At 33.4% G+C, this 72089-nt stretch overlaps 3 protein-coding genes across 4 annotated transcripts; 1 reads left to right on the forward strand and 2 right to left on the reverse strand.

The window, feature by feature from the left end:
• The first annotated feature begins 22736 nt into the window (after positions 1–22736).
• On the forward strand, positions 22737–29287 carry LOC105773428 (aldehyde dehydrogenase family 3 member H1). Of its 2 annotated transcripts, XM_012595334.2 has the most exons (10): positions 22737–23200; positions 25005–25073; positions 25174–25270; positions 25366–25572; positions 26592–26707; positions 26785–26889; positions 26968–27140; positions 27228–27318; positions 27725–27874; positions 28837–29287. In XM_012595334.2, the coding sequence occupies exons 1-10, from the start codon at positions 22976–22978 to the stop codon at positions 29074–29076; spliced, it is 1473 nt and encodes a 490-aa protein (XP_012450788.1). In that variant the 5' UTR covers positions 22737–22975; the 3' UTR covers positions 29077–29287. The 2 variants fall into 2 exon arrangements, with proteins under 2 accessions (XP_012450788.1, XP_012450787.1); XM_012595333.1 differs by having other exon boundaries at positions 26785–27140.
• A 60-nt stretch (positions 29288–29347) lies between these two features.
• On the reverse strand, positions 29348–31076 carry LOC105773429 (uncharacterized). Its single transcript, XM_012595335.2, has 3 exons — positions 30769–31076; positions 30156–30613; positions 29348–30081 (listed from the first exon to the last, which is right to left on the reverse strand). Exons 1-3 carry the CDS (start codon positions 30919–30921, stop codon positions 29634–29636), a joined length of 1059 nt encoding a protein of 352 aa, XP_012450789.1. The 5' UTR covers positions 30922–31076; the 3' UTR covers positions 29348–29633.
• A 10481-nt stretch (positions 31077–41557) lies between these two features.
• On the reverse strand, positions 41558–50993 carry LOC105773297 (protein CELLULOSE SYNTHASE INTERACTIVE 3). The gene is made up of 7 exons (XM_012595051.2): positions 50692–50993; positions 50213–50311; positions 46941–50010; positions 43698–46242; positions 42975–43429; positions 42302–42418; positions 41558–42157 (listed from the first exon to the last, which is right to left on the reverse strand). Exons 2-7 carry the CDS (start codon positions 50272–50274, stop codon positions 41993–41995), a joined length of 6414 nt encoding a protein of 2137 aa, XP_012450505.1. The 5' UTR covers positions 50275–50311; positions 50692–50993; the 3' UTR covers positions 41558–41992.
• Positions 50994–72089: the final 21096 nt, after the last annotated feature.

Raw genomic sequence — 72089 nt, forward strand, 5'->3', positions numbered from 1 at the left:
AATTCGGGTTCCCCTGTTTTGACATGGAAAAATCATTAAAAATTGTAAAAAATAATTATGGGTTAGAAATTATATGTTTAAAATAATTAATGAGTCTATTTTTAAGAGAAATAAACGGGGACATCATTGAATTCTGTACAAAGAGATAATTAATTTTAGTGAAGAGGATATGAACTATCAAACAGTAAAACATGGGAAACTTTAAAGAATAAAATGTACTTATTGGTTAAGCCAAAATTCTTAAAATTTTGTGGTAATAATATATGTGAGTCTAGTTTTAGAGAAAATTTGCAGATCTCAATTTGGAGTTCTGTAGCTTAAGATATAATTAATTTAGTGACTATGAGTCAAGTGAACAACTTGTTATGAGTAAATAAGTAAATAGTGGTATTATGTATATATCAAGGATGTGGAATGGAGTGGAGGAGGAGGAAAAATATATTTGAATATTCAGCTAATATGATTTTATTTTAAAATAGGTAATTTACAGGTTTTAGGTTCAGGGACTAAATTGAATAAAAGTAAAATTTTTAGGGTAATTTTATAAAACTGTAAAAAATGACCAAATTGCATGAAATGAATTTTTTTATTATTTAAATTAATAAATTGAATGAAATATTAATTTAAATCAAGATTGGGTGGAAACTCGAGGAAAATAGAAAATTTCCAAAATGTCCTTGAACTTTGGTATTTTTGCAATTTAGCCCGGTAAGTTCGTGTAACTTGAATTATATTCTTAAATGCTTGAAAAGTTTGTTATTGATGTGAATATGATTTGAATGCTCATTGTATGAAAATTGATGAAACATTGATATATTTGATAAAAAGGGGAATAAATCCCGGTTGAATGAAAGGAAAATTCGATGGATCTCTGAAAAGAAATTGACGGTAAAAATGATCTAGCCCGGACGGGTGGTCCTATCCTGATATAGCCCTCCCGAAAAATATGTGGAAAATGGATTTAACCCGGACGGGTAATCCGAATTAGGGTCTGAATTTAGCTTGGACTAGTCACTACACCAGAATAAGCCTTTAGCGGCACTTTTAGCGGCGTTTGAAAGAAAAACGCCACAAAAAATCGAGCATTAGCGGCGATTTAGTCAAAGCGCCGCTAAAGGTAGACCATCAGCCTCGATTTCCAACAAGCGCCGCCAAAAATAGGTATTAGCGGCGTTTTATGTAAAGCGCCACAAAAAATGCTAAAACCAACGACGTCGTTTTTGCGATTTTTTAAACATTTAGCGGCGTTTTTGTCTAAGCGCCGCTAATGCTCGTATCATTAGTGGCGTTTTTATCTGAGCGCCACTAATTCTCTGTTCTTTAGCGGCGTTTTTGTCTAAGCGCCGCTAATGCTCGTATCATTAGTGGCGTTTTTATCTGAGCGCCACTAATTCTCTGTTCTTTAGCGGCATTTTTTCTAAGCGCCGCTAAAGTTCGTGTTTTATATGGATCAATACGATGTCGTTACGTGTTAGGGATCAGTTTCTCTTGTGGCGTTTTATAGGGAAGCGCCGCTAATATTCTTGAAACTGTGTCAGAACGGCGTCGTTTCAGTTGAATGTGTACTCTATTAGTGACGTTTTAAGGGAAAACGTCGCAAATATGTCTACAATTTTGCGGAAACGTCACCGTTTCTTTCTGTAATTGAAAATTTAGTGGCGTTTTAAGGTAAAACGCCGCAAATATGTCTACAATTTTGTGAAAACGTCACTGTTTCTTTCTGTAATTGAAAATTTAATGGCGTTTTAAGGTAAAACGCCGCAAATATGTCTACAATTTTGTGAAAACGTCACTGTTTCTTTCTGTAATTGAAAAGTTAGTGGCGTTTTTTCCGGTAGCGCCGCAAAAGGCATGCAATAGCGGCGTTTTTACGCCAAACGCCGCAAATGTGACCTAAAATTAATTTAAGCGGCGCCATTTCTTTAAAGGCCATTTAACCCGTGTCCTCATCCTTTACGAACTTATTATCGAAAAAAATGCATTTTCTATACCAAATTTTATAATAAAAAAATGTTTTTTATACAAAGAGACAAAATTTGTTGTACCAAGTTTATTATAACAAATTTCATCCATTTGTTAAGAGGACATTCGAAGCTTCATACGAAAATTTGTCATAAAGATAATATTGCTTCCTTATTTCAACTTTATACAATATTTTTAACTATATAAATATAAGTTATTATATTTTAATAGATTTTCACTATATTTTTTTATTATTAAAGAATATTTAGGGAATATTTTGGTCGATGCATGGTATTCTAAGGAGTACGGGCCGGTATATATGAATTTAAGGTTTGGTATTTATGGTTTAGGGTTTAGGGGCTAGGTTATGCTTTAGGGGTTACGTGAATTTAGGGGTTAAGTATAGGGTTAATTAGGGTTTAGGGTTTACTGAGTGTTATAGATGTTTTAGGGGTTTGACCGGGGTTTAGGGTTTCTTAATAGGTTAATATTAGATTGATTAATTTTGGAGGTAAATATATATGTTCTTATATATTTGTAAAATATATATCCAGAATAAATTTAATATTAAGATAAGTTTTGAGTATAATAGGTATAAGATGATCACTTTATGCATGTACATAGCTACATATATAAATTGAATGGTTAATATGAAGATTACAAAGTTAATTTATAATTTGAGACTTGTTAATATAACTAATTAATAATAGTTATAACGGCAAAACATTTAACCCAAATTAACGTCCATTGTATATATTTTTACTTATATATGGATATATATGAATATATATGGATATATATATATATAGTTATTAAATATTTAATTTGTAAATATAGGACCAAACTAAAATTGGTATAAATAAATAAACAAATAAATAAGTTAGTAATTATTTATTTGTTAAATAAATTGGTAATTAATTATTTAAAAGTAAGACAAAAAGAAAATGAGAGTTTTAGCGACGTTTCTATATAAAAGCGCATAAAAGGTATCCCTTACGGCGTTTTAGTCAAAAGCATACAATTATTACAATATACTGGCGTGATTACGTGAATTAGGAATCAAATTCTATTGTGGCGTTTTATAGGAAGCGCATAAAACTTATAACTTAACTTAAACGGCGCTGTTTAAATCGGTGAGCAAATTCACTTACATCTCGCCTCCGTCCTCCGATTCTGACAACCTTTAACAAAATTTTCTAAGTGTCGAAATTACGAGAGAAGTGTGTAAAACTTATCACGAAAAATAGAAAGGGAAGAAAGGTGGTCAAGTCGATCTTGAAAGACGGTGGAGCACAATTGCGAGATTTTTCGATTGAATAGGTAAGCACATCCGGTTACATTTGATTAAATTTTGGGGTTTTAGGTCATCTAAGTTATTTGGGGTTTTAGGGTTTCGATTAAACAACATAATTTTTGGGGAATCATTAGATGATGGGGAATAGGTAAGCCGTCTGTCGTCTTGGAACTGTGTTTGAATGTTCCTGATTTTTACTCATGTCTTCGCCATCCCTTCTTTCTCTTTTACAGAAGAAAAAAGCGGAATTTGTTTGAACTGGAACAAGGCAAGAACAAGAACAAGAACAAGGCAAGGCAAAGGTAAGGCAATGGTGTCGATGGCTTGAATTGAATCTGTCCATGTTGTATTGAAAACATTGTCGAATACATGAATGAGACATGCATTCTCAATAGCTAGACAAATAAGTATAAGAGTGAAGGAGAATAATAGAGTGATTAACAAGTTTTAGACTTTGATTTACAATTCTTTCTGCCAAAACTCAATTTGTATTTCTGGTTTATAAAAGGCTACAAACTGCCAAATTAATTATTTCTCATCACTCAATTGCCTCCGTTTTCTTTTCCAGATTTAATTAGAATGGTTTTAACCCACTAATGATTTCAGGTAAAGAATATGATGGTTAGATTTTGGTGTGAATTTGACGTGTTTTATTTCTTTGGTGTGAATTTGACCTGTTTTAACCCAGTAATGATTTCTCATCACCCAATTGCCAAATAATTTTTGTTTCTTTGTGACTTATTTCTTTTTAAAGATGGGGTGATGTGATATTAATGTAGTATTCCCTGCACACAATATTCAGCTCATAAGACTTGATTGCAAAAAGAAAAATGACATTTCACTGACTCTGGATTAGCTGGAAATCGCCATTATTAATTACCCTATAAGCTGGACCGAAACCACCCTGCCCTAGCTTTTTTGAGTGATCGAAGTTGCTCATCGCAATGGCGAGTTCTTCGAATTTGAATAGCCGCAGCTGCTGGAGTTTAACTCCCATTGATTTTTCTCCCACATTTTCACTAGAAAATTTTGTCATTGCATTTCCTTTGTTGAGTTGTTGTTTGATCTATTTGTGTTTTTGTTTCCTTCCTGAGATGCAAATTGCTAAATTAGAGATACACTGAATTCAGAGTTACCTAATTAAAAAGCAAAATCTCAAACATGTTCAATCATTTTCAAACAGAGTAATGGAGTTGAGTTTGAATATCTTAATAACCAATAAAAAAAAGATAGAGATATTACCTCTTCTTTTAGCCATCCAACATCATAAGAATAGCATAATAATCATAATGGTTACTATACCCGCAATTACTGCTGTAATAACAATAACTTTAGTGCTTTTCCCTTTATCTGCAAATCGAAAAACTTGGTTAATAAAACTTCCACACCAAAAAAGCAGATTAATTGAGGCAATTCAACACATGGACGACATGGAAGACAAGTTTGATTCTAATTTGATTATAATGTAGTATCAATGTAGGAATCATTAGATGATGGGGAATCATTAGACAAGTAGGTAGACTATTGCTGTTAGTTTAATGGATTTAATGGATTGTTTTTCTGTCATGTTATTTTGGGAACATATATATATGTTCACTTTTAAACCTCTAATATCATCTAATTCACTGTCATGTTTCAACATATCTTCATATATATTTTTTCGGTTTTTTAAGTTTTTTGGCTTTAATTACTTATGTTTTTTCGGTATGTACTAATGTATTTCTGTCTTTTTTTTCCAGGATTTGCTTCGGAATTGAGTGGATTTAAGGTATTTATTCCTATTTTTCTCTATTTAGGTTTCTTATAAAAAAAGTCAAATTGTTAAATTTTTATATGTTATTATATTTTAGTTGTATAGTTTAATTATTATTTTCATTTTAGATGGGAGTTTTAATTACCATTTTAGCTAAATTTGCATTTTACTTTGCATCTTATTACATTTTTGATGTCTAAATTTTCTGCTCAAGATATTCGCAAAGATCACTTTGTTTTAAACTATTAAAATTGAATACAACTCTTAAATGATTTATATATTTCAGTAATTGAATAAATTATGGGCGAATCGTTTTATCGGTTTAGCGTTTATAAATCATCGATTTCGATATTGTGTTGCAATTATAAATTTTACTTCAAATTAATGAATAATTATCGATCTTAACTTACATAATGACTAATTATCGATCTTAACTTACATAATGAATAATTAAAATTATATTGATATATTTGAAAAATTTAAAGCGTTTATAAATCATAATTTACATACATAACACATAGCCTACATGACTTATATCATACACAACTTAAATAATTTAAATAACTTACATTCATAACTTACTCAAACTTATATTGCATTTCCTTACATAATACATAACTTATATAAAATTTTATATAAACTTACATAATACATTGCTTACATATTAACTTACATACGTTATCTACAAGCTTATATTTAAACTTTCATAACTTACATAATAACATATGGACTTACATTATACATAGCATACATAACTTACATAATACAAATCTTACATAACTTAAATATCTTACACAACTTACACAACTTAAATAATTTAAATAACTTACATAATACATAATATGATACATAAATTACATAAATATGATACATAAATTACATAACTTAATTAATTAATATACATAAGTTACATAACTTAATTAATTAATATACATAAGTTACATTAATTAATTAATATACATAAATTACATTAATATGATACATAAATTACATTAATATGATACATAAATTACATAACTTAATTAATTAATATACATAAGTTACATAACTTAGTTAATTAATATACATAAGTTACATTAATTAATTAACATACATAAATTACATTAATATTATACATAAATTACATAACTTAATTAATTAATATACATAAGTTACATAACTTAGTTAATTAATATACATAAGTTACATTAATTAATTAACATACATAAATTACATTAATATTATACATAAATTACATAACTTAATTAATTAATATACATAAGTTACATAACTTACATTAATATGATACATAAATTACAAAAATTGCAATTAATATTATACATATAACTTACAACTTACATAACTTACAACTTAAATAACTTACATTTTTTTAATTATTCATAAATTACATAACTTAATTAGTTAATATAAATAAATTACATAACTTAATTAATTACTCAAGATTATACATAAATTACATAACTTAGTTAATTAATGTTATACATAACTTACAACTTACATAACTTACAACTTACATAACTTACAATTTTTAATTATTAAGTAAATTACATAACTTACTTAATTTTCATAATAAATAGCTTACATAACTTACAACTTACATAACTTATCGACATACATAACTTACATAACATAATTTGACTAATACACAACTTACATAATTTTCATAATAAATAACTTACATAATACATAACTTACGTAGCTTAGTTATACTTATTCCTAAATCCTAAACCCGTGCAATTTATTCTCAAGATTAGGCTTCAAGAAATAAGAAATGGACCGGTCTTGGATGAATTTGTCAAGGTGTAAGTTTGTTACGAAATGGAGTACAAACTTTTCTAGATTTTGCATTTCAATATGCAAGCCAAGAGAACATGATTCTTTGCCCGTGTAAGAAGTGTGTCAACATAAACTGGCATTATCGTGAAGTTGTATACGAGCATCTAATTGTTGATGGGTTTGTTCGTGGTTATAAACAATGGTTTTTTCATGGAGAATGCCCGCCTAGTACTTCCTCTTCAAGGATGGATGTATCTTATGATAGTACTGCCTACCATCAGTCTATTAGAGGGGATGACATGGAAGGGATGTTGCGTGAAGCATTTAATATTCGAGTCATGGTTTCTGATCGTTCCCACCGACTTTCTCGCCATCCGATGATTGTAATCTCGGTGGAAATCTTTGGTGCCCAACCCGGAAGAAGTGTACATCATGAAGAGCCGAATGGAGAAGCGGCAAAGTTCTACGCGCTACTTAATGAGATGAACGAAGAACTATATGAGGGATCGAAATTTTCAAAATGTCATTCGCATTCGTCTTTTCCAGCTTAAAATGTTTGGGAGGGTGGATCGGGAACTCATTGACAATCTTGTTAGAGTTTTGAGAGAAATGTTTCGCATTTGCAAAAATCCCTCAGTCTTGCAAAGATATGAAGAAAATTATAAAAGACTTAGGTCTTGGGTACAACAAAATCCATAGTTGCCCGAATGATTGCATGTTGTATTGGGGCGATCGGAGAAACCAACAGTGCTGTCATGTATGCGGCGAATCCCGTTGGATAAATAGAAACACAGAAGATGGGAACGACGATGAAAATGATGCACAGCCAAGAAAGAAGCCGGTCAAGATTTTACGGTATTTTCCGCTGATATCAAGGCTTCAAAGGCTTTTCATGTCGTCGAAGACAGCGAAGTCAATGACGTGGCACAATGAAGGACGAACCGATGATGGATTATTAAGGCATCCGGCAGATTCTTTGGCTTGGAAATCATTTGACAATAAATTTCCAAGCTTTGCAAGCGATCCAAGGAGTGTGAGGCTTGACCTAGCATCTGATGAATTTAATCCTTACAAGATCATGAGTACTGCATACAGTACTTGGCCAGTAGTGCTTGTTCCTTACAATCTGCCTCGTGGATTTGCATGAAGCAATCTTCCTTATCTTGTCTATGATTATCCACGAGAGAAAGGGCCGGGAATGATATCGACATTTATTTTGACCACTTATTGAAGAGTTAAAACAATTATGGGCTGGTGTCGAGACATACGATGTCTGAGAAAGGAGAACTTCAATTTACGTGCGACTTTGATGTGGACCATTAATGACCTCCCGCTTATGCCAATTTATCCGGTTGGAGTACCAAGGGTCGTTATGCGTGCCCTTGTTGTGCTGCATAAACATGTTCGCAATGGTTATACAATGGGAAGAAGTTCTCTTACATGGGGCATCGTCGGTGGTTAGGAAAATCATAGATTTAGATTTGAGTTCGACATTTGATGCATCAAGAGTTCGGAGAAGCTCCTTCGCAGACAAGTGGATCTGAAATCTTGTTAATGTTGGAAGATATGAATTTCAGTTATGGGAAGATGAATCAACCGACAAACACGAAGAGAAATAGAAGATCAAATTATGAAGCTGATGATAACTCCGATGAAGAGGATGATCCTAATGAGGCGGACTTGTGGAAGAAAAGAAGTATTTTTTGAGTTGCCTTATTGGGAGCACCACCTTTACGACACAATCTTGATGTTATGCATATTGAGAAAAATGTCTGCGAGAACATTGTGCGTACAATTTTGAATGCGACGGAAAATCAAAAGACAATCTTGAGTCGACTTGATTTAGTTCGGATGGGAATTCGACGATCTTCATCCGAATCCACTTCCGAATAGTAAATATCGGTTGTCGCCTTCTATTTTCTCAATGTCGAAGACAGAGAAAGAAGTGTTCGCATGGTGTTGAAGGATATAAAGGTTCGGATGCGTATGCATCAAATATATCTCGATGTGTTAGTGTTAAAGATCGAAGACTATATTCGCTAAAATCACATGACTATCACATCTTGATGCAAGATTTACTTCCAGTTGCTCTACGATGTTGTATTTTGAAGAAGGTGACGTCTTCTATAATTGAACTATCCAATATAATGAAAGCCATTTGTGGCAAAGTTTTGGATGTTCAAGAACTTCAGAAGGTACAGGATCAAGCCGCTTTAACTTTATGCAACATGGAGAAAATCTTCCCACCTTTCTTCTTCACTATTATGGTTCACTTGATAATCCATCTCCCGCGTGAAGCAATTCTTGGCTGACCCGTTTTCTATCGATGGATGTATCCCATAGAAATGTGTTAATTACAATTTTTAAAATTTTCCTTAATTCACCTATATGCCTTTAGTTACAACTTTTGATAATGTTGTATATCGTGTTTAGGTTCCTATCCAAATTAAAGTCTTATTGCCGCAACAAGCGTTATCCGGAAGGATCGATTGCTGAAGGCTACTTGGCAGAGGAATGTATGACCTTCATTCAAGATATTTGGAAGATGTTGAAACACGGTTGAATGGACCAAATAGAAATGTTGGACTCACGGATTATAACTGCGGACAATTATTTGTTCCAAAGTTTTGGAGAACCAATCGGTAAAGTTGAAATTGCAGAATTAGATGATTTATCGTGGGTACAAGCACATCGATATGTTCTGTTTCACCACGAATCAATGGAACCTTTACGCAAGTAAGTTCTAGAAATTTGATAAATATTCATCATTTAAAAATTGTTTATAGTCTAACAAACTGAACATTTTTTTAACATAGTGAGTACAAACAAATATTGAGATCTCGTTCGCGCTCCCGAAGAACACAACATCGAGATATCAATAAGTTGTTTACAGAATCTTTTCATGAATGGTTAAGCCAAACGGTATGTAAATGGCCTCTTTCACCGAAAAATAATAATATTTGAGCACTCACATTTTTAATTACTCAGTTTACTTTCCATTCAATAGGTTTGGAGTGGGAAGAACGTCACCGACGAAGTTAAATGGCTTTCCCAAGGTCCAAATCGGGTGGTTAAAAGATATAGTGCATTCCTTATAAACGGATTCAGATTTCATACAAAATATCGCGAGAGATTGAGGAGAACGCAAAATTGTGGAATAGTTGTTAATTCCTCAATTACAAGTTATGCTAGTGCTAGGGACAATAATCCTGCTGAGGGAAATGTGGAATATTTTGGACTTCTTACTGACATAGTTGAGTTGGATTACTACGGCAAATGGAAAGTTGTCTTATTTCGAGGTGATTGGGTAGATGTTAATACTGCACGTGGAATCAAGCAAGATCAATTTGGTTTCACAATGGTAAACTTCGCTCGATTGATTCACACAGGACAACAATTGATTGATGAGCCGTATGTATTTCCTTCTCAAGTCAAACAAGTTTTTTACTCAAAAGATCCAACTGATGAGGGTTGGTACGTTGTACTCCGTAACATCCCTAGAGACTTGTTTGACATGGGCAGTGGAAGTAGAGATGACATTGACGACAGAACACAAACTTTACCATTTCCAGAACAGAACTTATACGAAAACATCCCTAGTACTAGTACACAATTTGGATGGGTCCGCCAGGATACGGATGAAGATATTTACGATTTATAATGTAGTAAGTTTTTATGAATATGTATGTATATATTTACGAATGATGATATTTCAACTATTTTATATGTGACATTATTGTTGTAATTGTATACTAAGTTTTGAACTAATTTATTTGTATTGCAGATAAAATGCCTAGAAGAAAAGTGCGATCGCACCGCATTGTTCAAGGTACTCCAAACTCGGCGGAAACAAACAGCACTGAACAACAGACTGCTATTGGATCTTCGAATATTCTGGTTACACCTGAGGAACCTATAGAAGATCAAAGTAATTTAACATTTAATTTACACGTGTGTTGAACTCTTGTTTGTTTTTTTGTAATTTCGTATATTACAATACTTTTATTTTTCAGATGAAACTGGTGGGACGCGGAGAGTTCGCGGACGTACAGTACTGAGCGATTTATACGACCTAGATCCAGTCGAGCGTGTCCAAGTATCCAGTAATAGCTTTGGTCAGCCTGTTGGATCAGAAGCCCGCCTTTTAGCAGGATACATGGGCATTCTATCACGGAATGCAAATATGCTGCCAATTAACTTCGAGTCATGGCATAAAGTGCCCGAGAGTAACAAGAACCAAGCTCTCGATAACATTAAGGTAACAAAACGTGTATTATGTCATTTATAAAACTTGGGTTTAAGTTTCGTTTACGATTAATTTCTTAAGTTGTGTTTTTTGTAGGCGAGATTTGCTCTAGAGGTCTCCGATGCTTATGTAAAGAAGGCATTGGGGAAAAGATGGAGAGACCATAAGAGCACTTTAAAGAAAGCATATTTTAAGACAAAAACAACACTCGACGAGAGATTACAAAATGTCCCGCCGGGAATGTTGAGGTACCAGTGGGAAGAGGTCGTTAGATTTTGGACTTCGAAGAAAGGAGAGGTATGTGTCCCTTATAAAATTTTGTAATTATTTTGGTGTATAGTATTTCCTAATTAACGTACTAATAATTTCATAATGTAGGATCGTGAACAAGTTGGAAAACAAAGTAGGCAAGAACAAAATTCACTCACTGACTAGGTCGAAAAGTTTTGCGTGTGTAGCTCATGCAGAGGTATTTTGAATTTTTTAATATTGGCAGATATTTATTACTTTCTATCAATTAATATTTTTACTATTGTATTGTAGGAACTATCGTCCGGTCAAAAAGTTGGACGACTTCAACTTTTTGACATTACACATAGGAAGAAAGATGGAAACCCTATGACTCCTGAAGCTGCAGAAATTATGGTACGTTTGCTTAATACAATTTCACTTGTTTTAATTATTTATAGTGTTTAATTTCTAATTATTTATTTCATTTATTGTAATGCAAATATTGTTAAGTTATGTTGCATTCGGTTTTTTAATATATATTGCGTTCCTAACTATGTGATTTATTTTTTAGGAAAAATTAAAGGATAAAAAGGTGGAGTACGAAGCGATTGCTTCCAGTGATAGTTCTGTTCATATTGACGACATTGATAACCGGATTATCTTTGAAGTTTTGGGTCTGAAAGGTATGGTCGGGTTCGATTTCAAGGATATTTTGTTAACCCATCCCAATATTTTGGATCTAGCTCGCAACAATATATGCCTTGGAGTCGAAATAAGTCAAGTTCGAGAGGTTAAGAGACCGGATGGCTCGGATGCAAGCGACAACGGTGAGCAAATTACACAACTTAAAGCGGAGGCAACATCGAGAGAAGCTGATGTTCAAAGAAGATATGAAGAACTCCAGCTACAACTTAAAGCGGATGCAGCAGCGAGAGAAGCTGAGGTTCAACGAAAGTATGAAGAACTCCAGCAGCAGCTTAGAGCAGATGCGGCAGCAAGAGAAGCAGAGGCGGCAGCGAGAGAAGTACATGCTGCAGTGAGGGAAGCAGAGGCTAAAGCGAGGGAAGTAGAGGCTGCAGCGAGGGAAGCAGAGCAGCGTCAAAAGTTCGATGAACTCCAGCAGCAGCTCCAGAGTATGATGAAGATGTTTCAGCAGTCGCAACCGCCGCCGTCTTAGACTATCGTGTAAATATACCTCAATTTTGACTTTGAATTATCATTTTAAGTTTTAACATTTTTGTAAGAATAATACGAATTTTATTATATTTATTGATATTTATTATATTATTTGTTTAATATATAGATTTATTACTTTTGGTTGGTTTAGATATGATTTCTTCGATTTGTTTTTTTTGTGAGGGTGAAAATATATAAAAATTTATTTTACAAATCTGCCAAATTTAGTGGCGTTTTTAAAAAAACGCCACTAAAGGTGTTGGTCTTTAGCGTTTTTGGTAAAAAGCGCTATAGATCGAGTCTTTAGTGGCGTTTGTGTGAAGCGCCGCTATAGATCATGGTCTATTGCGGCGTTTTTAGTAAAAGCGCCGATAAAGACCCTGATCTATAGCGGCGCTTTGCGCAAAAACGCCACTAAAGACCCTGATCTATAGCGACGCTTTTACCAAAAACGCCGCTAAAGACCCTGATCTATAGCGGCGCTTAGCACAAAAACGCCACTAAAGACCTTGATCTATAGCGGCGCTTTTACCAAAAACGCCGCTAAATGTATTAGTCTTCAGCGGCGCTTCTACTAAAGCGTCGCGAAAGCTCCTAGTCTTCAGCGGCGTTTTTGATATAAGCGCCGCTATAGACCAACACCTTTAGCGGCGCAATCTTTAGCGGCTTCTGTTGCGGCGCTTAGCAAAGCGCCGCTAAAGGCCTAAAAAAGCGCCGCTAAAAGCCTGTTTTGGTGTAGTGAGTAATTCAGATCCAAGCTCATTAGAGTAATTGTCATTGCAGGGGATTTAGCCTGGACTGGTAATCCTGACAATACTCTATGAGATTATATTTAGGATTTGCTTTCGATGGTAATCCATTGTAAGGATGAGGTTCATGAATATGCTATCTGAAATGGAAATGTGCGCACATGAATATGAATTGACGGGCCCGAATTTGTACACTAAAGCATGGAATTGATAAGCTCATCACGTCAAAAAATTCAACGGGATAAATATGAAAAAATAACAAGGGAATGGAAATCATGGAATTGATAAGCTCATCAATCATGGTATATATTATTGATACGTGGAAATTATTGGACTAACTTGAATATTAAGTTTGTGCATGTTAGGGGAAAAATACATTGAATGGATGTATGAATGTTTATCACACTATCCATTAATTCTATCAGTAATTTTGGATGTTTTGATTCTGGTTATAATGGCTTGTATAAGTTAAATTGGCCAACGTTAGCTCATTAATGTTTTGATTTTGATTGGTTTTAAATATGAATGCTTGATGAAATGAAATGTCTGTAAATTAATTTGTAAACTCCGGTAATGCTCTATAACCCTATTTTGGCAATAGATACGGGTTAGGGGTGTTACATGGACGTTATGACCAGATCTTGAGGTATTATGCTTCCCATTTGAAAACCCAATTTAAAATCTAGTTTTGGAAATCGTGTGATCTGAAGTTACTAATTTTAGCTAACCTCTTATGCATTTTTAGAGAATCTCAAGTTGAAAACACTTATTTTATAGTAAAATCACTTAATCATTTATTTAGTATAATAGCGAAAATTTTTAGAGTTTTAGTTTTGAAAACCGAATTCTAATTTGATAATTCGTACAATTTCATAGTTTTACGTTAAAAATACTAAAATCCAGCAAAATGAACTAATACCATAAAGCAAAGTCCAAAAAGAGATTTACAATCCAAAAGTCCAAAAATGAATTAAACATAAATCATTTTATAGTATTAACTAGAAAACCAATCCAAGCTCCCAGGCCGCTCCATGCTAAGTTTGTTGATTGCATGAGAAGTTAGAAAATTGGGTGAGTTTACAAAGCTCAGTGTATAACTCAGCCTATACAAACAGAACATATAACAAATTCACATAGAAATTAGAAGTTGAACAGAATACACAACTTGGCATACTATGGATGCAACATAATAATTAGATTAAATACAGATGGCATGGCATATCATGTGATGCAACATTTAATACAGAACAAGTACAGATCCTACCCCCATCCATTACACACCATCTTCATCCATCCCAACACACCATAAAGGGTAATAAATACCCATCCAACCCTACACACCAATAAGTGAGCTTGTCACTATACAGAAATGTACAGTCAAAACTGCCAGAAGTAATGTGATAACCCACCAAAATCAGATATGGGTGGTCAAGCCACCAAAAATGCAGTCAAACTACCAAAACAAATATATGTGGTAAAGCCACCAGATAAGGCAGATCATTAAACTGCCAACACTTCCTCCGTTACATAGATATCCCACCCCAATGCACATGCAATTACTAACCAGATATCCAAATGCACACAAATCATACATGCTTTACACATCAGAACATGTTAACATGCTTTCAAAAGTTGTACATGCAGAGACAGAATGTCGGATTATATATATATAAGTCATAAATATCACATAACAGACCCTACGAAGTGGCTAACATCGAGATGCACATCAATCACGACTTTAACTAGTTTTACTAAAAATGGGCCCACATGGCTTGGCACACGGTCATGTGGCGTCGATAGTGGGTTTTTCAGCTTCGCATTGTTCATTGATTTTTCGGGATTGAGGCACACACTTGGTCATTTCTGAAAAGCAACACAACGACACAAATCCAAACCTCTAAAATCAACATTCTGAATGCACTAATTAGTGAATGTCATGCTAAATCCGACCACTAAAACGGCCGTAAACATTATACATTCGGTTTCAACACCAAGATACGACTTTAACAAGGCATCGATCACTCACCCCAATGAAGAAGAATTCCTAACGCTTTCAATTTTCTAGAAGATTAGTTGCTTCTAATTCTTCACCTAAATCCAGGATTTCCAACCATTAAAACTATCATCACACAAAATAAGAAATCATATCCAAGCATGTGAAAAAAACTCATTTACAGAATACAGGTCTTAAATCAACATCCTTACCACATACGGCCAGCAATCAAGATTGAAAATGACTTGATGCAAAGTAACTCAATAGCAAAAAGATGAAACGTAATGAAACGACAAGAGAACAGAACAATAACTGATAACAAAGGGAATTGGAAACGTGAGAATAATAAAGAGCAAATGTGGAAGAAAGAAAAGGGAAAAAATGAAAGAATGGGGAGTAGAGATGAAAGTGACAACAAAAGAGAGGGTAAGACAGTGGGTAAGTGATTGGGAGATTTCTGGGGAGAGATTTTCTCCAAAGTTATCCCTATAAGATTCCCAAAATCCATATTCAACCCACTTTCAAACACATAGGCGGCACAAACATGTAATAGCAAAAATAATTTCATTATACACATACAAGAATTGAACATAGGACCCTTAAATAAGTTAAGTCCTACCACTGAACCAACAAACTCATTCTTGCCAATAGACACTCAGAATTTAAAATATGCCAACTCTTCTAAGTCAGAGGTTGGAACAAATTTGAAGTGCGAACAATGTTTATTAAATTTATGGTTGTTAGATTTAATGGGGTTGTTTCAAAGATGTTAGTGTAGCAAGCATCCATCTCCCAATTTGTTTTCCATGGGGAGATTGTAAGAGAGTTTTATTGTTGTTTTGTTTACACGGTTTTAATGTTTTATTTTATATTTTGGAGTTAAATATAGTTTTGGGTTATTTACTAGAGGTCCCTAGTATATTTTGAATTTAATTTTTTTGACAAAAGTGATATGCGGCACATTACAATTGGGTCACGTGTCAAGTAATGTCATAAATTAGAAGTAAATTAAAAGGTCAGGTACCACATTAGATAAATTAGAAGTACCACATTGACAAATGGGTATTGATCCAATAACCCGTCAAACAAGAACAAGTATATTTGTAAGTTTTCCTGCATACATTATAAAAATAAAATAAAATAAAAATATATTGTGATAAAGTGAAGCTTTGGCGTTACACAATACAATTTAAAATTGAAAAATCTGAATATATAAAGTAAAATGATTAATTACCTATCATCGATTAAATTATTTTCTATCCAAATTTATCAATATTATTAATCTTAATAATTTTTGTCCCCACGTTTCTTTTAAGTGATATATGTTATTTATAGTGATAAATTTTAATTTTATTTAAGCTTAATTTGGATTAAAACAATGTCACTTATTTAATAACAACTAAACTCATTTTCACTATTCAAAATCCAATTCAATGTTGATTATAAATATAGATATAATAATTAATTTTATTATCATATTTAAAATAAAATCTTATTTATATATAAAATTATATTTATTTAATTCAAAAATTTAGTATCTTTAATTTATTCAATTATATTCAATAATTTCATAGATTTATAATTTTATTAATTAATAATATATTATGTTATTTTTAAGTAAAACTTTTGAAAGACGTGATTAAATTAATTAATTTCACATTAATATATTATCACATTAATTAATATTAATTTTATTATTATTCTAATGTTAATTTAATAATATAATTAACAATAAAAGATATTCTCATTAGTTCAATAGTTTTTTTCCAAAATTGTGTTTATATATTTATATACATTATAGATAATTAACTTCAAATGTCATATCGTTGCATGTTATTTTATGCATTTAATATTTAATTAGTTTTTTAAAATATTGTACTTATAATAGCAACAATTAGTGTAAAATAATATTTCTTATTTGAATTATTGAATATAATTAAAAAAATACTAACTTGTCAATTAAAATATTATAATAAAAATTCAAATAATAATTAAATCATTTTAACATGTTCAACATACAATAGTTTTACTTTATGTAAATAATGCAAAATAAAATTATTCAAAATAATAATTAATTAACATTAATATTAATTAAGTGATAGTTAATATACTTAGAATTATATTCAAATAATAACTCTATTTAAATTAATAAAATTAGCACAACTTTTGTTTACGTTAAGAAAATTTTAACTAGTAAATTATAATTACAAGTATAATTATCACAATATTTTTTTCCTATATTTTATGTTTAGACTCCTATTCAAGGAATAATTCTATTTTAAAATTAGCACAATTTTTAAATTAATATTTGCAATAGAAATTCTAATTATTTTTAAATGGGTAATTATTACATATTCTATTAAGTAGTCTTGTCAGTTCAATTTTTTAATTAATAATGGTAAATTATAATTATAATTATAATTATCGCACCTATTTAACTAATACTTATTTTTAAATGTGTACTTATTACAACCTTTATTAATTTTAATTATTTTCAAATTCATAATTATCACAACTTTTATTTTATTTTATTTTATTTGGAACAAGAATGAGTGGGTTATTATTAAAATTAAGAATAAAAGAATCTTATAATGATAAAAACTAAGTAAGCTTGTAGAAAGGGACATTTTTCTTGTTTTTATAACACCCACTTTTTCTATTCTATAAGGACTAAATTGCATTCTGAACTAGAATCCACTTCCTATATTGTACTTTTACCTAATTATCTGTATTTATGAATTAGGTTAGGTGAGACTTTCTTGTTACTCATTTAACATAAAAAAGATTGTTGTGTTGGTATTTGGATATTTTTCAATTGTTTTGGTAAGCTGCTGCTTTTGGAGTTTTAGGTATTTAGCCTAACCAGCAGTCCTATTCCCATTAAAGCATTTGCATTTGCATTTGATTAAGAGAGACAGGGACACCCATTGCCTGCCCGACAATGTAAAAGACTTGCGAAGCTGCATGCATTAATTAAAATCCAAAAATATGTGTCTATATATATCAACAGGCAAATGTATTATATTGTAAATATGAGAGATTAGATTCCATCCCAACAAACCTCATTTTCTTCTCCAATGATGAAGTCAGTAAGTTTTCTTGAGGGGCCGGAATTAAATTGTATAATACGATAGTAAAAAAAGATATAATTTTACCATTTTAATAGCCTATATCTTTATAATTTTTAAAGAATTAAATTAAATTTTTATCATTTGTAGAGATTAAATCTCAAATTTAAACATAGTAGAGGCACTAAAATTGAAAATTGACCATTATTTTGTAATGATTAAAATTATTTACACTTATAAAGAAATCAAAATATAACAAATTAAAGTGCGGGGCATGGGCATCGTTGCTAATGTAGGAATATGTGAGTTCCAGTGTTCTGAAGCACATTATCCTCCTATTTATAGTTCTTGGAAAAGGGCTATGCCTAACTCTAGACAAGTACCGAAACTGAAAATTTAATAACACTGTTGTCACATGTAATAGTTAATGTGAATTTTCTAGATGTCTCGAGGTGTTGATAATCTATACTTAAAAGAATGCCCCAATTAAAACACACGGCACACACCTACTAGCTTTATTTTTCATTTTCAAAAAATGGTCTTTCTAATATTCTTAAATTCGAGGATTAATCTTTTTGCTTTAATTTCTAACATAATTTGGTTTTTATATTTTTGTTGATTAATTCAAATAGTTAATATCATTAACTTTTAAATTAAAATATTACCGTGGTTTTATATAATTTAAAAGTAAATTTTTAAATCCGTAAAATAAAAATCGGAGGACTAAATTTCAAATGTATGAAGCGTAGGGACTTAGAGTCATAGTCGTTTGAACTAATTGAATCAACCTAGGTACCAATCCAAAGAGAGACATCTGACAGGTTGACTTGCGAACTATACAAATTAGTGGTTTGACCAATTTGACCACCATTTTTGTTCTAAAAACTTTACAAAAAATATATTCAATATTCAAATCTATAACTTGATACAAACAAAGAATCAACCTAGCACAAAGTAAACGATAATAGTACACATATATATTTTATTAAAAAACTATAACTTTCTTAAATGAATATATAATAATATAATTTATTAATTGAAACTAAAATAAAACCGTAGGTACGTGTAATTATATCATAGTCATCACCTACCAAAACATTATAAAACTAATACATGCTTCCAAAACATGATATACGTTGGCATGCTATGTCACCATTCAATTAATAATATTTTAATTATTTCAAAAATTTTATTTAAAAGAAATTAATACGTTAAATATGATGGTCTATATTTTAGGGTAAACTACATAGATAGTAGCTCGATTATGAAATTTTTTTATTTTAGGTACTTAGAATAAAAATGTTTACAATTTAAACAACCATGTTACATATTTGAATATTTTGATCACTCTACTGAAATCACAAAGCAAACAAGTGACGTGATAGTAAAAAAATATCGATATAATGACAAATTTAGCCCATAATTTTTACATATTATATTGATTTAGTTCTAATTTTTTAAAAAAATTAACCCTCAAAATTTATAGATGGTTTCATTTTTATCCAAATTCTAAAAATTCAAAGAAAGATGTAAAAATACATTACTATTTTCCAAAAATATAATAATAAATTTAAATTTTATATTAATATTAATATTAAATGAATATAATTATATTAATATTGATTTTTTACTACTTCAATCAAAGTTTTATTTCAATAATTTTATATATTTCAATTCTATTGCATAATTAGAGTGCATTTAATATTTTAATATACCGATTAAGTCTCAATTCGATTGGCATCGACATTGTTACTCATGCAAGATGACGAGGGTTTGAGATCATTGAAACACATTTACCCTCATATTTAAATGTTGGGAAGGGGTTCTGAGTAATTCTCGGCATTGTATCAAAAAAAATATTTTTAATTTGATGTATTTACCTATTTAAATATCCTCTTACACACAATTTAAATCATTTTTTCATTTTAATTTCATACTTATTGCATTTATGTTATTATTATTAGTTTCAAACATTACATTTTAAACTTGTATTTTAAATATGTGATTTTCAGGGGTCTGATAAGTATTTTCCAAACAATACTAAATAATATATTGTTTACTTTGAGAATTGGATATTTGAGGATGAAACACCCAAGGTAAAGGTGGTTGCAACTTCCAAACTTCCAAGCCTGGTTTTCTCAACTAAAAAATTAACAAACACACAACACCATAATTGTCAATTTTAGATCCAAAATTATTAAAAATTATAACTATGAAACCAAAATATATATATTAATACAATAAATTATATTGTTGACTTAAAATATATATATATATGGCGTTGTATATTAAAAAGTAAAAATTTCATTCGTTTCTATAACGGTATAATGATAATTTTAGCTTTCAATGTTTGTATTTTATTAATTTGATCTTGATTTTCTTTTTCAATTAAATTTTGACCCTTAACCTTTAAAAAGTCGAATTATTATTTTTAACAAAACATTATTTTGTAATGATGTTGTGAGGCAACCCATATGATGATTCATGTGTACTTCATGCTAATATGTCACTATTTATTTTATATGTGATCAACAATTAATTTTAAAATTATAAAATATTCAAAAAATATAAAATGTTCATAAAATTAAAAAAGTAGTATGAAGTTTACATGGATTGCTATGTAGGTTGTTATGTTTAAAAATTTAATGTTAGTTTCGTTAAAAAACATTTCGACTCTTTTTGAAAGATTGATAGTTACATTTGACTCGTTTTAAAACATTTAGGACCAAATTGAACTAAAAATAATAAAAACTAAATTAAAAACAATATAAACATTAACAACTAAATTTATAATTACCTATAGCCCCTCCCCAACCCTTAAATGGGAAGATAATGTGTTTCGGCATACTCCAACTTACGTCCTCTCACATTGATAACAATACCCATACCAATCAAACTAAAGTTAAATTCGCAGAAAGTGATAGGGCGTCGGCATAAGGCAACATAATTTATTGATGTCCCCACTATTACTTAAGCAAGAAACAAATCAAAGCTTTTTTTTTTCATATATTAGTAAAACTTTAATATATAAAACCATATTATTAAAAAGGTATGTTTATATTATTTTACTTTTATAAATTATATCGTTTTATTTTTCTGTTTTTAATAAATTTTTTGTTTTTTTAAATATTTTCAGACAATGTTTACAAATGTCTTTTTAATATTTTTTATCAATTTTTAATATACTTTTATGTAAATTTAGTATTTACTTTTTATTATTAATAATATATTTAGTTATTTGTTTTAATTTAATTTATTTATTTTTTAGTTTTTAAGATAATGTTACTTGATGATTTGAAAAAAAATTCTACGTGCGAATTTTTTATTGTTTGATTTAGTAATTCATTGTCGATGTTAACACGCACCATGATAAGACACATATTGATAGTTTAAGTACCACATTGAACATTTTCAAAGTACAAATACTACATGGACATTTAATAAAAGTACATGTATCATAATAAAAAAACACATTAATAATTTACGTACCACAGAGACATTTTCAAAGCATATACCACATTAAACATTTTATAAAAGTACATGTACTATAATAAAATACATATTGATAGTTCAGTACAAGATTAGATGTTTTCAAAGTATAAGTAACATATCGATATTTTATAAAAATATAAGTACCAAATATGGTATTAATCTCAAAACAATATAATTTATTTTGTAAAATAATAATATTTTAACCATTACCTAAATAAGTTGGTGTTTGTTTTACTTGTAAATCAGCTTAATTCATTTTGTCTCTCAAACTTTACAAAAAAAAAAAAAGAGTCATTTTATCTTTCCATTTATTTATTTATTTTTGCTCTTTTAGCCTTTAAATTTACGTTGTTTATCAAATCAAACAAAAGATAGAGAAATTAACGTCATTAAATTTGCTAACGTGACGTCCATATAAATGTTATATAAACAATTAATTAATTTTTAAAATTAAAATATATAAAAATTAAAATTATAAAAAATATTTTTAATTAAAAATTAACTAATTACTAATGTGTGAAATACCACGTCAACAAAATTAATAAAATTTATTTTTTAAAAATAATTCGATAAATAATATTAATTAAAAAATATAAAAATATAAATAGCTTACCAAATAAGTTATTAGGTAAATTAATAAATTTTAAAATTTTAAGATGATTCAATAAATAATATAAATTAAAAAATAAAAATTTAAATAACTTACCAAATAAGTTATACCTATAATATGAAGAAATTTCACTTCACAAGAATAAAAGTCATCACATCGGTATAGATAGAGAAGAAACGTGAAAAAACAGCCAAATTCGTTTTCTTTCAGTAGAATTTTGATTTTAGCGGATACCCCCAAATTTGACAAAAACAGCCACCACCACACTTCATTTATGTAAATTTAAATTACCCAAAAGTCAATTTTTTATTTGTCCAAGATAGCCGGAATAAAATTAAGGGAGAGCCCATCAGGCACGCGCTCATTTCTACGCGTGTGAAATAACTCTCGGTAATGGGTTGACGAATGACGAAGGAACGCCATAGATAAATATATATATGGATGCGGCTGTATCGTTACATTTAACGTGACACCTGCGTATTCTTTAAGAAAATCTCAATAAAAGAAAGCCAATCAGTATTGTCAATTTTATTTTGCTCGCCTCTTCTATAAGCATCCAGTTCAAAGTTTGAATCTAATATCGGTTTTGTTATTTGTTTTCTCTGAGCGTTATTTTTGGATAATAATGGCGAGCGAAGTGGAGAAGAAGGCGGTTTTCGATATAGATTCCGCGAAGGAAGTGGTTCAGGAGTTGAGAGCTAGCTTCGTAGCGGGAAAGACTAAAGACTACGAATGGAGAAGGACTCAGTTGAAAGCCATGTTGAAAATGATGGACGAGAACGAGCCGCAAATTGTCGCCGCTCTTCGCGACGATCTTTCCAAGCCGGAACTCGAATCCTCCATCTACGAGGTCAAATAACTTTTTTTTCATTTTAATTTGTAGTATTTATTTCAATAATTTTTTTTAAAAAAAAAAATTGATTTTAGATTAGAATTGTTTTTTATTTGATTAAATTTTAAAATTGATGAGAAGGCGGTGGAGTTATATCATGAACTATGGATCATAGTATTAGTACAGAGTCAAGGGGCGGCTGAAAGTCAGCTATTTCTGATACTTGATGCCCAATCAACTATGAGTTTTTTTAAATTAAAGTTCAAGTAAAAACTTTAATTGATAGTCGACTTGTCTCCAGAAATTAGAATAAAAGATTTGATGGTTCATATTTGGTTCCTAATAAAGAACTTCAACTACTTTTTTTGTCTCTAAAGCTGTTTTTGCTTCAATTGTTTAAAGCTGATTGGCTCTGTTTGTTCTTTTCCCATACAAATAGATATCCTTTGTGTTAATTATAAATTCTTGTGAAAACTTGTTTCACGTTAACTTTCAAGTGGGTATCCTGAAATTCATGAATCACGCAATTGGGAAATTTTGGGAATTAAAGTTTTTTATTTTTGGTGTGCAATGTTTTTAGAAGTTCAAAAATGCGTGACACACTTGAAATCTTGGTGGAAAGAAGTAGCATTTATGACATGCAAACAGTTGGCTTTTCTCTCACGGAAATGGTTGGTCATTTTCAGGATTTAGAAAATAATTGCTAGCCATTAAATACTCGATAGTTCTAAACGGGTAGAACTCAAGTACTCCAAGATTTATTGCTAATCCAACTAGCAGACATTGTCAGGATATTTACCGACAGGATGTAACTGTAACCAGAAAATCTATCCGTTTTTGGTGTTTTCTTTTTTTTTTCAGCCTTTTTTTCCCTACAGAAAGTTGAAAGTTCCACTTCGACGATTCTTTGGAATTATTACTTTCTGGCTTGGGTTGGATAATTGCTGAGTTCAGCCTTAACTAGTGGAGTTGAACTTGAATATGAATGCAGGGAATTACTTTAGTAGCTGGATAAAAACTGGAAGAAAGAGAATAGTTACACACACACACAGACATGTCTTGCTATCTATTGTTATTTTTAACATAATTTGATGATTGGAGTTTTGGCTATTACAGATAGTCAACCCCAAGGATAATTATAACTGTGATTTGTGAAGGATTAATGTGAGAGTCACTGAATAATAGGGAATCTAAAATCTAGATGAACATTGATTATTTCAATTCCAAAGAATATTTAAGGAGTTATTTCAACTTTCAGCAGTTATCTGATTATAATGATAATTGTTTGCTACATGTTTAAAAGCAAAAGTATCTGAGCGAAGTGCTTAAACTTATATCTTCATTGAAGTTGGTTTTCTGTGCTTAAGTTGATTAATTTAATAGCTAATGAAGTTCAACAAGGAGATTCTTTATTTAGGTTTCCTAAATGGTTCTTCTCGGTTTTAGTGTCCATTTTTTTATTAAGTGCTTTGATTAGCTTCCTACTATATGTTTTTAGGCTTTTAACTGATAAAAAACAATTATTAAGATGACTTGTTCAGGAGGAACTGAAATATTGTCACATAGACAATTTTATCTGGAGTTGTCTTCTCTTGTTAAATTTGTATAATTCTTAGTAGTTGACATTTTAGACTACACCTGATTGTTAAAATCTAGGAGCATCATGCTATTCTGAAACACGGTACCATGGAGTAGGCAACACTATATTAGTTGTTTAAACTTAGCCTCCTGAATTTACTTCCATAGTTCTTCTCTATGTAAGTCCCAAATGAAATACTAAATTTTTGGTCTTCCTCTGATTTTGGCTTGGTTTACTCTGCAGATAGCAATGCTAAAGAACTCTTGTAAATTGGCACTGAAGAAAATGAAGCATTGGATGATGCCAGAAAAGGTAAACTTTTTCAAGACCTCTCAGCTGGGTGGAAGCTTTCATGAAGGATTCTTCTTGACATTAAAAGAGTTGAATATGATTAGCTTTCCCTTTTCTGCAGGCAAAAACTTCATTGGCTACATTTCCATCATCCGCTGAAATAGTATCTGAGCCATTGGGTGTCGTGTTAGTAATCTCAGCATGGAACTATCCTTTCTGTATGTTGAACATCCTTAAGGACATGTCCAGAACTGTCTTTTGTCTTTTTTTTCTCGCCCCCTCTTATCTTTAATTATTGCATTTCTTCTTTCAGTGCTGTCTCTTGATCCATTTATTGGAGCTATTGCAGCTGGTAATGCTATAGTCTTAAAGCCATCAGAAATTTCTCCAGCCACTGCATCATTGCTTGCAAAGCTGGTAGCGAATTACATGGATAGCTCTTGCATAAAGGTTGTTGAAGGGGCTGTTCCTGAAACAACAGCACTACTCGAGCAAAAGTGGGACAAAATAATGTATACAGGTATCTTGTTCATTTCATTTACCATCTATTTACCTTCTCCTCTAGCTTGATCTTTTATGTCAAAATGATGCACACTTGGACAATTGGATTATAGGGTTATAGGGTTCATATGTGCATCATGCTTCAAGAAGTTTTCTATCAAAGATGGTGCAAGATTGTAGCTTTCTAATACTTATTACCAAACAGTTGGGAAGGATTGGATTTGAATTCTTAAATTGTGCTAGTGAAGAAGAGACAGATGGCGACAATTTATGAGTTAAAATGATTCCCCTTTGTCATTGAAGAGGTTATCTTAATAAGCACTATTTGTAGATTCTCCTGGCAATCCTTTTCCTCTCTAGGATATATGTTGATTGTTTGTGGTTATCTTTTTACACTGGCTGCTACATACCAGGCCAACATACTCAACCGTTATCCTTTATCTGGTTTGGGACAAGTGAACTTAAAAGCACGAAACATTAGGGCTTTAAGCAGGGCTCTAATAATTGAAATCTCACTTCAACATGAATCTTATTCCTCCTCGAGTTAATTAGATAAAAATACAGCAAATCCTTAATGGGATATTTAGAAAGTTACATAGTTCCTTGGTTGGCTGAAGCTAATGTGTTTAACCATGATAAAGACTGTTGAAAATTGCAATGCTTGTACTACTCAAGATTTTGTTGGAATAAGGATGTACAACTGGCATAATGGTGCTCTATAGTTTCTTACTTTAGGATCTGGAAAGAACTGAAGATGGTTTTAGAGGATTTCGCTTTAGCATATTAGATATATTTGATGCTTTACAAAGATACTGGTGTGGTGATATGCTGTTTTTGGATTCTCTTCAATGATGGTATGCCTTAAATTGTGTTTTCAAAAGGATTAAATCATATGGAAAAATTTTAGTGCTCTTCCAGAAGTACTAAGTTTCAGTTTATGGTTATTATTGATGCATAAGGGATTGTCATGATGTAGTATTTCTATTATTTCATTTCTGATAAGAAGTATTATGAATCAAAACACCCTTGAATTTTTAGGCAATGGAAGAATTGCACGCATTGTGATGGCAGCTGCTGCAAAGCACTTAACACCAGTTGTTTTGGAGCTTGGAGGAAAGTGTCCAGTTATTGTTGATTCAGGCATCAATTTACAGGTAAGGGTAATGTTTATTTTACCATGATGTCTGCTTTCTTTGTAACTTACTGGCATTTTTTGTGTGTGTATTTTTAGGTTGCAACTAGGCGGATAATTGCGGGCAAGTGGGGATGTAATAATGGACAAGCCTGTATTTCTCCCGACTACATCATTACAACAAAGGATTATGCTGTGGAGTTGGTAAGGTTACCTGTTTATGTTTACATTTGTAATCTAGTTCTTTTCAATCTTTCTTCTCAAGCACTTTTCATTCTGCAGGTAGATTCTTTCAAATGTGAATTGGAGCTATTTTATGGCAAAAATCCATTGGAGTCAAAAGACTTGTCTCGCGTAGTGAATTCTAATCACTTTGCCCGTTTGCTAAAGCTTTTAGATGAGGACAAGGTTTCAAGTAAGATTGTCTATGGAGGTGAAAGAGATAAATCGAACTTGTGAGTTCTAACCTGGGTTTTGCTTCACTTTTTAAGTGAACTGAGCATTTTAACACTGTTAATATTTTTTTTCTTTTAATGGCGCAGGAAGATTGCTCCCACTATCTTGCTTGATGTCCCACAAGATTCACTGATCATGAATGAAGAGATATTTGGTCCATTGCTTCCAATTATCACGGTAGGAGCTAAGAGCATCAATTCAGTTAAAATTTTGCTATTTATTTTTAATTTTCTTCCAAGTTTCTGTGCGTAGCATTTGTGCTTGAAAAATCCAGAGTCTAAGCCTTTCTTATTACTTAAGCAAAAATAATGTATATCCTCTTCATCAAATAGAACACGAAGGATAGACCTGCTCCCCTTGTACTCGCAATTTAATTTATGAAGTAATAACTAAGCAATATATTTATGAAAAGCTTGTGAGGGAAAAGTTCCATTTCCATCTACATGCAAACAATGAGATATGCTTGTGGTTGTAGCAACTTGCTTATGATTTTTCTTTATAGAAAGAAAGGACTGGCAGAATTTATACTAATCTGGGAAATTTAATTTATACCTTGCTTTTCTTGTGGTTGGTTTTATAACAGATTGACAAAGTGGAAGACAGCTTTGATCTGATAACTTCTGGAGCAAAACCACTAGCAGCATATATGTTTACCAATAACAAGAAGCTGAAAGAGAAATTTGTTGAAAAAGTCTCTGCAGGGGGTTTGGTTATCAATGATACTACTGTACATGTAAGTATACTTTGAACTTTTGGGATCAATGTGGCCATGTGTGCATTAGACAAGTTACATTTGCATGCATTTACCTTCTAAAGTGCTGATAATCTCCATGGCTAGGTTGCAAACCATCCCTTAAAATTTGACTAATGAGAGCATATGGAGTGCCTTCTGATGGTCAAATTGGTATATCAAAAAACATAATGTCAAATTAGGTTTTGACAAACAATTTTTTTAATGAGTTATAGTTCTTATTATGAGAATCTCTGGAAGAATGTCACTAGGGACTTTCAAGTCATTGGTGACAGCAATTTGTACTACCTCCTTTGAGATTATTCAGTCACAAAGAATTTCTAGAATAAATTTAGCAGGGGAAAAAACATAATCATCTAAGTAAATTATTGGTAGATAATTTTTTTAAAAATTTAAAAATAGGTGAAGAATCCTACTTTGTTTGCTGCTCTTATAATCTTGTGTGTAGGGCCCTCTGCACTAGTATCACAAAAGCATTGCTTCATGGATGCTTGCTTCTTTTGGTAATCTTATCCTTCAGTATAATACACCATTTTGGTGCTCTCGGATACATGTTGCTATTTGAAATAATCAAATATATCTTTTGTGGAATTTTTATTCATTTTTTGCTTCCCTACATGGATATGTAGGAAGCATATGCTCCTTTTGTTTCTTTCTAATATGTTCATACTGTTTTATAAACGCCAACTTGACCATGGTTATTTGCCCATTGTACTACATTTTAAGACACTACATGGATTTTGATGTGTTCTTTTGCTTTCTTTCTGACAAGTTCATACTGTTCCCCACCAAAAAGAATATGCCATGTTCCTTTTGTTTTTAACAAATGCTGAAAAATACATAGTTGCTCCTATTTTTCAAAAGAAAGAACTTCTCTAAATTCATTTTCGCATGCTTATTGAACATTAGAAGTATATGTGATACACACCTGATATCGTTTTCAGCTTGCTGAGCCCACTTTGCCATTTGGAGGAGTCGGGGACAGTGGAATGGGTGCGTACCATGGGAAATTCTCCTTTGACACTTTTAGCCATAAGAAGGCTGTTCTTTATAGAAGTTTTGCTGGTGATGCACCTCTAAGATACCCACCGTACACGGATGGAAAGCTCGGGTTACTAAAGGCTCTTCTTGGTGGTAGCATATTAGGCATAATCCGTGCTTTGATGGGATGGTCTAAGGCTTAAAAGAGAAAACCTATGTGGCTATCTCTGTTGTAACTTTTTATTATTTTTTTCACGTTATGCAATTTACTGATTTCAATATATTTTCAAGCATGTAAGTCTGTTTAAAGACTACGGTTGTATAGTTTTCTTTTTTCGCTTAAAATCAATGTGATGATTTGAGAATCATTTTATACGAATGAATTGGCACTGATGCAGTTCAACATTGTAAAAATGTGTTGATTTGATGATAACCTTGCCTGAGGTGGTTTTGTTTACTGCAGAACTAACATGCTTTGTTCCAGTTTGAAAGGTACCATTACATTTACATGTCTAACAGGTATTGTAAGTGGCATCATATTGGAATGTTATTCTGCCAGGTCCCATTACATTTATGAAAATGTTAAAAATGGTTTGATTTTAGCTGACTGGTAATGAGCAGGTGATATATTCCTTGTTGAAGTATCTGCGAAGCACCTGACATTACATTTTACAATGAAGGGAAGTCTGAAATACTGTTGCAAGAAACATATCCACAAGTAAAACAAATTCTGAGACTCCTAAAGAAACTAAAACCACATTCATGAAGAAGAATCCCCTAAAATTCTAACTGCGGTGGCTCGTTGTTCATCTGTGAGCTCCGTTGGGAAGTTAATCAGGAATCTAACTTTTAAGTTACCTCTGCTTGCGGCTTCTTTTGTGGTTGGCATGCCCTGGCCTGTGATTATCTTTTCATATCCAGGGTGAATGATTTCATCTATTTTCAGTTCCATTTTCTCCCCACCCAGTAAAGGTATGGGAAGGCAGCAACCTGTTAGAGCTTTCACCAGAGGAATTTCAATCGTTAACTCCAAATCATCACCGTCTCTTCCGAAGACAGGATGTTGTTTCTCGGCAATAACGAATGTGACGTCAGCTGCATATAATCGAGGTACTTCATTTCCCATTCCTTCAAATGTAATCTTTGTTCCTTTCTTCCATCCCGGCTCCACGTTTATTGATAACATCTCCTTATGTTCAACTCTTTGCCTGCAGATCATAAACAGATCATCAATTAATTCAGTCAAGACGATGGTTAAGGTAATGTTTTTCGGATTACAAACCCGGATTCTGTAATAACGTCCCTTTTGATCTTTATCTTCTCGGTACATCCATAGCACAAATCTTCAAGCGTGCATTCGAGTTGCTTCTCAATTGGTGGTGGTTTCACCACCCCTGTTGAGTTTGAGAACATGATGGGGTTACCATTCGGGCGACTCGTGCTTCCTGACAGGGGCTCAAATAAGCCATTTCTATCTGTTGTTGTGCTTCTTCTCAGGCTTCCCTCCTTATTCTGTGAGGAAGGCTTGGGGCTGGGGCTGTGGCTGGGGCTGGGGCTGCGGCTCCTCTTGCTTGCACCCTTTGAGTTTGTAGAATCTTGGCGAGAAAAGCATGCGTCCATGCTTCGATACTTGAAAAAACCTTTAGAACTCCGACCTTCGGATCTCGACCCATCGCTATCGCTTGTCCAGCTGCTAACTCGGAGAATTTTTTGTCCACCTCCATTCTCATCTGGAGAGCCCTACAACATGAAAAGTTTCTCTCACGTTTACAACCCAAATGAGGATTCAAAGAATCACCAAATTTTCATAATTTCCAAATTATTGTTTAGACATTTACATATTATTATTGCATCACATTGCATTGCATGCATGGAGATTTAACGTAGAGGTATACCTGGGAAGGTTGGTATATGGGTTGGTCGGAAGAGGAGGATTTCTTAAGACGAAATCGCCATGATCGTAAGACTCTGGTAATCCCCCGTAAACTGAAACCTTTCTTCTTTTGATTAAAAATGGGGACAGGTTCTTGGTTCAGATGATTTACCATGGGACACAACAACCAAAACCCCCCCAAAAAAAAAACAATGAAAGGCAGGCGAAGGCAGCAAGAAGAAAGAAGAGGATTAGATGGATAGAGTTAGACCATAAACCCAACACCAGAAAATTGCTTGGATAATTTGTCAAATATTTAAGCCGGGGGATATTTTCTCCTGTCTTTATTTAGCAAACGCTGTGACTAATAGATTAGAGAGCCTATATAACGTAAGATAAATCTTCCATAACAAACAATAACGTGTCCCAAATTTTAATCATCAAAGTCGACCAAATTATTAGATACACCTTCTCCACTACTTATCCAATTGAACTGATCCACGTCACATTTTCTTTTTTATGTCATATTACACATATCCTAATCCTCTAGCCCCACTCGGTTGTTTTTCTATCAAAATATCTAACAGCAAAAAACCAAATCTAAATCTTTTGCATGGTTTTCATAGCGGAGAAAAATTTGTCAATATATGAAAGCTTACAAATAAATGAGAGTATATCATGTTCCTTCTAAATTGTATTGGTTTTAGTTTAGGGATCAATCTAAATATTAATTTTATGCATGTTTTTGTCATCAAGAAAATTCTACGTTAGAGTGCATCTGTGGCACCCAAGTTTTTTGTATAATTATTGTATTGCACAATGTGGTCACTTGGATCTCTAGTACCGGCATAAGTTTTTTTTTTGGTGGCGGTATGTATTTCACAGTTATCGAGGAGCTAAAGGATAATTAAAATAAGAGGTTCATCCCACATCATCATACCTAGTTTTACAAAGAGATTGCAATTCTTTTCTCAAAGCTTGCATCTTCTAGAAGGGTGTTTGTAGCTATGGCAACACCATTTGCGGATAATGCTCCTCATGTCTAAATGGTTGAAGCATTTTGTTGATTGATGTCTTTTTGACGTTGGTATAATGGTTGTTGTTGCGATTTGATCTTTTAGTGTTTTCATTCGGTCTTGGGAGTTTGAGTTTGGGTTTTAAGTGGTTTGTTCTTCTAAAGTGGGGTATGTAATGTTTATTATGTCTTAATATTGGACAAATTATTGAAATGATCAAAATGATTATTTATGAAAATAAACAAATATCATTCATTATCTCTATGTTAGATTGATCTCAATGGTTTTATGAAAAGTAAAATGTATAAGCAAATATTGATTACTTGATTACCTAAGGCTTATTTAGTATTAAATTGCATTATATAGATGAATTATAATAAAATATATTAGTAGGTAATCTAAATTGTTCACAGTCCATTGAATCACATTAAGCAAATGATTCAAATAATGTGAGACTATTATGCTATCTATAAGTCCAGTTAGGGAGATAACTTTTTATGTCTATTAGAGTTGGATTGACTCTCAAAAATAGAAACATAGATGTGATTGTTTGGATTGACAATACATCAAACAAGATCCAAGTTGAATTCATCCTAGATCTATTTATGGATTTATTCATTTGTGACATACATGATGTGACTTACCTAAATCTTAAGTAAGTGGATGACCATGTGTTTTGATATATTGAAAACTTGTGCTTTCATCTTAGTGGGTTCAAAGTTGGAATGTTGGGTTCATGACTTATGCATGATATGACTACACTTACAATAGTGAAATCATAGCTAGATAATGATTAAATGGTATCCTCTCATTAACATTGTATGAATTATGAAATTGGAACATTATAATAGGTCATTTGTATGGGACAATTGATTTTATCATTACTACTATGAGTAATGATCATTTTCATTGTTGAGGATACAACGATGACCATGAAATCAAATGGATCTTATTAGGTAAATAAATTTAACCTAAAGGGATTATGGATATCCTATGAGACTAACACGCATATGACAAGTTCATTAGACTAAAGCTTGACATGAGTAACTCATGTAATGGTATAAAATGGGGACATTAGTCATGGCACTTTTGTTGAGAAATGTGCCCATATTATAGTAAACATGTAATTTTTTCTGTAACACCTCTAACCCGTCTCTGTCACCAAATTTGGGTCACAAAGTATCATGATAACATTTTAAACATTTAACATTACTAACTTACAAATATTCAATTATAATTACAAATAATCAAATCACATTCCATTTATAGCAAACATACACTTACCGGCCTTAAACTGAGATTACGAGGTCCTAAAAATAGTTTGGAAACATTCTGGGGTCAAATTGAAACAAAATAGAAAAATTTGGATAAAGTTAAAAATTTTGAAAACAAGGGACACACAGCTGTGTGGCCAGGCCGTGTGTCACAGGCTCACAGCCTAGATCATGTGGACATTCGAAGTCCAGAAACACAGCCATGTCCCAGCCCGTGTGTCCTCCCGTGTGTATATTCGAATTAAGGTCACACGGCCGTGTCTTAGACCGTATGACAAACTGTTTGAAGACACACGGCTGTGTCACAGGTCCTGTGCCAGACCATGTGAAACCTGAACCTAAAGGCAATAAGACACACGGTAGTGTGGCAGCTCGTGTCCCAGGCCGTGTGTATCACAATTGCTTCTAAAATAAGGCAATTACCACACATGTCTTGGTTAACAAGTTAAGCCTAAAACCATCCTCTAAACATCATCAAATACACTTTAAAACAACTCAAAACATGTCAATTTCATACAATCTAAGTGCCTAAACAATGTGCCCTTATTGACACCACATTTTAATCATCACATACAAAAACATTCAACATTAATCAAATCCTACATTTAACTTACACCACAATTAAGAATCATAAATTTTAATTACCATATCCTACCATATTTCAACTCAAACAAAAAGAATTAAATCATTTACTTCCTAAAAGAGCCAATTCCAAATAACATAAAACATCAACCATATGCAATATCTTCCACAAAAAAAACATAGATACACCTAAACATCAATAACTATCAATCCAATTTATCTCAATACAAAATCACTTAACCTATAATATATACATCTAAAGAGTCAATCTCATAAAACTTACTTTTATTTAACCATATCTTTATACAAGCATTATCTTAAGGCAAAATATCGAATAAATGTTAACTTGACAACATCCAATACAAGTAACTTTCACTAAGTTCAACTATATACCAAAAGACCATTTATCTAAACATTAACATCCTAGGTACATGCTAAGACACCAAAAAGAATACTTCACCAACGTTGAGTTCGGGATTATCGCTAGATACTGAGTCAACAATCAAGATAAGTACCTAACTGCATACCCAAAAAATAAATCATATATTGAGTAAATCACATTAATCTCCAAGATTATACACATATTCAATAACTACAAATTCAAAATCCATAACATGTAATGTTTATTTTCACATAGTTTACCATAAGATTCCTTATGAACGTTCCATACTCATTTCATCATATCCCTTATTTACCAACCTTCTTTAATGAATCAATTATGCATCATCAATATAGATTATCTTGTTACTGGCACCTGGTGCCTGACGAATAAATTTTAACATTTTTTTGTGCCCCGTGCTAGTTGAATAAACCGACAATAGGTGTCATTGCACTAGTTGAATAAACTGACAATGTTTTGCGCCCAACGCTAGTCGGACAAATTGGTGATAGGTGTGCCCTGCACTAGTCAGATAAACCGACAATGTTTTGCGCCCAGCGCTAGTCAGATAAATTGACGATATCGAATGTGTGTCCAACACTGATCGGATAGACCGACAATGATTTGCACCCAGTGCTAGTCGAATAAACTGACGATATCAAATGTATGCCCAGCCCTAGTTGGATAAACCGACAATGATTTACGCCCAGCGCTTGTCAGATATAACCGACAATTACATACGTAATTTCATAATCCACATTTTCCTCATTTCATAATTCAAGCATTTGCATATATAAATAAATATAATTAAGATATCAAAGTAATAATTAAATTGTTTAAATAAATAATAGAGTTTGAGTTCAAGGACTACGAATTTACCTAAATTGAAACGGTCGTAAAACAACGTCAACAGCTAATCCGAGACTTTGGATTTTTTTCAGTTCAATTTCGGTTGACGAGTTCCTTGATCTAGATGACTGAATATTCTAGGGACTTATTACAGTCTAAATTAACTATGCTTTTATAACTATTCCTTAAATTTTTGGAATTTACACAAAGTCCTTATACTTTAACAATTACTAAAATCACTTAACAAAAATACTATTTCTAATTACTACACCCATGAATCCCTCAACTAAATTCAAAAACATGCTTGAACACTTCATGACAGTCTTGACTTGGAATCAGGAGATATTGGTTGAGATCACCAAAGGGTCATCTCCATGGAAAAGGTTTGGGCTTTTTTATTGTGGCTGAAACCGGCAAGACACTCCTCATATGGGCCTTCTACTTTGAGTTTGATAAGACCTATTCCATGTGCTTACCTCCTATTAAAACATCTATAATTCCCTTGAATGGCTTCTTCCCCCTACCATTGCTTTCCGATCCTGATGGTCTCGCTCTTCTGTCTTGATCCTTGTTCATCTGATAGGGGCCCTGAGCTAAAAATTACTTAAGATGCACTTTCAGATTGCAGTTTTAATGGAATTCTTCAAATACACACATTGCTCAATCTATTGTCCTCAAACATTGAAATATTTGCAATGATGATTAAAGTTGTTGGCTTTCTACCTGATCAGAGTAGTTGAGTCGTTGATCCTGGCCCTTTATAACTGTAGATGGGTCCTTGGCGGTCTATAGTATAAACATTGTTCATCTGTTGACTGTTTCTTTGTCTTGATTAGTTATAATGTCCATGCCAACATCTGCCTATCTTTGAATTGGTCCTTGGCTGCTAGTAGCCTTGAAATCTCTTAAGAGGCGATCTTCGCGAACAGTTGCTTTGGAGAGATGTTGTATGGAGGAATCAGCAATGATTTTTCCAACTTCATATTCTTCTTAAAACTTGTGCACCATTTCATATAGATAAGAGGGATTGGCCAGAGTATTCTCAATAATAATGTACCTTAGCTGCTGGTGAAAGGTCCCTGCAATGAAAGCCTGAATTGCCCATTCACCAATGACTCCTTTCGTGACCGTGGTGGCCACACTAGATCAATTGACATAATCATAGAAGGGCTTATTCGCTCTTTAACGAATAGTCATCAAGTATTTCAGGGACTGTTGGAGTGTTTTGTTGGCCAGGAAATGACTCATGAACTACTTGACTAGTTGTTCAAAGGAATAGATTGATCCTCAAGGTAATGGCAAGTACCACTGTCGGGCCGTGTGCGAGAGAGTCATGGAGAAGGCTATGCACTTCACTTCATCAGATGCCCCCAATATATTCATGTGATTGTTATATCAGGCTAGGTGGTCTTTTGGATTCCCTAACCTGTTATATAGGAACTTCAAAAACTTGAAAGAGTTGGAGATGTGGTTTTTCAAAAATTTATGTGCCAACGGTTCATTGGAGTAATTCTATATAGATTCGTTTGTTTTTACTCCTTTCATTTCTTGCATTAGCTTTACCCTGAAATCTTTGAGTTATTCTTCTGTAACGACCTGTTTTTAGTGAAATCAGAACAATGGTTTTGGGACCACAAATTCGAGGTCATAAAATTTATTTTAATATTATTTTGTGGTCTAAAACATAATATTATTATTGCATAAAAATTTCGTTAAGAAATTTTATCGTTTGTATGCTCAATTTGTGAAAAAGGACTAAATCGCGTAAAGTGCAAAAGTTGTGTTCTATTAGCTAAAAGTGTTAAATAGCTATAGAACTTTAAAGTGGAGGTCCTTATATGGTAATTAGACCATTAAATGAGTTAGTGGATGTGCATGGCTTGCTAATTGAGTAATTTTTAAAGTTAGGTAAGGGTAAAATGGTAATTAGGTAATTAAAAGTAAATTAAATAAAACAAAACAAAACAAATGGCAATATTCCTCATGCATTTTCCACCAAAAATTTTAGCAACTTAGAGCCATTGGAGACCTTAAAATTTCAGCGACATAAACCCCTTGCATGTAAGTGAATTTGATGTTCGTTTTTGTTGATTTTTATGTCTTTAGAATCGTTGTTGCTTAACCTAGATAATTAGAGGATTAATTTGCAAAATGGTTGAAAGTCTAGGGTTTTGACATGAGAGAATTCTTTTTGTTCTTGAAGTTTAATGGAAGAAAATGAATCCTTGTTAATTAAACAACTTTTGTTAAGTGAGTTTTAATGAAATTACCAATTAGGGGTTAATTGGAAAATTGTGAAAATTGTGTGTTAAATGTGTGAATTTGTGATATGTATGGGATGCTATGAGCACATAGGATATTTGGCTAGGCTTGGGTGTAGTGAAATTTCATGAATTTCAATTTTACGAGCCTAGGGACTAAATTGTAAAGAAGTTAAATTTTAGGGGCAAAATGGTAATTTTGTCGTAACATGAAATTTGGATTGAATTGATTAGAAATATGATTAAATGAGTTAAATTTGATTATATAGATCAAGAAAAGAAACATTTAGAACTAAATCGGGGAAAAGATAAAGTCGTTGACTAAACGATCGTATTCTCCGTTTGAGTTTGAGGTAAGTTCATGTAAATATATTGCGTAATTATATGTTTTGATTGAAATATATATATGTATGTGATTAGTTTAATTATTATGTATAATTATCGAGCACATAACCGATGATGTATGAAGAATACCGAGGCCCATTTGAACTTTAGGAATTCGTAGAATACAAATGACATGTCATTAGGGTTACCGTTTTGGTTGAGGTCCTGTATGTGTTGCGGACTCACCGCAGCTTGTATGAGCTCACCGATTTACAGCTCGTAAGAACTTACCGATATTCAGCTCGGAGAAGCTTACCGTTTATCGCTCGTATGAGCCTACATGTATAGGAATTGACAGATTATAGTTCAGTACACCTCGTGTGTACTACCTGTGTATCTAACGAAATTCTAAGTGGTTCAACGGGTATAGTGTTATTACGAGATTATATAAGTTCGATACGAACTAATACAGGTATTTACATGGAGATGATTTTTATATATATGATATACGGATATACGTTAGAGATGTTACATGTACTTGGAATTTTAATAATTGTTGAATTTATACATGATTCTCGATTTTTATGTGTATACATAGCTAACTTGGTGAATGGTTATGTGATAGGCTTTGGCCAAATTGAATTGAGTTATGCTTTGAGTTATTTACCTAAATTTATGGTTAAACGGTAAGTTTTATTCTATGTTTTATGAACTTACTAAGCTTAATTGCTTACTCCGTTTATTTTTCATGTTTTATAGTGCTTCGGAAGCTCGCTCGGTTTAGAAGTCGTCGAAGATTTGTGTCACACTGTCAAACTCTTATTTTGGTACTTTGGACTTTATATTTTGGTTAAATGGCATGTATAGGTATTTTGGCTAATGTGTCATATATGTCTTGTTGAGTTTAAGCTATTTGAATTGGCTTGTAAGGTGGTCATGTATTTTGGTATATATATGCATAAATGGCCTTATGATACGTGGTGTATAATTGCTATATGAATGCCTTGCTTGTGAAATTGTGTTTTGGCACTAAATGGTTGGAATTTAGATGAGTATGCATGCTAAGTTTTAGCTACAATGTCTCATATATGTATTTGACTATTTAGGTAGACTTTGGAAATATGTTTGATATGTGTTAAAGTGGTCAAATGAATGTGCTTATGGATATCATGTTGTATGTGTGGATATTACATGTTATAAACTTGATATCGGTTGGTTTTGAATGCTTATTTGTGCCATGGTTGTATGTGCATTATTGAGTTCAGGTTGGTACCACATTGGGTGAGAAATATGGCTTGGAAAATGACCTATTTTTGTCCACATGGGCAGAGACATGGGCGTGTGTCTCAGTCGTGTGTAACACACGGCCAGGTGGCACAGCCGTGTGTCCCCTGATACTTTTTTAGAAATCAAGTCAGTAGCTTCACACAGCCTAGCACACGGGCGTGTAGCTTGGTCGTGTGGCACAAGTCAGTATACCCTCCAGTTTTCACACGGCCTGGCACACGGGCGTGTGAGGCCATTTCAAAGGGTACACGGGCGTGTGGGTTGGCCGTGTGACCCAAGTTAGTGAGTTACACGGGGTCAGACACGGGATGGAACACGACTGTGCGTCCCTATTTCGAATGCCCACACGGCCTGAGACACGGGCGTATGTCCCCTACACTATGAAAAAAATTCAATATTTTTCTAAAAATTCCTTGAGTACTCAGTTTAGTCCCGAACTACTTTTAATGTCTATTTGGGGCCTCAAGGGCTCGTATTAGGGATGATATGAATGTATTTGAATGTCATTTGATTTGAATGATAATTGAATATGGAATGTATGATTGTTTAAGTTATAAGTCTAGTAATGCTCCGTAACCCTGTTTTGGTTTCGAATATGGGTTAGGGGTGTTACATCTTCTCTGGAAAGGTTGTTGTTGCCTTAAGAATGTTGAGATGCTGCTGGAAGGTCGACCCTGTGGAGGCCTTCCAAATTGCCAAGCTCATTATCTCTTCGGAGTAAGGATTGAACTTCATCTTCTTGATGTTTTGAATTTTCTCGTCTGGGGACCTCCTGTGCAGCTCTCAACTCCATAATGAGTCGTTTATTCTTAAGTTTTTCTTTGCTTAAGAATGCACTATTGTTCTTACTGCTTCTTGAAACAACACTCTTGCTAAAAAAATTGTTCTCCTAGACATCGTAATTTCTCTTAGGTTTTTGAACCGTAGGGCTGTAGACTTGATGCTTGCTGGTGAGAACCTTGGTCCAGCTAGATGAGAGACATAGTTGTGAGACAGGTTCCTATTTCATGCAAACAACGAACTATGTGATCAAATGACTTAGGGAGTCGATGAGGCGTTGTAGAAATTGGTGGAGTCGAAGTAGCTGGAGGATTGGTGGGGTTGGAGGCTAGAGGATCCCTCAGAGCCTTTATTAATTGCTCTAATGTGGAGAGAAAGGCATTCACATACTATAAAGAAATTTCTGCAAAGGTAGAAGGGAGAGGAATTTAAGTGGTGTTCAAGCTAGTAGAGACTTCTGGAACAAGTGGAATAGGTGAGCTGGGAAGGGCGGGGGAGTTGGCTTGGTTGGCTGGGTCATTGGTCTGTTTGGTTTAGTCAACAGAGGTGCCATTTTGGGATTGTGAAGCTATGTCGTCCACGTTCACCGCGCCAATTGTTAATACAGTGCACAACAAGAGAGGAGTACATATTAGGCATTAGCCTATAATTTGACACCCATCATTATTTATTTAGTTGGGTGGGGAATTGGGGGAGAGAAGGGAATGGCTGGGAGAAAGAGAAAAAAAAAAGAATGGGAAAGAGAGAGAAATAGAGAAAGAAAGATATAATGTCAAATTGTGATTTTGGTTCTTTTATTATACTAAAATATAAGATTTAGTCCTTATAATTTAATTTGACATGGTTTGTTAATATACTTTTATAATATAATTAGTTAGTCTAAATAATTAACACAGTTAATAAATTTACTTAAATTGTTGAAGTGGATTTTTCCTTAAAATTATCATTCCAATAAAATAAAAGAAATTTTATGTTAGTATAATTAATTAGAAGGTGATTAAGCCATGATATTGTTAGAAGAGATGTATTTAAGACAATATATATGCCATTATTTTAGCTGGAATAGTTAAAAGTGTCAAAATAGAGGGACCAAATTATGTCAAAATTAAAGTATCTGAGACATAATCCTAGATTTTAGCATAATAGAGGGACCAAGAAAGAAAAGAGAAAGAAAGGATAGAAAAACAAATAAAAGAGAAAAGATTTGTGTTATTTTTATTTTTAAGTTTATAGTATTAAATATTTATTATAAACTAACTTGAGTTTTAGAATGTTCAAAAAAGATTCTATATTTCTACATTGTATTTAAATTGTTTTCTTATGTCACATTTAGAAAAATTCTAAATTTTTTATAATTATACATAAATAATGTTTTATATAGAGTTTTATAGGTTAATGTTTTTTTGGTAGTGTTTTGTGTTAATTAAATTAGTTATTGAATAAATATAAATTTGAATTTATTTAATCCCTAAAATAATTAGTCTGCACAAGCAAATTTAATGTCCATAATTTTCTATTTTAACAATTGAAAATATATAATATGTATCGTAATTTATGTACTCAAAAGAGTTTCCAAAATCATCATCATACATGTTTTGCATGCAAAAATCCCTTTTGCACAAAATACTTAACATTATTTAAAATGATTGATGCAATCGACTTGATATATATAGTCGATTCTAATTAAAATGCTATAATACATTTGCAATATTATTATAATTTCATTTAAATATAACCATTCATAATTATAAAAGAAATTGTAAATCCCCAACTTCAGTCAAGTAATCAATTAACTCAATAAACATGCAAACTTAAATTAACATTGATTTATTTTTTAATTCTATAAATAAGGTTAGGAAACCATCAATATGTAACTGATATTTATAAAACTAAAACTAAATAAATGAGATACATGATAATTTTTTATTCTCATTTGTGAAATTAAAAAAACTTCACTGTCACAGTATCAAATAATAATGCTATTTTAAATTTAAGGTTTTATATTAATATAATATAACAAAAAATAATTTTAATTATATATTTTTTAGAAATATGGATATAAGGAAGAAGCACATATTCAGCCATTTCCATCATTATTCAAGGCAATACTTGGTGCAAAAATGCCCCCATTTCACCACATTTTTGCAATGCCATTTTTCCTCTTGACATGGCACTGCTTTGCTACTCCCTAACAACTTATCTGTACAAAACAAAACGTCTAAACAGCTTTTATATTCCCCTACATATTTAGGGAACCTCTCTGATTCTCCTTTTTAATCTCAATTTAATAATCATTTTCATACTTTACATGCTAAGCATTTACTGCAAAACTGGCCCTTGGATAGATAGATATATATAACAATTTACTTACACAAGCAAATGGGAACCGGTAGCTGTACCTGATAGTATTAATATTATATCCTTCAGCTGTAAATTTCTGCACCCGGTTTCATGGTGGTTGCTTGTATGTAGACAAATAATCTTTGAAACCATTTTATATGCTATCTTCGTTCGAAATCATGTTGGACCAGATAATCTCGATTTCAAGCGTTCTCGAAGACCCGTCTTTGTTGCTATCATGGTTCAGGCTGAATAAACCGCTGTATACTCCCTCGGTCACGACTTTGTCTATTTGTATAGTCACTCTTCCTAGAGTTGTCTGAACATCAGCAATCAAAATGCAAAACATTTGGTCAGAGAAAGATCAGAAATATAACTATTCATCTGAGCACCAAGTATCACCATATCAAGGCTGCAACAACTGAACTGTAAATTCAGCAGAACATCGGAAATTTTATTTTACCTTCCCGAAAGTATTTTTGCTTTTGCAAATGATATGGAGTTTTTGTCCCTTTGGGGGCACGTCAAAAGCCCATGTAAAGCCTTCTTTCCATTCTGGAGAAGTACTGTGGCTCACAACCTAGTAATCATGCAAAACAACTAATGTTAAAGTACAGGCTTCGGTTGTAATAAAATAATGTAATAACATAACAAGTTTCAGACAAGAATCATGGCGCAGATTTGAAAGCTATGCAAAAAGAATTGAGATTCTAAACTTGCTAATAAATTCTTGTTCTGAATAAATGTTTCTGGAGATATTTACTGAATAAATGAAATGCTAAGCACTGAGTTTCTGATAAATTTATACCTGCAAACTTCAAACTTTTTGAACAAAGAGAAACTAGAAAATCTTGATAAGTTGATGAAGTCATGCATGCCACAAATACCATATAAAGTGGAAAATGCAGGAGCCATAAAATAAAATAAAAAATAGTAATATGCCAAAATCCCTATTTTCTAAACTCTAGCAAATGGAAATCAATGCATAGCTATAACTAAATTAGAGACCAAAAAGGGCTAAGACATGGAAATTTTCCCAAAATTAAGAACAAGATACATTTTATATGGACATAGACCAATCTATGGACAAGAGGATATACAAGGTTTCTTTCCAACGACTTTTAAAAAGTTGTTACCTTGGTTTGCCTGGAAGGACCACTCCCTATTGTCAATCGGCAAAATGCATTAGTGGCTCCCATGGTTTGCTTTAGGTTGTTCCCCCGCTTGATGGTAACAGTCAAACACCCTGGTAAGCAGTGCAATAGGTTGTCTGCTCTCTCATGGAAGCTCGGAGGACAGGTTTTCATCAGCATTTGCAAAATAGGAATTGCTTCAGCTGCAATCATGGACTGAGATTTCGCAATTTCTATAGGCATGGTTGACCAAGAATGTTTTAACAAGCACAGGGTGTCTAATACAGCTTCCTGGGCACCCTCACTCCCGGACTTCAGTGCTCCTATGAGATGGGGAATACACAAGGTAGCCGCTTCAGAAATATGGAGCTTAGGAAAGTTGGCAAATATCACATTCAATGTTCTCAAGACTTCTTCATTAATAGTTGCAGCAGACCACAAATCTCTCTCTAGGGCAGCTGCACAGCAAAGTGACTATGTATTTCAATATTAAAAAACAATGTTGAGAACCAAGACAGGAATTTGTGCAAAGAGAAAAGTAAGAACTTGAGCTAGATATTGTCTGTTGGCTGAAGTCTTTGAAGTGTAAAATGGTCATTGTATAACATGAGGATAAGAACTTCAGACAGATCTGAATTGAGCCAAGTTTCAAGCAAATGTAGAACGTTTCAAAATGAAACCAGCAAATTGTAAAAGCAAGAACAAATTGTTGCAACGTTATATCACCTGTCAATGATCTGATGAGCTCATTTGATACATATTCCTGAAGGGTGTGATTAGAGAATAAGAATTTGATAAGCAATGCTGCCTGCACAGCAACATCAGCATTAGGAGAAAGCAGAAGTTCCTGAATTACTAATATGCCACCGGCTTCAGCTACAGCTCGCCTATTAGTTCTACTCCGCATAACGAAGTTTTGCAATGCACAAATTGCAACCATTTTCATGTCTTCTGTTGGCTGATCCTCGAGTAAGCTTACAAGTGCACGACATGCAGAAACAGAATCACTCGCTCTAGCATGTCCTTCATGCTGGGAGAGGTCTCCAAGAGCTAAAGTTGCAAGGAGCCTCCCAGACTCAGATCTTGTCTGTGGGTCTAACAAATACTGTGCTAAGGGTGCAATGGCATACTTAGAAACCTTCATCTCTCGTACCCTTACATTGTTAAATAAAGCTTCAAGCAGTCTTCCGGAAGCTTCTTCACATTGGTGAGATCTTAGAAGATCCAACAATGCATCTATAGCTCCCGCTTCAGTCATTTGTTCAACACTTGAAGGATCGCTCCTTTCATGGACGATTAAGGCATTAAGAGCAACAGTAATGGTGCTCTCAAGTGTGGAATGCAACATTTTGACCAGAACAATTATAGGAACTTTAAAATAGTACTCGGCATTGAAACGCAGAACGTTGGAGAGAACCAAAGCAGCTGATTCCCAAAGCACATGAGGAGGAAGAGGATCATCTTGAATAATGACTTTTGCAAGCTCAAAAATACCTCCAGCATCAGCAACTGCCTTTGGCCAACTTGAAGAGATCTTTTCCAAAGCTTTAATAGCTGTTTGCTGCAGATTCAGTATACCAACTCCCGCAAGCTGCACAAGTGGCACAACTGCACTTTTTGTCGTGATGTCTTGCTGAAAATGTTCCTGTGCAAGAAGATGAGTCAATAGTTCAGTTCCAAGTTGCTGGATAGCTTGCGATGGTGATTCCAAAAATGAAATCAGAGGTTCAATGACTTGACTGGGAGTCAATTTCAGAGTTGCAAGGCTTTGCGGCTTCTCCAAGATATTTACAAGTGCTTGCAAGGCACTGTGCTGTCCCCACAAAATGAAATCTGGACGAAGTAAAACCATGAAAAGAGGCTCCACTATTTTTGCAGCATCTGAACTTCTAGCAATGGCATTATTATTTGTCAAAATCCGGAACAACTCAGCAATTGAGGAGCACAATGAACTGGACGCAAGAGGGAGTATCTCAAGACAATTATCAATAACACCAGCTTTGACCATGTCTAATTTGCGCGGTGTGCAGTCTTTCCCCAACTTTATGAGTGCACATACACTGGCCTCAATAATCAGATGGTTTCTCCCAGAAATCAAGCCAACAAGGAGATCCACAATGTCATATGCTGCTGCAAGCTCCACATGCTGCTCATCATCTAACAATCTCTCAAAAGCACAGATTCCGGACTCCAAAGCTGCACAACTATCAGACTGCATTAGAGAAATAAGTGGCTGTATGCATTCAGAGGCTAACGGATTTGATCTAAATTTAGAAATTCCAAAGAGAATAAAACAAAGTTGTGCAGCATTCCTTTTCAATTCCAAAGATGAAGCAGACAATAAGATTTTGTATAGACTCTCAAGTGGGTTTCCTTCAACATCGGTCATTATAGCTGCTTTTGAAGTATTTCCTGAAGTTAATTTGATCAAGGAAACAAGAGCAGCCTCTTGCTCACTCTCAGATGTAGCAGAAAGCATGTCAACCAGTGGTTGTACTGCCTGCCTAGCTAATTCAGAATCTCTAACAGTTTCAGCATCAAAAATTTGATGGAGAGCCCTTGCAGCACTGAATCTAGCGTTTTTTGAACCCAGGCGCAGAACAGCTATAAGTTGATTCAATGAGCTAAGCGATGCTTCATATCGAATAAGATCCTGATGGCCAAATAATATTCTTAGTAATTCACATATATCAGCCTCTGTTGAGTCTTGAGGGCTTAAAGATAGATATTTTGTTAATGCATCAAGAGCTCCAGCTTCACCCATAATTAATTTATTCGTATCGCTTCCATCTGCTATGCGGGTTAAGAGTTGAACAGCAATTGGAGGGGCTCCGGGCCTATCTGGTATTGGTTTCAAGAGATCCACTAAAAGAGGAATAGATTTCCGTGCAGCAGAGCCAACTCTCACATCTTCAATTTCAAAAAGAGTTTCTAGAACAACTTGACCCGGATTCTGTCCTAGAGAAAATTCTTTGGACAAAGCAAATAAGTTAGGCATATCTGATTCCATGTATCCAATCAACGTTATCAACCCAGCAATCGCACCTGAATTTGCAATGATAAGATTTATTCCCTTGCTCCCACTACAAACTAGACTAGCCATTGCCTGAGCAGCAAAGTATCTGTCAATAACCTCTTCAGATCTCAGCAGAAGAGCAAGCGAAGGTATGATACGCATGGTTTCAGGAGACAAAACAACATTTTCTTCTTGGAACAAGATAGCCAGAAGCAGGGCGCTAATCCATATACCTTCAGTATCCTCAAGTTCTGCCTGTAAATACACAGTTTTTAGCAAGGAACATTATGTACCAAGCATGATTGTACATCAAATCAACAACAAAATTAAGCAAGGATTTTAAGAGCAGGGAATTTATATCACATCCCATCTATTTAAAAAACATGTTCTCACTTTCACTCCACAATCATGTCAGCATTATATTCTTCCTCACTTTTTCTCAATTTTATGCTGTAACATCCAGAAGATACCTTGGTCAGTTTGTTATACGCATCTACAATCATGGCATATTTCGCTAGCAAAAATGTACCTTATACTTGTATATAAGACATATAAGACAACACTTGGATAAGCTCCAGAAAAAGAAATCTGTACTGCATATAACAAGAGCAAAGTGTAACTGAAAACCTATTTAAAGTTGGTGCAAGTATTTAACCTTGCAGATACTTTTATACACTCTAGTCTGTGAGCATAGTTACATGACAGTATAACATTAAGGATCATTGGCCCGAAAATTGAAAAGGAAAAATGAACTAGACTTAACGCATCTCACACTATCCCTCCAAATTTTGCTTATTTAATTATCAAAGACCCATATTTTAAGCTATGCTAGAGAGCCGATAAGTATACCTTGGAAGTCCTTTTCTGAAATCAATCAGAATAAAAGAAGAGGTAGTTCGGCATCTATTCCAGAGGTGGATTTTATATAGAGAGAGAGGGAGGGGTGGATATACCTGGGGATTGGAAGCATAGCTTGCAAGCTTGCCAGAAAGCACCTCAAGTCCACCAGCTTCCATTATGGTAATTCTGTTTTTCGAAAGGCAGGAAGATAGTATTGACAATAACCATAAAGCAACAGTTCCACCCAATATAGTAGCTGGATCAGGAACATCAAACTCCTTGCCTTCCTGGAATGCAGTTCTCTCAATAAAGTCTCTTGGGGCACTGACTTCAACTTCTAAAGAGGTACATCTCGAATTCCTCTTCACCATTTCCACTAAAGCTTCTACTAGAGGTGTTAAGCACCCAGATTGATCAAGTACATCCAATGACTGCTGTTTGTGTTCTTTCACACTACATGTAAGAAGTGCAGCCCCTCCAATTCTGACTTCCAAACTAGTAGAATTCATTGTTCTATTGGCTAGTGAACCAATAGAACTTGATCTTGCAACCAACAGATCACTGAGAAGAACTGGTTGCTCCCTGCAAAGCCTAGACAAAATTTCTATGGACTTATCTTGCAATGCAGGAGGCCCCTCAGCAAGGCATCGCACAAGAGGCTCTAAACTTGAGGGAGACTCGGCAAGTGCAGACCAAGGTGTATAACTTAAATTGATGCCCTTTTTTGTTCTACACAAGAGTGCAACTACTTCTAAAGCGTCAGCAGCATCAGTGGTGTCCATAGTCATTGCATTTAAGGAATCAACAAGTGAAAGAACAGCAAAACGACACTCAGAATTTCCCATAAGCACGTCACCTACTGGAAAATACTTGAGTAATTGATGAAGAGCCCTTGACGCATTCTTCTTACCTTCTGAAGTTCCATCTCCGAGCACTCTTGTCAAAGCCAAAACAATATCTTCAGCCAGTGCTTCTGCAGCAATATGGGAATCTGAGAGAAGATTGGCCAAGGCAGAAACAGCTGTTTCAGCAGCACCTATGAGCGAAGTTTTTGTTAATTTAATTAGAGGCTTGACATCTGCTGCTGCAATATAAGCCATTTTATTAGCAATTTTTGACTTGGTTGGGCGAGACAGAGCACCCAATGCTCGAGCCGATTGTGTTGCAACATCTTGAGTCTTGCTGGTCAGAAGCTTCATACAAGGATGCACAATTTCATCAGTTGCAAGACTATCACATATGTCTTGTCTTGTGCTAAATAGATCAGCTAGGACAGAAGCTGCATACTCTTGAGTTTCTTCATTTGTGGAGTTCAGAACCTGAACAAGAGATTTCAGTCCTTTGTTAGCAGCAGATCCCTTATGCACAAGATCCTCATGCAGTGCCATTGTGAGTACGTGGCCCAAAACTCGAATTATATGGGCCTTTGAGCTTGGAATATCTCCCAGGAGCAAAGCTAATAACTGATTAATAGTGGCAGAATCAGCTGTTCGGACAAGCTTCGTAAGAGCCTTAGCTGATGCTTCTTGCCCTTTTGGGCCACCAATTCTTAAAAGCCATAAGAATGCTGGTACTGCACCTGCACTTTCAACACAGGCACAAATATCTTCACTGTGACAGCATAAATTCCATAGAATATGAGCTGCATCCTCCCTAGCCTTCTGAGATCCTGTCTCCAATAACTGCACCAATGGAGGAATCCCACCAGCAGCAGTAATGGCCCACTTACAGTCGACAGCCTGATTAGTCAAGATGGCCAACAACTGTACTGCATACTCTTGGTGCTGTTCACTGGATAGGCCCAACAATGATATGAGCAACTGAATACCTTCTCTGTTACCAATAGCTTCCCAAACACCAACTTTATCACAGCATAAGCTGGTTAAATAAAGTATTAGATGTTCATGAACATCAGCAGCAGCCATTGTTATGAGCCCAATAAGCACCCGTTTTGCTTCCGCATGATTGAGCCATCGTGAGAGGTAGGTGTTACCATACAAGCTTGCCATGGCCTCAAGGATACGATCTTGGACTAGTTTATTATCACAAGGCTTGAGTAACATAACTAATACATCCTCTACTTGTGCTACATCAAAGGGTTCCTCATCGAGACCAGAAGTCTGCTCAAACACCATTAGAGCATAAGCAAGTGCTCCTACTATGTCAGCAACAGGTGCAGCTAAGCAAGAAGATCGTGATAGTTCTCCAAGATACAGTATCAAATCAGACATCCCTCTGCAAATATTTGCTAAAGCATGTGTCGCATGTCCCTGCAGAGCCTGGGCATGCTCTCCTTGCATGCACTCTTTAGAAGGAGCAACTACAGCCCCAATGAGAATATGAACACCATTCGCATCTACAATGGCCTTCTTTGCTGCACTTGACTTTAAAGAAAGAGCTTTCAAAGCATCGGCAGCACTTGCACGGACAGAAGTATCATTATTCTGACCTACAAGATGAAGCAAGACTTTAACAACTCCAGAATCTATTACTTTTGGGATGCTATCACTGAATGCCAACATCAACCGGGCCAAAAGGGAAGCAGCATTGGATTGAGCAGCAGCATTATCAGAAGAGAGAAGACCCACAATGATATCTACTCCTCCAGCCTCAAGTGTAGCTCTCCAATAGCCATCCTTCTCGCCACAGAGGTTCCTCAAAGCTCCGGTAACAAAACCTTCTACCACTTTGTCCTGTTTGTTTGTTGGACTGAGCTGTTCCCATAAAGTTGACACTACACCTTCTGTAACAAATATTTTCATACCAACATGATCATCTGAAAGACCACCAGACGAAACTTCAAATATTGCCTCTGCTGCTGCCTTCCTGGTCTCAGTTGATTCAGACTTCAAAAGTGAGAGTAATGGAGGAATGCATCCACCTAGAAGCACCTTTAGCCGTAAGTCCTCATCTTTGCATAACACAGTCAGGATTGCAGCAACATTGAGTTTTGCTATAGGGGTGCCACTCCTAAGAATGGATATGAACAATGGCATTGCTTGGCCATGTGAACCAATAAGTGCTCTTGCTTCCTTTCTTGCTCTGGCAATACCCAGCATCTGTGCTGTTATAAGTTCTTTCTCACTTGGTGAAGACATGTTGGCATGCAGTTGCTCGATAAAACGAGCAACTGTACCCACTGTATCATCAAGGTCATCCGCTGCAGTGATTCCATATGATTCCCTAGATGTAAACCACCAATTCATTTGTCCACAATTAGCATTAAAAGAACCGGAAAATCCCAAAACACTTAAAAACATCATAATAAAAGAGAAACTATCCCAATTCTCATTCTATAGAGATGATCTCTGCAGATTCATAGTTAGATTCATTTCTTCATCTTCATCGGGATATTTTACTTAACTCGCCAGCCACATTAGCTCACCTCGGCTTAGAAGAAGATGAGGGTCCACAGTCTTGCGGTTCAGGGGAGGGAGACTTTGACATTACCAACAAAACCCACTTTAGCTTGCTCCTCGGTCTCCTGCAGAATCAGACAAACAAATATTCAACTAGATGACTGCTGGATCAGTCCATCAAAAAGCCAGAAAGTTGTCACATATAGAACACAACGTTTTATTCTAATAAGCTTATTTCTCATATAAATCTTTGTCAAGAAGTTCACAACTGTGTTATAGGAAATTATCAAGTTCACTAATCCACCCCAAAACCCTATGATTACAAAATCAATAAGGAGGAGAAACAAAAAATGGACTATATTAGACAATTCCCAATTTCCCAGATATGAAAATTACACAGCTGATACATAACCAAATATAATCCAAATTCTGCATCTTCAAAAAAAAGTAAAATAAAGCAAAATTCAGCTGTCAAAATCAAAATGATACCTTTAAAAAAACTTACCTTTGCTAAAAATGAAAATGCTGAAGGACTCCCCACTTTATTACTAACACCAAACCCACCTCCTTCTCATCCCAAGAAGCATTATCGTCACTTTAACACTTCACCATTGAACCCAATTTTGCCCCAACATAACTAAAACCCAGAAAATGTAGTAATGCTACTAGGCTAACTCACACTTCAAAAGTAAGTAAAAGCTTTTGGCTTTCTTATTTACAAAGTATCAAAAAAAAAAAAACCCAGATTTCAAAAATGGAAATTGAGTGACAGAAAAGAATCAGATCTTGAATATCAATTTATTCAAACCAAAATTAAAGAAGATGATAAAAAAAAAAAAAAAAAGAGAGAGTATTATTACTAGTAATATTCAAATGAAATATTGATGAGAAAAAGAAAATTGAGAAAGAGTACGGAGATCAGATCAAAATGAGGAATTAACTGTATCCAACGAAAAAACAAGTGTCCTTTCCTTAACTGTCAAAAAATTAAACAAATAAAGAAAAAACAATTTTCCATAAAATGGAAAAACAAGAAAAGGAAAACAGTATTCCTAAGATACCTTAAAATTCAGTGTATGATAATGAAACCCAAATGAAAGCTACTCCCAAATCAAATATAAAACACACAGAAAGAGAGTTATCATAAAGAGTTCACAAATAGAGAACAGTTAAAAAAAATAGACACAATACAAAGCAAAGAAAGAGAAAGTCTGGGTCTTTTCATTCTTTTTTTTTTTTAATTTCTAAAATTTGTTCTTAACATTTCTTTTTACCATCTTGTGTGATTTGTTTTTATGTTAGTAATTTGTTTGTTTTGTGCTTTTTTTTAATTAAAAAAATGTCAATCATTGGGAAAGGGGAGATATCAGATTTGCAGGTTTACCATTCCATAACTGTCACTCGGACTGCTAAAGTCAGAAACAGTGAGAAAATAACTGTCATTTTCAGCACCATCAAAAAAGAAAGATAACAATAAATTAATAATGGATCTGGAGGAGCGATTGTGGGTGGTAAGGTGGATTTAGTTTATTTTTTATATTACTCCACAATATTGTTAAAATATTTAATCTCATCGTCATCGTTATTTTTACACTAATCGCAGATAAACGCAACTCTAAATCCACCCTAAATTTGGGGAGGATGAATTTTCATCGATATAAAATTTCACATATTTCATAATTTTAATAGTTTTCAATATAATTATATTTAAGAATTCAAATTTTCAAATCGATCTCATATATCTATCGTGTTCATATTTAAAGTTTATTTACATAAAATAAATAGTTAAAACAAATATTTTTTATTTTGATTTTGACTATATGATTTATATAAATGAAACATGAGCTATACTGATTGAATTGTTAAAATATTATATTCGTCCCCATTATTTTAATTGAATTTATCAAAATTACATACATGCTCTTTTGTAGTTTTTGGCTGTATGTGTATGAATTTCCCTGCATTTGCTGGTCTCCCTTTGCTTCTGTTCCAAACCTGAGTGTAAAGGTTGGTGGTTTGCGGCTTGTGTATGTTGGCTTTAACGGATTTTTACACTTTTAAAATTTGTATTATTGCTCGTGCAATTAGAGCATCTCCCTTAGTGTGTATCAAGTTAAAATCTGCTAATTATAGACTTTACTTCCCTTTATTCTGTGTATTAAGGACGAAAAGAAAGAAAAGAGAAATGGAAAAATAAAACGATAATAGAAGCGGGGGAGAATGATTGCTTTCTACAAGCAATTTCGACATTAACCAAGATGCAAGACATCTTTGATGAAGGTAGTATATTGGAACAAGAAGGAGGCAATGATTCATCCTCTAGTGCAGGTTGTGATTCAAACACAACGGCTGAAGGTGTCAATCTTAGGGATGAGGTTGATGTTGAGTCTTTGAATGAAGGTGTCCATAATGATCACCTTATATTGAAGTTAAAATCAGGTGCAATCACAGGTATGCGATTCACAAAGATTGATGCATTGTTAAACTATTATCAAGAGCAAGCCAAGTTGAACGGTTTTAGTGTGGTTAGGAGATCAGTGTGCAAAAAAGGGTTCTGAAGTCCTCAAGTATGCTTTCTTAACTTAAGATAAAGGTGGAAAAGCTAGTGACAATAGTAGTAGCAAAAGAAGTAGCTATCATGCAACAGTAAATGTTGTATTAGATAATGATGGAACATGTTGTCTAACTAAAGTAGTGAGAAAACTTTCTCATGAATTGCTTTCAAACATGTCTAGGCTTGTAGATGCATGTTTCAAATGAATTAAAGAGGACTCTTAAGACAAATGATATGACTAGCCTTTGAATTTGCAAGCTCACTAAATTAGTCCAAGCTCAATTAGGTGAGCCAGATGAAATGGATTGTTTACCAAAAGATTGTAGAAACTATATTCATAGCAATAGGAGGTTGATTCTTAGGAGAGCAATGATGAGTCATCACACAAGTTTTTTTTGCGAAATGCAAAGGAAAGATAAGGACTTTTGCCACCGGATGGCTATTGATGGTGATAGAAGATTGAAAAACAATTATCTAAATTTATCCCCGAAGTAAAACAACATACGAGGCCTTCCGTGATGTTATTAGTTTCAACATGACTTATTGTGTGAACAAGTACAAGATGCATTTGTTTAATTTGTGATAGTTAAACACCATGGTTAGTTTATCTTTCTTGGGTATGCTCTGATTTCATGTGAAGAAGTAGCAACATTTAGGTGGTTGTATTCAACGTGACACTCTGTTATGGGAGACATTCATCTTTATTATATTTTGATTGACTAGCACGAAAGCATAAGGTCAACGATCAATGAGGTAATGCCTAGTGCAACTTATAGATTCTGCGTTGGCACATCTACACTAAGTTGCCTGCAAAACTTAAAGGAGTAAAATGTAAACACTCCATTAACTTGTATTTTACTGGGATAAATATTGTAAATCCTAAAAGATAAGAATTTATAGAGTTTAAATTCCTTAGACTCTTATCTTGTACATAGACACGAATCTTAGTCATTGATGTAATTCAATCTGTATCGTTAGATCTGGGGGAGCTCAACTCCCCTCATTTGTAAATCATTCATTGTTCGAGTAATCAAATATATTGAGAGCATTTACTCAAACATATTATGTGCATTGCTTTTTTGAAGCTTTTTTGTTCGATTTGTTACTTCTTTGCCTTTTTAGTTTGCTTCCGCTTTATTTCGGTGCTTTAGAAGATTTCCTTGTGTAGGGAAGTGACTAAGGCCAATCATCAAGGAAGACCTCAACTGTTGTGCGACACAGGTGTCTGTGTGTCGCGACATTGACCTTCCATCACCTTAAGGAAGTAAACTTCACCAAAAACCCAACTTGAAGTAACTTGTCGTTGAGGTTGTGATACTAAGTGTGGGGTGTCACGACATTAAGCCTCAAAGTCACGATTCCAAGCCTTTGAGGCAAGCCAAACATTGAACTAAAGGGAACCCAATGGCCAATCGTCCAAGTTGCAATACCAGCAGGGCCGTGTCGTGACACTAAGTGCCCCCTAAGCCAATGTTGTGCCCATTGCTACTGATGTCATGAAACTTGGTGGCTGAGTTTAACTGAAATCATATATTGTACAAATTGATTTATAGTGGATTACTCTGTGGGAAAAGCTCCGCAAATGTAAAAAAAATTTAAAATGTGTAATCAAACATTTATATTCATCTCTTATTTTTATGCAACCAAATGAATGAGTTCTCCCTTCATCGGTATATAATTATAAATTTTGAAAAAGTTTGTAAACATCATATATTTTTTATAAATGGCACATAGTTTTCTTTTAATGAAGGGATAATATACTCTTTTGCACTTGAAATTGGCAAGTAGGTTCTCTTTGACATGTGTGCTCTTTTTTTCACTTTAGCACTTGAACTTGACAATTAGGTCCATTTTGGTCCCTAAACTTGAAAATTATAAAAGTTTAATGATGTGGTACTCTGAGATTGTGCCACATCATCACTTGAAATTTTAAAATTTTATATAAATTTTCAGGTGATGCTATTGTACAATTTCAGAGTTTCATATTTAGTATTTTAATAATTAGATCGATAGTTGAACAAGTCAGACCACTGGTTCTCGATTCATCTAGTTTGACCGATTAGACCTCCAGACCAATAATCATCAAATAATTAGTTAAAAATTCATAAAAATCTAACAATTTAAAAATATATGGATTTTTGTCCCGGTTCATCCTGTTCAACTATCGATTTTTGTCTCAATTTTCAATTTTTACCAATTTCAAGCAGTTTCTGAGTCAACTAATTCAACCTCTTTGTTCGAACCATTATATGGGTCAGTTCTCAGTCTGTTCAGTCTAGTCTTATTCTAATAACATTGGTCACATCATTAAATATGGATAGAATCCAAGTTCAGGGATCAAAGTGGGTTTAATGTCCAAATTCAGAAATCAAGTGGACCAAAAAAAATATAAGTACTAAAATGAATCTAATAACCAAATTCAGGAGTATGAATGATACATTCTTCTCTTGTCACCTTTGTTGTCTAGATTTATCAATGGCAACCCCTACAAAATAATTCCACGAAAATACATAAAATAAAAGAATAGTCTTATTTCTTATTCATTGAAGAAAAAAATAAGATAATCTGTCATCTACTATTTTTATAATCGGCTAAAATTATTAACATTAAACAAATTGAGCATGTTGCCATCAAAATCTTGATTTCTTTGGACCTTGTTTGATGACCATATATACTATCACTTCATTTATTATAACATATCTTATCGATGGTCCAAAATTATATGAGATGGAATATCTGTGGATCTTAAACACACCAATTTGGTCAAATTTCAAACAATAATTATATTAAGGCATAGGCCTAGGATCAGCTTTAGGTTAAGAGTCATTTTCTTTAATTTTGAGGATATAAATTTTACAATTAATTAACTAAAGCCTTTGATGCCTTCTTCTACTACCATTTTAATTTTCCCATTACTTTTTTGAAATCATGATTATATTTCGTAATAAAATTATAATATGGGTAGAATGTGATATTACATTTTATGATTTATTAAGATTCAGATGTTTGATTGATGAAATATAAGATTATTTAAAAGCACATCCACTCAATTGTCTTTATTATAGAATTTGATCTTTAACAAGTTTACTTCCTTTAATATTTTTAATCTAAATTTCCATAAAATTATGATTAATTTTACTTTTTATCACAATTTTATATTAATAAGTAAATATATGATGTTGAAATAAATATATTAATATATAAATAAAATATAATAATTGTAATTGTAATGCATGACATTTATCAATTCACTATTTTTAATTAATCTTAAACTTTATTTAAGAAAAAAATCTAAAATAATAAAAACAAAAATTAATTAATTCAAAGTTAATTAAAATTTACCAGTTGGCTATTAAGTAATATTTTTTGGTTACAGAAATTTGATCTGGATTTACATGGAGAAGTGAGCCAAAAATTGTAAAATAAACTCTCTTTTCTTTTCTTTTTAGTACGGCATTATTATTTCTAAAGTCAGAAATGTGCATTGGATCTGTATTATTATTATTATTATTATTATTATTATTATTATTATTATTAAGGATTAACAGCATGTGCAAATCTTTTTATTTATACATAACTACACCAAAATAGGAGCGCCGCAAAAAACGCCGCTAATGACAGCGTCGCTAACTTTAGCGGCGCTTTTTTCACAAACGCCGCTAAAGACCACGACCTTTAGCAGTGCTTTTCCCACAAACGCCGCTAAAGACCACGATCTATAGCGGCGCTTTTCCCACAAACGCCGCTAAAGACCACGATCTATAGCGACGCTTTTCCAACAAACGCCGCTAAAGACCACGACCTTTAGCGGCGCTTATTCCACAAACGCCGCTAAAGACCACGACCTTTAACGGCGCTTTTCTTACAAACGCCGCTAAAGAACAAACCTTTAACAGCGCTTCTAGCAAAAACGCCACTAAAAACATAATCTTTAAAAAAATTTATTTTAATCAAATAATATTTATTTTTTATGATAAATATTATATTATGTTTTATTTTTTAAATTTAAACTTTAAATATACTTTTTAAAGATAAATAAAAAATATTATTTAAATTAAACTTTCTATGAAAATTTTAACTCTAAAACTAAATATAAAAATTAATAAATTTAGTTTTAGAATTTAAAATAATAAATTAATAACACAATTAAAATCTAAAAGTTAAACTCAAATTGTCGTAAATATTAAAGTAAAAATAAAATTTAGAATCAAAACTAAAATAAACAATGGAAAGATAACTCAAATGTAGGTTTTTATTTGCAAGTTACATGCATAATAACGAAAAATTAAACACCACACATAAAATTTATCAAACTAGTTAAGAAATACATGGTGCAGTCATGCAAGATAAATACAATAGAATCATAGGGTAATTTTGCATAAATATCTTGAGTACCAAGAACAATTTGTCACAAAATTATAAAACATGATAAAAAAAAAGAACAGTAGCAGACAAGCTATTTGTTACTTTTTGTTTTGCTTCCAAGGCTTCCTCACCGCCTTTATCTTGGCAATGTAATCATCTTCATCATCCTCGCTTAAGAAAACAAAGAACCTATTGTTAAACAATTTATAACTTGAAAAAGAAAAGAACCATGTTACTCGGACTTAGGTATGAGTGTTAGGTGTCAGTATAAAGACATGTCAGATATGGGTATGAAGGCATGTCTGTGGTCTCCTCAACCTCTTTGTCCTGGGGGAAGGAGAATGTGAACTAGCATGTTTTGGAGACTTCGTATGGCTAGAACGATTCTCTCTTTCCAAAGAATGATCCCTGTGAGACCTCCCGTGTCGAGAAGGGGACTTATATACTAAATGATGCCAGTATCAAGCAATTTCAGCTTCCCACAACAAGGAAACAGTTTGAATTATTACCTTATTGTGGAAAAATGAAGCAGGCGGTCAAATTTCTGGCTCTAACATTAGTACACTGAAACAATAAACTTTAATACACAATGGTGACTATAGGATGGACATCTGAACTCCCTAAAATTTTATGCATTATGTTAATGAAAAATGAAGTGTAGTATGATGTGCTACTTGCTTTACTTGTGCAAGTTCAACGAACAATATATGCATGACATTAAACAGGTGAATAGATCAATGCATAAGCTCCAATATGTAAGGCAGTTACTGTCCAAACCACAATATAGAACATACAGAGATAACAACTAATCATTCCACAAACTTGCAAAACTGCCAAAGCACAATGCAGAAAAAAACAAGTCTACAACTAAATCATAAAAAAAAGCTACTTTCATTTGCTTGCACAAGAGGGCTCCGATTCCATGAGGAAGAACTACGAGCCACGATTCGTTTAGATAGGTAAGGCAGAATCTCGACAGAACAATCTCCGCAATGCGCCCACATCCTTAGAGTTCTCGATAGCAATGACTTTTAGAATTCGTGAATCAACATGTGCGAGAGGTGTAAGAAAATATACTTGCACCTTGCATGTTTGTTACATTTCTTTTCCAAATCACCACGCTTTATGTTATACACATACATAAATCAATTACTGACATGGGATTAAAAATAGGTAAAAGAAATACCTGGGAAAATATCCATCAAGCATTTATAAACCTTTTAAACCCCATAGTGGAAAGCTATTAACCCGCAAATAAAGTAACAAAATTTACATGAAATCAGTAATCAAAGTAAAATACGATGAAGGAAGTATTCACGATGAGAACCATAATTTTAATCACGTTAATCAAACGTAAAACTATAAAAGATTAATTTTAACAACAAAATTAAGGAATAAATTTTTAAAAATATTACATGCAAAATGACCAATCAATTGATAGAATTCCTTCCAATTAGTAATGGAGAAAACAAAGGAGGAGATATGATTAATATAAAATAGTGCAACACAATTTGATAGCTCTATAGAAATTATAACCGCTTTGCACACAATTCTGATAATAGGTTCACGTATTTTCATGCAAATTTAAACTATTTGAAGAATGAGAGAATTAAAATATGCACAAACGATAAAATAAAGAGCATAAAATGTACAATCCATGCTTGACGTTTGCTGCACCACTGATTTTCTTTTTCTTTTCTTAATAAAATTTCATCCTTACCATAACATCAGTTACTCCTATAATCTAAACAATTCATCCTCATATATCTTTGTAGAATGGGATATACGTTAACTTCAACATGATTCGGGTCAGTCGTTCAGACTCGAAAATTTATTCAAAAAGTGAAAGATTTTATATAAAAAATATAATCTAAATTATACTTGAACTAGATTTTAAGTCCATTTTTTAATCAAATCTGAACATAAAAAACAGACTTAAAATTATATATTGACTCGACTCAAATTCGATTCCAACCACGATCAAGTTTAGACAAAACAAATACGATGCAAAAGGAAATTTGATTATTCAAACGTGCCTTGAACGAATAATTACCTGTAATAATGTTTTTATATATATATATATCTCAACAATTTGCAGTTAATAAACGTAAAAATTATATTAAATAAAATTAAGGCATCACGGGGCCTCTTGCAACTTGGCAAATTACCACTAAAAAAGGGATACAACCTGTACAGATACTGTTGTTTAGAACTTCTTCAGTAGCTACCTCGATTCTGTTGGACAATCCGGCACCGTTTCTAAGAAAATGAAATTTTTATTAGTGTAGCTACCAAATTTTATAGAAGGTTATGTATTATTGAGTTGGCTACATTGTCATTGACTGACCTCACCTTTAAAGGGATCGAAGATAGAGTGCCATTTTGACAAATAATATATTAGCAACATGATAATATTGAAAATAAAAACAAAGCTACGTGTCACATTTTATATGGTAAAGCATAGCATGAAAAATGATTGATGATTAATGATTAAATATGACTTAGACCTAGCCAGATCAAAAAGATAATTAGCAAATTGAACCCTAGTAACCTAATTATCAACAAAATCAAACAGGCTACAGCAAACCTGAAAATAAAGGAACTAAAAATCTTCAAATTGAAGTACTTAAGATCCTTTGTTCATAAAAATCTATCACACCCTCTAATTTTCAATAACTCCATCCACTAATATCAAAATAGAAGAGGCGGTAATCCTCACTATCAAACTTTTAAGTTCATTGACATATAAAATCCAATAAACAACTAAAAATAAAACCGAACTCAAGTGAAAATATTGCATCCACAAGCTTTATTGAAATTGAAGCACTTCACCACTAGAAAATGAAAGTAAATGAATAAACTTAAAAGGTATACTAAGAAACTTACCTCATACATGTACAAGTCAGACATGCCTTCCAGATCCTTAACCACCAGTAAACACAAATCCAATATTTTGATTCGATGTCATGTCGATGGATCATTTTAAAATAGAAAATAAGTAAAGATCTCCAACAAGAGTGTTAAATACTGCCTTGTATCTTCTTCTTTTTTCCCTTTTAACAATTTCGCATCAAATTCATCATGCATCACTTCAGACATCCATGCTTTGTGTAGACTATACAACTAAAATAACCACAAAAACATAAGAAGAAAATAATAGAGACTAACCTCAATCGCCAACACTCCAAACTTTTCATTTCAGTCTCTCCTTGAAGAAAACCCAAACTTTACACTAAAAATTAAAAAATATTACAAAGATTGACAACTCTTCCGACTTCGCCAATGCTAAACCCTAATCTGGAAACACCTGATACTTCAATGATTCTTTTACTCATAAGCAGATTGGAGAGGGTAAGATCCGACGAGGTCGCTCTTAACACCATGGAGACCGAATCGCAACGCGCCGTTCTGGGCTCCTCGAATTTCATGCCGAATGGTCTTTGGTGCCTCCATTTTCCTTTTCTTTTTTTCTTTTTGAATATAATCGCTTCTTGTTAAAATTTTCTTTTGGGATTTTTTTTATAATGTCGCAGAGAGGGAGGGAGGGAGAGAAAGCAAGACAGACGGCGTGTTTGCAAAGTGAAGAGTTTTAGGGGGAAAATTAGGGGTTTCACGGGGGAAATTTGGGGATAAAATGGCGGGATTTTTTTAAAGTAATATTATTCTTTGCGGCGTTTATTATAAAAATGCCGCTATTGCTTATTTTTTGTGGCGTTTTGGCGTTTTTTGAAAAACGCCGCAAAAATTCATTTCATTTTGAATAAAACGACGTCGTTTTGCTCTACTAAAAATCTCTTATTTTGTCTATTAAAAATTATTAGTTAAGTGATTTTATAAAACATTTATTATTACTATTTTTTATAAATTAGATTTTTATAAAAAACCAAGTTATTAAGTTAGAAAACAAATATAGTATATTTTGCTAGATCTAATTAAATTTAAATATAAAATAATTTTATTGTTTTTAAACAATGAAATGGGTGATTCGGTAAAACGAGCTTGAAGTTAAAAAGTTTTTAAAATATGTATTAATTTGTCTATGTTTAAAATTTTAATAAATGAAAATATATATAATTAATATATATTAAATTAATAATAATACGAGTGGTCTAAAATAGATTTGAGTTAGCTATATAAAATAAAGACAAAATTTAGGTAAAAATTAAGACTCAGTATTTCAAGTTAAGCTAGGCTTGAACAAATATAATGCATGTTAATAGAATACATAGGTCCGACAAAACTATAATTTTCAATTTAAATTGGTTACCAAGTCTTTAAAATATTCTAATTACATCCTTAAACTAACGAGGTTATATCAATATGGTCCTCCATTACTAAAATCATTAATTTAATAGTTAAATGAGACGTCAAGCCTTAAGTGGCATTGTTTAAAATGAAAATTTTAAAATATATTGTAAAAACATATTAAAAAAGGGAAATCCCTGGAGCAGAATAAGAATGAAAATTAACCTTGTACTTATTAAAACATTGTGAAACTATTTAATGTCAAATTCTTTGAAAATATTTAAAAACTCAGTATTATTGTTTTATTATTCCCTCAACAAATATAATGCAGCTTTAACGGTTTTAAATACACCAAAACAATTTTGAAGAACCAAATCTTCACACGATTTTAAAGAACCAAATTACTATTATCTATTTTACAATTAGAAAGCACTAGTTAATCTAAACCCTAAACCATAAACCTAAACCCTAAAGCCCTAAACCCTTAACACATAACCTCTAAACCTTAAACCCCAACCTTTAAACCATAAACCATAAATCATAACCCCTAAACGCATAATCCATAAACCTTAAAATAGTTAACTCCTAAACTTTAAACTCTAAACCATATACCCTAAACCAAAACCTTAAACTATAGTGATAATTAATTCAATATTTTAAAATTAATACTATCTCTTTTACGATTATATAAGAAATTATTTAATATGTAAATTAAAAACACTCAAGATAATGTACCCAAAAACTTTAACAAATAGTATTTTAATTTTTCCATTTTAACAAATATTTTCTATGTTTTTATTTCAACTTATTTCCACGTGTCATTGTTTTTTTTTTTTTGAAGATTTTGAATATTTAATTAAAAATATATTGAATTTTAATTAATATAAATAAATCAATTAAATAATAAATAGACAGATAAAATATTTTTTGCGGCGCTTTTCCAAAAACGCCGCTAAAGACCCAAGCATTAGCGGCGCTTCTTCAAAAGCGCCGCTAAAGACCCAAGCATTAGCGGCGCTTCTTCAAAAACGCCACTAAAGACCCAAGCATTAGCGGCGCTTCTTCAAAAGCGCCGCTAAAGACCCAAGCATTAGCGGCGCTTCTTCAAAAACGCCGCTAAAGTCCCAAAAACTAACAAAAACGACGTCGTTGGGCTTAGGTTTTTGCGGCGCTTTTTGGAAAACGCCGCTAATGCTGATTTTTAGAGGCGTTTTTAGAAAAGCGCCGCGAATACTTGATCTGTAGCGGTGTTTTCTAGAAGCACCGCTAATGATTAATTTTTAGCGGCGTTTTTTATCCAAACGCCACTAAAAACGCCGCTAAAAGTCTGTTTTGGTGTAGATTGTTGTGAATATTGTACTTTTCAATTTTTTTATTCAATCTGAATTTTTATTATTTTTAAAATACTCGTATTAGACATTTGTTTTTGAATATTAATTTCATTATAGGTTATTATCATATCTGTTCTTTTTTATACAATGTTTAAAACTACTCATAGCCCCTTTCCAACCCTTAAATAAGAGGAGAATGTGTTTCAACGCACTCGAATCAACATCCTCCTATACTAACAGTAATGTTGATATCAATCAAGCTAAAACTCAATTGGACTCGTATTAAACATATTTATTTTTTGGAGGTTTCGAGATTCTTCATCACAGTCCAAGATTTTAGTAGAGAAGAAAAAAGGTGAAAAGAGTAGAGATAAAGTCGAAGTAAATCAAGATGATTGTTTAAGAAAACTTTGGGTCTATTCTTTGAAAACAAACGACCAAGTTTTAGGATTTGACCCTTAGCACAGTGATTTCGTCATGCTACTTGTTATTTTTGGACTAATTGAATAAATAAATAAATAAAAACTATATGTTTGATTGATTAAATCTTTTTCTGATTATCCTCAATGGATTTTTGCATGAAAAAGTAAAATATATAAGAAAATATATGTTCCTTGATTACCTAAAGTTTAACTAATAACAAGTTGCATTATATGGATGCAATAGCGGAGTCTAGTAGAGGCCTAGGGACCATGCCCCCTCCCAATGTTTAAATTTTTTGCAATTTAGCCCTTGTAAATATACTATGGCTCTCCCAAAAATATAAGTAGGCCCCCCAAGATTTAAGATTTTTGCAATTTCCCCCTTTTATATATACTATAGCCCTTCCAAAAAACAATTGCTTATATGTTTAAATCGATTGTTATGGTGGAATACTTCTTTTTCTTTTGAATCGATTGTTTATATGTTTAAATCGACTGTTATGTTGGAATACTGTTTCTTTTGAATCGATTGTTTATAAGTTTAAATCTATTGTTATATTGGAATATTGTTTCTTTTGAATCAATTGTTTATATGTTTAAATCGATTGTTATGCAGTACGTCTAATTTTAGCTTCCCCCAAAGATTAATATCCTGGCTCCGCCACTATATGGATGGATTATAATGTGAGAAGACAACTTATAATATAATAGGTAATCTAACTTGTCCATAGTCCACAAAATCAGATTGAGCAAATGATTCAAATAAATAAGGGAATATTATGTCATCTATAAATTCCAAACAGGGAGATAACTTGTCTTAGCCATCGAAGTAGGTGATTTCCAAAAATAGAGACATAGATATGATTGTTTGTACTGGCAATTCATCGAATTGGACTAAGTTGAATTTATCCTAGATTAGTTTATGGATTTATTCATTTGTAACATTCATGGTGTGACTTATCTAAATCATGAGTAAGTGACAAATTATGTGCGTATGGCTCATATACATTAGGTATATGACTTGTGCATGGCATGGCATGACATTACTTGCAATAGTGGATTTCATAGCTCGAATAAAGAGTAAATGATACATTCTCACTAGCATTGCATGGATTATGAAAAAAGAACATGGTCACAAGTCATTTGTTTGATATGAATATTATTACTATTTGTAAGTAACGACCATTTTCATCGTAGAAGATACAATGGTGACCATGAGATAAAATTAATCAAAATAGATGAATAGATTTAACCTAAAGAGTAGTAAAGAGATCAAATATATCTTATGATGATTACACCCATGCGACAAGGTCATTGGGCAAAAGCTAAACACTTGTAGCTTTCATAATGGTATATAATAAGGAGATCAATCATGGTACTTTAGTGGAATGATTCAATGACTAAATATTTTTGTAATTAATAGATGAACAATTATAATTTAATTACAAATTATTTAAGTCCTAATTATATATGTTTAATTAGTCTCTACGCCAACTCAATACAACTTTGTACTACTTGCATGATAAGAATTGGTTGAATGATGGATGAAAACGGCGAATGAGAAATAGATTGCATAAATTACTATTTGCGGTAAATGTATTCTTAAGGACGTAAGAGATGACTTGGGAATTAATTTAATTTCTGTAGGGTATTATTTAATTGTATGAAATTAAAAAATTGAGTTTAAAGTGAGAATTAAATTAATTAGTTATCGTAGTTATATTTTAATTGGCAATTATACTAACTTACATGTAGATTCTTTTATGGTAAAATTGTCATAATTTTAATAAATTAGAATCGCTTAATTGAATTAATTAATATTAAAAACAATTATTTATGAATAAAAAATTTTAAGTAATTGAGTTGAATAATTATATGAGCTTGTTTTTTATACGGATCAAAAATAAAAAGTGCATCTAACTAAACTTAATACAAATCTGCCCAAAACCCCCCATTTTTAGCATGTTTGCCATGGCACACAAGGAGTCCTCCTTGGTGCCACTAACTTCTAGGCCTAAGGGAGTCTTAGTGAACTCAATTTCTATTGAATGATTATTTGTATGCTTACCCAATTCAAATATAATTCTTGTGATTTTTCCTCTATAAATAGAGACTATAGGTGTCGAATTAAATACATATATATACATACTGAAGGGAAACTTTGTTGAAATTTAACGAAAAATTATTTGAATTTGTTGAAATTTATAAAGCTAGTGATTTGGTGCTAAAAGGAGCGTCCACTCCCCTGTCCACCAAATTTGTATGGAGATAGTTTCTATATTTAAGGTGTTGACAATTTATTAAACTGTTTATTTGGGCTATGTTGATTGAATTATTGATATCTAGCTCATTATGAAATATCCTGTTACTTGAAGAATATTATATCGGTGATTAGATTGATTCGAAATTTTCCGAGACAATCCCTTGAATTATGCACTTTGGATTGGATCACGATTATATTGGATGAGCTACTAAGAGTCCATATTTACATTATGTGTTATTATTATAATGTAATATACTTGCCTTATTGCTTTATTAGAGCGATTGATATAAATCGTGATATGTAAGCAAGTCTCGAAATTAAGTCTATATATTCAAGAGACTTACATATGTGTATGTATAGAGAGTTTTTGACAATTAAACTGTTGTCGAAACCGTTTTTTGAAAACAAAAAATTTAGTTGTCGACTTTTTAAAAATAAAACTGGAGTCACCACCGATCCTTTATTAAGGTGTGATCGGCTCACCTTAAAAATTATGTTGGTCTACGAACTTTGAGAAAACGAGTTCGAAGTCGATTCACATACGAGGAAGGGTTAGCACCCTCGTAACGCCCAAAATCGGTACCAAATTGATCATTTAATGTCTTAGTGTCGAAGGTTAAAAAGATTTTAAAATCGATGAAATTTGAAAAAGGATAATCAATTGTTCAAGTCATGTAAAGAAATCGAGTCCCAATACGTTAGGGTACAATTCCTCATAATCCCCGAACTTTGAATATCACTTTTATTTTATGCGAAAATCTTCATTTCGAGAAAATAACAGGTCACACCCAATACGTTAGGGCACGACAAGTTAAGTTCCCAAAAATGATTTTTATGCTCATGCATTTTGAATAAAGAATATTCTCGGTCATTTAAGATTGACAAATAAAATCAGAACCCAATACGTTAGGGCTCAATTTCCCTCGAAAATCCCAAACTTCCAATAATGCTTTTATTCAAAAAAAACCTTTGAATCAAGAAAATAACTTTGATATATGGTTAAAACCAAAATATATTTTCAAAAGGGTACGTTGAAAAGTTAGTGTTCGATATGATACAAACACTTTAATTTAAAACATGTATGAACAAATATTTACAAATATACATATACAAGTACAATATACAAGTAAATTTGAAAATATGTGTACGCATATATTTAACACACATACGATAATACATATAAAAAGATGGAATGCAATATATATAAAAATGCATGTATGGGTGAATATGAAAATCGTAAAAAAAATAAAAAAAATGTACATACGTTAATGCACGATATAAGTGTAAAATAAAAAAACAAAATTTATAATAATTCCTAAGAACATGTATATATAAAATAAAATGCATATGAATCATAAAATGTAGGCATATACACACATATATATATATACATATTTATTTATAGAAATTATGAAAACATAACATATACATATAAAATGCATAAAATAGGTGTATGTAAGAATTAAAATATGTACGTATATATATGTATCTATTTTAAAAATGTATAAGTATATATATATATGGAATATAAAGTATGAGAAGGTTAGAAAAACTGAAAACCGTAAAACACAAGTTTAAAAAATGTATGAATGCATGTGTTCATGAAAAAACATGTATGTATTAAATAGGCATGTAGATTAAAATTGGCGTATGTATGAATGAAATAACAATAGTAATAATAATATTAATAATAACAATAAATAAGATAAAATAAAAAAAATGATATAGCATAGTCATGATAAAAACAAAAAAAAAAAGAGATCAAATTGAGTTTAAAACAAAAAAAATGGGGCGAATTTAAAATAAAATTTTTAAAAAAGGGGTCACTTGAATGCGCGCGTAAAAGTGGAGGACCTAAAAGGGAAATTATCCCGTCCTTCCAAAACGCTGCGCAGTGATGGGCCCAAATTGAAATAAAACTAAAATTTGCGGCTCAATTTAAAAATCAAAACATGTTTAATTGAAACGCATCGCAAATGGAAGGGGCTAAATGCGCAATTGTACCATCAAAAGCAAGAACGCGCGGATCCTCCCCTTCGGGTCGGGTCACCGCGCGGGTCTGCTTTAATGAAAACGGCGCCGTTTTGAAAATATCACTTAAACACAAAAATGTAAAAAAAAAACAAAGTTTGCTGCAGAATAAAATAAAATAAAATAAAAAGAAAGGGTTGGCCCCTTTTCCTCTGCTAGGGTTTCGGCCCTAGCCCTCTTTTGCGCCGCCGACGCAACGCGCGATTGCCTCAAGCCTCAACCCTCCGCCGGACTTCCGATTTGGACGCTGCGAGTAGGGGTTTCATCGGCGGAGCTTCGAAGGTAAGCCCCTCACCCTCTTGAATATATTTTTTAACAAATAAGCAGAAAAAAAAAATCCGAAACTCGATTCACCTTCGAAAGAAATCTTTGTATTCCTCAATATTTTCTTTTATATTTCTCTGTATCCACTCTCTGTTATCCTCTTCTCTCCCTCATCTATGTACAAATCTCGGCTTTTATAGCCTACGAAAATATATTTATTTACAATATTCTTTTTTGTGTGGACTCTTAGTCCGTTTCTTTTGCAGGTGGTTGTGCGTATGGCACGCGCGGAGGCCGAAATGTGCGACGATCGGGCGTGGGGCACGACGTGCAGGGGCTGATGGGGCTTGCGGCGCTGGACATGCGGTTAGGGTTTGGGTGTTTTGGGGTCTGGTTTAGTTGTTTGGGCTTAGGTTAGTTTTGGGCCTGTAATTGTTGGACTGTTTTTTAATTTTGCTTGGACCTGGGTCGATTGGGCCCTATTACAGCTGCCCCTCTTTGCTCATTACCGTGTAACGGGAATAGAGCAAAGACTACAAGGCCCAATTGTGCCCAGTCTTATTGAGCCTCAACTTCTTTACTGCTTCTCTTCTTCAGGTAGCCTAGTTTCTTCCTACCGCATCTTCAAAGGTATAGGAACTGGTGCTTCAATCCACTCCATTGCAACTTCAAGGAGATAGGAATACTGGCTTCAATGTACTCCACTGTAACCTCAGGGAGGTAAAATCCACCATCTTTGATCTGCTTCACTACTGCTTAGGGAGATAAGATCTGTAATCTTCAATTTATTTCACGCCGATACATGAAGACAAGATCTGCTTTCTTCGATCTACTTCACGCCAATACCTGAAGACAAGATCTGCTTTCTTCGATCTGCTTCGCCACCAGTATGGGAAGGCATGATCTATTTTTTCGATCTGTTTCACCACCAGTATGGGAAGACAAGATCTGTTACCTTTGATCTACTTCACGCCAGTACATGAAGACAAGATCTACTTTCTTCGATCTGTTTCACCACCAGTATGGGAAGACAAGATCCGTTACCTTTGATCTACTTCACGCCAGTACATGAAGACAAGATCTGCTTTCTTCGATCTGTTTTGCCACCAGTATGGGAAGACAAGATCTGTTACCTTTGATCTACTTCACGCTAGTACATGAAGACAAGGTCTGCTTTCTTCGATCTGTTTCACCACCAGTATGGGAAGACAAGATCTGTTACCTTTGATCTACTTCACGCCAGTACATGAAGACAAGATCTGCTTTCTTCGATCTATTTCGCCACCAGTATGGGAAGACAAGATCTGTTACCTTTGATCTACTTCACGCCAGTACATGAAGACAAGATCTGCTTTTTTGATCTATTTCGCCACCAGTATGGGAAGACAAGATCTGTTACCTTTGATCTACTTCACGCTAGTACATGAAGACAAGATCTGCTTTCTTCGATCTATTTCACCACCAGTATGGGAAGACAAGATCTGTTACCTTTGATCTACTTCACGCTAGTACATGAAGACAAGATCTACTTTTTTCGATCTGTTTCGCCACCAGTATGGGAAGACAAGATCATTATTTTGATCTACTTCACGCCAAGACATGAAGACAAGATTCGCTTTCTTCGATCTGTTTCGCCACCAAGATGGGAAGACAGATCTGTTATTTTGATCTACTTCACGCCAGTACATGAAGACAATATCTGCTTTCTTCGATCTGTTTCGCCATCAGTATGGGAAGACAAGATCTGTTACCTTTGATCTACTTCACGCTAGTACATGAAGACAAGATCTACTTTCTTCGATCTATTTCGCCACCAGTATGGGAAGACAAGATCTGTTACCTTTGATCTACTTCACGCCAGTACATGAAGATAAGATCTGCTTTCTTCGATCTGTTTCGCCACCAGTATGGGAAGACATATCTGTTACCTTTGATCTACTTCACGCCAGTACATGAAGACAATATTTGCTTTCTTCGATCTGTTTCGCCATCAGTATGGGAAGACAAGATCTGTTACCTTTGATCTACTTCACGCTAGTACATGAAGATAAGATCTGCTTTCTTCGATCTGTTTCGCCACCAGTATGGGAAGACAAGATCTGTTACCTTTGATCTACTTCACGCCAGTACATGAAGACAAGATCTGCTTTCTTCGATCTATTTCGCCACCAGTATGGGAAGACAAGATCTGGTATCTATTATCTATTTCACGCCAGTACATGAAGACAAGATCTGCTATCTTTCAACCTGCTCCACTGCTGCTCAGGGAGATAAGGCTTTATGATTCCACCGACTTGTTCTCTGTGGAACATGACCTGTATGATGAACCTAATTATGCCTAGTGATTAGGATATCATGATTGGAATGAATCACATGCTCCTAACTAGGCGTGCATGAATGACATTTAAATGCTATGTCATGAAAATGATTTATTAATGCTAAATATTGAGGTCGTTATTACTCATTAAGGCTTCCTTTGTGATAACAACGCTTCGAAAAAACTCGAAAATTCTTGATCCGACTTTTTACTCCTATATATCTTCGACCTTTTTAACCCGGTGAAGTCTAAACAATAGTTCTGCTTCAGGTTCTTGTATTATTTAGAAATTTCCAGAGTAATATGAAAAACTTCCCTTGTGAAAGTTTTATTAGTCTATTAATCGTTATTCTAATGCAACATGCTTTCGAAAAGATCATAACGATGGATAAAACGAAATTGACTTGAGATCATAACTTGTAATAAATTATCAATAAAAACAAGTCAAAAAAAGAAATTGACTAAAACACTTATATTGAAAAAGAATGAAGTGTTTTAGAAACACAAATTATGGACAAGTGCCCCAGATATCTTTGCTTGAATTGCTCTATACAACTTTCTGAGGACCCTTCTGAATTCAACACGTGTTTAGGAGATTTACCGTATTTTGTTGATGCCCCAAGATATCGTCTATTCCTTTCTGTCGATTTAGGTACAACAAGACTACCACATGCTTCAATCAGACTTTGAGCCGCCCTTGTCAGGTTTTCAACACAAACCCCTTTGGTCTTAAGGTGTCATTTACGGGTTTTCACCTTAGTCTCTCCATTTTTTTTTTGGAATCAAAGCGCCCTTTGCGGGTTTTCACCTTGGTTCCTTCCCCTTCTTAGGTGAAGTATCTCTTGACCAAATCTGAATTCACTGGATTGGGCAAGTTTCTTCCATCCATTTCAGCCAAGATCAGGGCTCTTCCAGAAAAGACCTTTTTTACAATATAAGGACCTTCCCAATTCGGCACCCATTTCCCCCTAAAATATTTTTGTAGAGGAAGAATTTTTCTCAATACCAGGTCCCCCTCGTAAAATCCTCTGGGTCAGACCTTTTTGTTGTAGGCTCGCATCATTCTTTTTTGGTACATCTGACCATGCTGAATAGCCTTTAGCCTTTTTCCCTCTATCAAGTTCAACTGATCGTATCGAGATTGAACCCATTCTGTTTCATCCAATTGTAGCTCAGTCAAAACCCAGAGAGAAGGGATTTCAACTTCGATAGGCAAGACTGCCTTCATGCCATAAACTAAGGAGAAAGGCATTGCCCCAGTGGAGGTCCTGATTGACGTTCAATAAGCAAGTAGGGCAAACGGTAATTTCTCGTGCCAGTCCCTGTAAGTATCAGTCATCTTCCCCACAATCTTTTTTATACTTTTATTAGCCGCTTCCACTGCACCATTCATTTTTAGGCGATACGGTGATGAATTGTGATGTCTGATCTTGAATTGACTGCAGACTTCTGCTATTGAGCTGTTGTTCAAGTTCAACGCATTATCGGATATGATTCTTTCAGGCATTCCATACCGACATATGATCTTCCTTTTCAAGAACTTACTGACTGATGACTTTGTAACGTTAGCATATGAACCAGCTTCTACCCATTTTGTGAAGTACTCAATAACCACAAATATGAAACGATGCCCATTTGAAGCCTTCGGCGATATTGGCCCGATGACATCCATACCCCACATGGAGAAAGGCCATGGAGAAGTCATGACGTGAAGAGGTGAAGGAGGTGCATGCATTTTATCACCATAAATTTGACATTTATGGCACTTTTTGGAGTAATTGATGCAATCCCCTTCCATGGTGGACCAGTAATACCCGAATCTCATAATCTGTCTAGCCATTGTGAACCCACTGGCATGCGTTCCACAGATGCCCTCATGGACTTCCTCCAGAATTGTCTTTGCTTCCACGACGTCCACACATCTTAACAGTACCTGATCTTTTCCCCTCCTATATAAGATCTCCCCATCTAAGACGTAATCAATGGCTAGTATTCTCAAAGTTCTCTTTTCATTCTCCGTTGCCTGGCCAGGATACTCACGATTTTTTACATATCGTAGTATATCTTGATCCCAAGGACTATCATCGATCTCTCCTTCTTCAATATTGTAA

The sequence above is a fragment of the Gossypium raimondii genome, chromosome 6 (genome assembly GCF_025698545.1).
Source record: "Gossypium raimondii isolate GPD5lz chromosome 6, ASM2569854v1, whole genome shotgun sequence".
Taxonomy (NCBI): Eukaryota; Viridiplantae; Streptophyta; class Magnoliopsida; order Malvales; family Malvaceae; genus Gossypium; species Gossypium raimondii.

Bases quoted from the DNA above. Each gene is read 5' to 3' on its own strand.
- LOC105773429 (XM_012595335.2), bottom strand. From the start codon at position 30,921: ATGGTAAATCATCTGAACCAAGAACCTGTCCCCATTTTTAATCAAAAG. The intron at 30,614-30,768 runs GTATACCTCTAC...TTCATGTTGTAG, and splicing joins CCATATACCAACCTTCCCAG to GGCTCTCCAGATGAGAATGG. The intron at 30,082-30,155 runs GTTTGTAATCCG...TATGATCTGCAG, and splicing joins GACGTTATTACAGAATCCGG to GCAAAGAGTTGAACATAAGG.
- LOC105773297 (XM_012595051.2), bottom strand. From the start codon at position 50,274: ATGTCAAAGTCTCCCTCCCCTGAACCGCAAGACTGTGGACCCTCATCT. The intron at 46,243-46,940 runs GTATATCCACCC...GTGTATTTACAG, and splicing joins GCTATGCTTCCAATCCCCAG to GCAGAACTTGAGGATACTGA. The intron at 43,430-43,697 runs GTGATATAACGT...TTTGCTGTGCAG, and splicing joins GCTCATCAGATCATTGACAG to CTGCCCTAGAGAGAGATTTG.
- LOC105773428 (XM_012595333.1), top strand. From the start codon at position 22,976: ATGGCGAGCGAAGTGGAGAAGAAGGCGGTTTTCGATATAGATTCCGCG. The intron at 27,319-27,724 runs GTAGGAGCTAAG...GTTTTATAACAG, and splicing joins CATTGCTTCCAATTATCACG to ATTGACAAAGTGGAAGACAG. The intron at 27,875-28,836 runs GTAAGTATACTT...TATCGTTTTCAG, and splicing joins TCAATGATACTACTGTACAT to CTTGCTGAGCCCACTTTGCC.